At 40.1% G+C, this 60,948-nt stretch overlaps 3 protein-coding genes and 1 long non-coding RNA gene across 4 annotated transcripts in view; 1 reads left to right on the top strand and 3 right to left on the bottom strand.

Moving 5' to 3' along the window:
* The first annotated feature begins 1,487 nt into the window (after positions 1-1,487).
* slc6a17 (solute carrier family 6 member 17) lies at positions 1,488-29,071 on the top strand. The gene is made up of 12 exons (XM_077582105.1): positions 1,488-1,747; positions 9,882-10,303; positions 10,565-10,722; positions 13,647-13,773; positions 13,977-14,158; positions 17,268-17,378; positions 18,951-19,192; positions 19,327-19,519; positions 20,665-20,857; positions 20,933-21,092; positions 22,550-22,712; positions 22,855-29,071. Exons 2-12 carry the CDS (start codon positions 10,003-10,005, stop codon positions 23,215-23,217), a joined length of 2,193 nt encoding a protein of 730 aa, XP_077438231.1. The 5' UTR covers positions 1,488-1,747; positions 9,882-10,002; the 3' UTR covers positions 23,218-29,071.
* LOC144061556 (uncharacterized) lies at positions 20,242-21,842 on the bottom strand. The gene is made up of 2 exons (XR_013296205.1): positions 21,711-21,842; positions 20,242-21,085 (listed from the first exon to the last, which is right to left on the bottom strand). It is a non-coding gene; the product is annotated as an uncharacterized LOC144061556 (long non-coding RNA).
* A 12,641-nt stretch (positions 29,072-41,712) lies between the features above and the next one.
* kcnc4 (potassium voltage-gated channel, Shaw-related subfamily, member 4) lies at positions 41,713-56,354 on the bottom strand. Its single transcript, XM_077551882.1, has 4 exons — positions 55,344-56,354; positions 50,080-51,004; positions 48,063-48,239; positions 41,713-44,008 (listed from the first exon to the last, which is right to left on the bottom strand). Exons 1-4 carry the CDS (start codon positions 55,977-55,979, stop codon positions 43,935-43,937), a joined length of 1,812 nt encoding a protein of 603 aa, XP_077408008.1. The 5' UTR covers positions 55,980-56,354; the 3' UTR covers positions 41,713-43,934.
* Positions 56,355-60,254: 3,900 nt separating this feature from the next.
* mmp9 (matrix metallopeptidase 9) overlaps positions 60,255-60,948 on the bottom strand; it is a 7,884-nt gene continuing 7,190 nt past the window's right edge. Inside the window, exon 13 of the mRNA XM_077547477.1 lies at positions 60,255-60,842. Within this exon, the coding sequence (XP_077403603.1) occupies positions 60,733-60,842 (110 nt within the window). The 3' untranslated portion in view covers positions 60,255-60,732. The remainder of the gene's footprint in view (positions 60,843-60,948) is intronic.

Raw genomic sequence — 60,948 nt, 5'->3', positions numbered from 1 at the left:
GGCATGCGGCTGATTTTAGTGGTTGATTGCATCATCTGAAACAAGAAAAAAATAATAATCTGAAAATGACCTGGTACACTGACCCATTCACAGAAAAGAGGTATGAGTGTGAGAGAGAAGGGGGAATGAACAATAAGAAGCGTGCACACATACACATACAAAGGGCAAATAACCATCATATGATCTGTGGTTGCCATGGAAACTGATCCCAGCAGTCAGCCCTTGGAAAGTGAGTCACATGAGTGGATTGAAGGAGACAGGAAACACACTGCTCATACTTGTTGTAGGACGACGCAGTACGTTCACGTCGTGCGTGTGCGTGTGAAAGCAAATGTAACACAATGTCCTTGACATTTTCTTGATGGAATTTGAGCTTATGTCACTCTGAAAACCAGAAAAATAAATCAAGATGTAGTCATGTAAAAGGATGTCAAGTGTGACAAGCAGTAAATTTGCATCTTTAAATGCTCCAATTATGCCATTATGCAAATATTTGCACCTTCAGAGTTTCTACTACTGCAACAAGTTGTGTGATTGACCTCATTTCAGCCAGCATCAAAGTATTCATGTCTAATGTTTGCATTAAGCCAGACACATTAATAGAGTCTTTATTACAGTTAAGTCTTTTATCATTTTTAACTGCTTAATATTAGATTGTCCACGTTTACATGTAGAACAACTAATAATGTTAAAATGTCACATGAAATCGATATCAAAGATGAAATGTTGCCTATTTTAGTCCCCAGCTAAGGGGAGGAGTTTTCATTCTTTTGGTATTTTCATAGATACAATTTTGGGTGAAAAGTAGGGAACAGCTTGAACTTGTTGCAAATGCAGACCATGTAGACAAACTGACCATTCACACAGAGTCATCAGTCAACCCAGAAAACATGTTTTGAAAAAAATGCAAGGAAGCCAGAATGCCTGGTGAAAACCGTCACAGGCATTGGGAGAACACACAATTGAGAGCGTAGAATTGAATCCCCAGCCTCGGAATAATGAGGCGTATCTAAATGTTTTCTAACATTTTGAAACATATGAGCTCATCATCTATCTATCTATCTATCTATCTAAATATCTATCTATCTATCTATCTATCTATCTATCTATCTATCTATCTATCTATCTATCTATCTATCCATCCATCCATCCATCCATCCATCCATCCATCCATCTATCTATCTATCTATCCATCCATCCATCCATCTATCTATCTATCTATCTATCTATCTATCTATCTATCTATCTATCTATCTATCTATCTATCTATCTATCTATCTATCTATCTATCTATCCATCCATCCATCCATCCATCCATCCATCCATCTATCTATCTATCTATCTATCTATGGTGTTCATATTTACCTGCCACGTTTTTTTTTCTTTCTGTGTATTTGTTGTGCACTTCGCCTGCTGACGCGAGCACACTGGCGGATGAGTCAAACCTGCGTCACACATGGTCGTGACTTGCCATAGTAATGCCCCCCACCCCCTTCTTCTGGGTGCATCCTATCTGGGGGATTAGCGTTGCGCACCATCCCAAGCACGTGGAAAAGCAAAGAGCTCGGCAGCAGTCAGCGCGTCGCAGCTCCTCCTCTTCGATGTTCTTGTAGATGATCCACGCGCACTTTTCCAGTGTCGCGCGCCCACCCGTGAGCGTGGCCGGGATGCTGCACACGGACGCCGCCGCGCCTCACCCATGAAGAGCCTCCGCGTCGCTTCGTAACACCCCTAAAACCCGCCCGAGGTACGTGCGTCACCCTTACCTTCTATTTTATGCGCTTGTCGTCGTCGTCCCCATGCGCGTTCTTTTTTTTTCCCCTTCGCACCTGGCGCGGGTCTGGAACCGTAGTCTGGGATTGCTTCAATGTCGTCCCCTCGCTGGGGAAGATGGAGCAGGCACCTTTTGCACGCTTTGGTTACTCATACATCCATGTGACCTTGACACGATAGTAGAGGTCATAGACAGGAGATGGCCATGCGTGTACTTGTATGTTGAGGTTGTCTCTCGTTAGATGCTGCATTGTGTGTGTCTTTTTCCGTCCACTGTCACACATACAGTAGTACCTTGACTTAAGAGTTTAATTTATTCCGCTACCAAGCACATAACTCAATTAACTTGTATCAATCAATCAATCAACCAATCAAATCAATCAATTTCCCTCTTACAATAGATTTCATGAGTCCGCTCCAACTGCTTAAAACCACCAAAATAATTTTAATGTATCTTTATAATGTTGCATATATGAGTGGTTAGCCCATCTGTCTCACAGTTCTAAGGTTCTCAGTTCGAATCTTGGCTCTGACCTTTCCATCCGGAGTTTGTGGGCATGATTTTGACAAGTGCACATGCGCTCGGTGTAAAGCGAATGTACAGTATCTCAATTTTCATGCTGGGTAGAGTCAAGTCTGCCCTGTTTAGTACCATGTTATGCTTGTCTGAGCGAGACAAGAAGTAGGTGAGATTTTAGGCTCGGTAAAACCTGGTCTAACTAGTAGCGGAGGTGGTGCAACCCGATTTTGGTAGATTTGATTGAGGTGCAGGCAGACAGATTTGGCGCTCCACCAGATATGTATGGTGGATTTCATTCATCAATATGACAGCAGCGTGGACAGCGTGAGAAAAAGCAGAGGTGCATTAAGAATAATGATTTCAAAAGTAATCCAGCCCTTCCACCCCATAATGGCACTTGATGGAATATAAATTTGGGACATAAAGACAAAAGTACAGTTTCATTAAGCATTGTCAATTGGACAGTATTGTGGTAATACTGAATTAGAACTGTTATTAAAATGAGTGACAGATGTACAATGATGAATACTGAAAGTAAAACAATAGTAGTGGCAGTACAGAGATGTGAACAATTGGCAAAGTGTCACTAAGTTATCCATCCATCCATCCATCCATCCGCCCATCATCTACCGCTTATACGGGTTGCGGGGGCAGTGACATTAGCAAGGAACCCCAGACTTCCCTCTCCCCAGCCACTTCAACCAGCTCCTCTGACGGGATCCCAAGGAGTTCCCAGGCCAGCCGAGAGACATAGTCTCTGGAGCGTGTCCTAGGTCGTCCCCGGGGCCTCCCACTGGTGAGACATGTCCGGAACACCTCTACAGGGAGGCGTCCAGGAGGCATCCGAACCAGATACCCGAGCCACCTCAACTGGTTCCTCTCAACGCGGAGTAGCAGCAGCTCGACACTGAGTCCCTCCCGGACGACCGAGCTTCTCACCCTATCTCTAAGGGATAGCCCGGACACCCTGCGGAGGAAACTCATTTCGGCCGCTTGTTACCCGGATCTTGTTCTTTTGGTCACAACCCACAGCTCGTGACCATAGGTGAGGGTGGGAACGTAGATCGACCGGTAAATCGAGAGCTTTGTCTTTCGACTCAGCTCCTTCTTCACCACAACGGACCGATACAGAGTCTGCATCACTGCAGACGCTGCGCCGATCCGCCTGTCGATCTCCCGCTCTAAACTACCCTCACTCGTGAACAAGACTCCAAGATACTTGAACTCCTCTACTTCCCCAACCCGGGGAACTGTACATACTGAACATACTGTAAAATGGAGAGGACACTCCACCATTTTCGACTGAGTACCATGGTCTCGGATTTGGAGGTGTTGATTTTCATCCCAACCGCTTCACACTCGGCTGCGAACCGCTCCAGTGAGAGTTGAAGATCACAGCTTGAAGAAGCTAACATCACCACATCATCTGCAAAAAGCAGAGATGCAATGTTGAGGCTACCAAACCAACTCCTCGGCTGCGCCTAGAAATTCTGTCCATAAAAGTTATGAACAGAATCGGTGACAAAGGGCAAATTTGGCGCAGTCCAATCCTCACTGGTAATGAATTCGACTTACTGCCGGCAACGCGGACCAAACTCTGACATCGGTCGTACAGGGACTGAATAGCCCGTATCAGGGGGCTCGGTACCCCGTACTCCCGAAGCACCCCCCACAGGACTCCCCGAGGGACACGGTCAAATGCCTTCTCCAAGTCCACAAAGCACATGTGGACTGGTTGGGCGAACTCCCATGCACCCTCGAGGATCCTGCCGAGGGTTTTATAGCTGGTCCACTGTTCCACGGCCAGGTTGAAAACCACACTGCTCCTCCTGAATCCGAGATTTGACTTCCCGATGGACCCTCCTCTCGAGCACCCCTGAATAAACATTACCAGAGAGGCTGAGGTGTGTGATCCCTTTATAGTTGGAACGCACCCTCCGGTCCCCCTTCTTAAAAAGGGGCACCACCACCCCGGTCTGCCAATCCAGAGGCACTGTCCCCAATGTCACGCAATATTATAGAGGCATGTCAACCACGACAGCCTCACATCATCCAGAGCCTTTAGGAACTCCAGGTGGATCTCATCCACTGCGTAGCCTTGCTACCGAAGAGATTTCCAACCACCTCAGTAACTTTGACTCCAGAGATAGGGGAGCCCACCTCAGTGTCCCCAGACCCTGCTTCCTCAAAGGAAGACGTGTCGTTGGAATTGAGGAGGTCTTTGAAGTATTCTCCCCACCGATTCATGACGTGGAGGCGAGTCCGACTATATCTAGTCGGAACTTCTCGGCCTCGCACACCAGCTCAGGCTCCTTCCCTGCCAGAAAGGTGACATTCCATGTCCCCTGAGCTAACTTCAGTAGCCAGGGGTCGGACTGCAAAGGTCCCCGCCTTTGGCTGGCGCCCAGCTCACTGCGCACCTGACCCCTTTGGCCTCTCCCACAGGTGGTGAGCCCATGGGAAGGGGGACACACGTTGCCTTTTTGGGCTGTGCCCGGCCGGGCCCCATGGGTATAGGCCCGGCCACTAGACGCTCACCTTGGAGCCCTGCATCCAGGCCTGGCTTCAGAGGGGGGCCCTGGTGACCCGCGTTCGGGCAAGGTAAACTGCGATCCAAAATTGACGTTCATCATAGGGGTCTTTTTGAGCCATGCTTTGTCTGGTCCCTCACGTAGGACCTGTTTGCAGTGGGTGACCCTACCAGGGGCATGAAGCCCCAGACAACATAGCTCCTAGGTTCGTTGGGACACACAAACCCCTCCACAGCGATAAAGTGATGACTCACGGAGGGGACTATGACGTTAGTTAAATCTCTTGTCTGTTGATTGTACCACAGTACTGTTTACTGGCATTGTGACCAAATGTGGCCAATTCTGGAATTAGCAGATTTGGACAGCTACGAGAAAAAGAGGCATTCTGAGTGCTGGGCACTATTTCCTGGTCCGTTAAAGGGAAACTTGACTCATTGAGCCATTTTTAGCAGCAAAAAGTTATAAAAAAATATTTTTTCCAGAATGAATTTGGTAACTTCATTTTTTTTCATGTACAATTAATACCTGTGATGTGATGACATCACCTGTGCTGTGGAAGTAGGTAACGGCCAATCATGGCTCAGTTTGCTGACCAAAAACAGGTGAGCCATGATTGGTCATTACTTCCTTAGCACAGGTGAAGCCATCGGCAATTGGAAAAAGTGTTTTTTAAAGTTATTAATGGTACAAGAAAAATAATGAAGTTATCAAATTAATTCTGGACAAAATATTAACGTTTTTACTGCTGAAAATGGCTCAATGAGTCAAGTATCCCTTTAAATCGAGGTTATACTGTATATATCCTGACTTTGACAGACAACCAGTCCATTGTTTGCCACTTGCACTGACATTGACAGTTGACCGTTTTAAAGGAGACGTATTTTGTGAAAATGTATTTAAAATTGTTCCCGGCGCAGCTCTGCTTACCTACTGACTTTGACATGATACTGTTTCACACAAGTGTAGTTGATCTGTTGCTTGAAAATAGTTGACTTCTGCCTAAGCTAGCTGTCAAGTCATCTTGAGTAATTTACCACCCTGCTTTCTCCTGTAGAGCCTTGCCTACCTGTTGGACCTTTTCTAGAATCTAGGCTATCAGTCGGTGGCCAACACTAGCTACTTCTGCGCTAACATGGCACCTTAGAAGCAGCAGGGCGTTAGACCTCCAATAATACATGATTGGATGGCGTTGTAGTTATATTGTACTAAAAAATTTGACTGTAGGTGAGTTTGCAACTGGCGATTTGACTGCATTTTCTAAACCAGCAGAGCATCCCTTGATATGTGACCCAAGGGAATGTGTCACTTTCCCTTTGCTGGCCGCTTTGCTTGAGTGTCATCGCGGCAGGCAGCACAACAATCACCTCCGCCTCTGCCACAGAGCGTGCCCATCCCCCAGCCAGATTTGCAGCCATCCCCTCAAGTTGATGTCGTGTCTGTTTGCGATGGCGAGAGGAGAAACAGGCGACCAGGGAGGCTGCTTCTCCATTTTGAAAGATGCGCCATTGCCTAGCAACCAGACCAAAAGAAAGGCAAGCAGATATGGACCGTGAGAGAAACTGTGAACCTGTGCTGTGTTGCTTTTGGTTTGACTATGGAGGACACAGTTGCTATGCGCTTTTCATGTTACATGTTCATCTGCTGTTGAACATATGTTTTGACCATGTGACAGAAGTTGTAAGATGGTTTTTAATGATTGTCAAAGCCATCCTGTAGCACACCCTTGAAAACCTGAGGGTGTTTTTAAGATACAAAATAAACAATAAATAACTACACAACTGTTTTATGTCAATGTATCCCTAAAAATGTGACATCAATTAAAGATGAATATCACATGAGGCAAGTGTAATTAATGAACAAATCTCTCATCTCAATATCCAAGCTCCTCCCTCGCAACACAGATCCCGTTCAGTGTGCACGTCCATGTTGTGTGAAAAGGTCAGCATTGCCGCTTGGTGTCGTGTCTAAAGGGTTTTATCGCTGCTTAAGGAATGCCAAGTGCGTGATACCGGTGAGCCTCCCTGGGTGGGCTTCTATGCTCGGTTGGCAGCAGTATTAAAATGAGTCGCTGCGATTTCAAGTGGATGTATTATGCAAAAATTGACTTTCAATATTTATATACAAAATGTTGTGTGTCTGTCTACCTATCATGAGTTGAATTAAAAAAAACAGTCAGTCATTAGTCATATGACTTTTTTTTCTTTTTTTTTTTAATATATGTGTCTGTAAACGTGAGCCCTGCTGCTGAACTTCTGCCCCACTGTTACCAAAATGTGGGTCAGTCAGTATATAGTTAACACTCAGCCAATGACTTGGCAACTAGGCTGGAGGAAGTTCCAGAGTGAAATACCGGCTTTGGCTGAAGAGCCATCATGTTCAAGACAAACTAAGTAACGCTGCACTGAGAGCACCTATTAGCATTAGCTAACCAGTCAGGTTGCAAACACTAAATATTTTTAGAATCAATTATTCTACCCATAATCCCATTGAATTATCGGATAAAAATGCATTATTAAACAATAAAACGTGGGTGTGTGGTAGTGTGAAATGATCCCAAACTTTGGACATTATCTCTCTTTTATGTACTATTTCCTCCTGGCTTATTGTCATTGTGCTGACTTATTTTTTACAGTGCACTGCCTTACAAATTATGGTAGCTTTTGGCTAGCGCAATGCATGAGACCGATCCATCCCTAAAACAAGCTCATTTCACCTTTACAAAAAATATGCTGTATAAATTTGGGATATTTTAACCAAAGCTCACTAAAGACATATTATTCAGACACATAGAAACTCTTCAAAATGCTCTAACTTCTTTTCTTTCTTTTTTTTCCAAGCATGCCTTTGATTCATGTCCATCTTATTCATCAGCTTTGTCTTCTATGAAACTACTTTCGTTTGGAGCATTGCGCTTTGGCAGCCGTCTGTCTGTGATTACTCGTCCCCAATCAAGCTGCATTATGCATTGTGACTTGTGATGTTTATCTGAGCCTTTTGCACAGTAGTCTCATTGTCTCACAATGTTTTCATGTAATGTTTAAGCTGCACATTGATAGCAGTCATGTTGAGTGTTTCTGATGACTCAAACCCTTTCATGGCGACTTTTAGGTGGCAACAATGAGGAACCACTAGCTCAATAATGTTATTTTCTTTACCACTTCCGCGTCTTATCACTGGATGCCGTTTCAGCCAATATCAAAGGCTGTTTGTGTGCTTTTTGCTCTTCTTCTTCTTTTTTTAAATTTAATAAAAAATTTTTTTTTTACTTTGGCTTTCTGAGGCTTCTTGCAGCACTTTTTTTTCTTTCTAAATGGACAATGTCAGTAAGAAAAGAACAATATCCAGGAAGTTGGGAAGTAAAAAGGACTGTAATGATGTACAATTTTTTTTTTTGTCATGCTAGTTGGAGATGATGGCCAGTAGTAGGGTTACAAAATGTCAGCAATTTGTCTATTGAACATTGATGTTTGCTTATCACGTGAACAAAAAAAAAAAGTTTTAATTTTTGCTTGAATGTGATTTTTCCAAAAAATAAATTACCATAAATTTCCGGTTGATTCACACAAATTCAAATAATTCTCTTGCAAAGTTTCCAATGTGAGATATTTCCAAACACTGCTGTGTTAGCTGCAAATTGGCTAGCTTGTCACTTGTGAAAATATTGAATGTTTATGTGTGTATTAGGTTTATAACGTTCTGTTGCAGTGGGCTTGATGTGGCTCTCAGTCGGTAGGACTATGGAGCAGCTTTTTGTGAACAAAAGACTTTGGTTTGGATCGTCTGTGACTATTGTGGTTCATCCAAGCAGCACAAACACATTGACTGTTAGCCTCTCAAGTTAGCCACCAACTGGCTAACTGCAGTGTGATAATGTGATTGTTACTTTTTTACAAAAACATTAACGTGACAACAGTAGTTGTCTGGTTAATTTAATGTCATACTTGTGTGACCATGTGTCATTCACTGAGGTGTTAGGCTTCATTTTGGGGGATTATTACACACTAATTATGTGTTGTGCCATGACAGTGGGGTTTCACAAAATGGTGGTAGTGCTTGTGAAATTAGAGCAGACATAATAGCAACATGAATTATGTTGATAGGTGTTTGTTTCATTCAATGAGGTTGTCCTGTCCATTTTGGGGGCTTATTTAATGGCGGCGCTGAGTGTTTCAGACATGACGACCAGTCGACATGTGGAGAACTGAGCATAAATCTTTGCTTTTGTGTTTGTACGATTTGTTTTGGTTTTCATATTTGTTGGATGACTTTGTTTTGTACCGTGTGTGACTGCTGGGGTGCATTTTAGTTAGTTTGTGATGGGGAAAAAAGGAGAACTGAGTGAACAAGTAGAATGTTAGCTTCTTGCGCTAGCGTCCATATATCACTTGTGATGCAAAGGTAGAGCATTCAATTATTATGTTTAATGTTTTTTGTGATTTTAGTGGTTGATTTTATATTATGTTACACATATGTATTAGTTTACAAAGCAAAAACATTCCTAAATCCTCTTCAATTGTCCTTTAATTTTTTTTCAATTGTTTTTAATAGATTAATATATGACTGGTTGACTCCTGCTTATACTTGCTTGACTGTGCTATTAATAAAAACTTTAAAGTCCCAATTTTTGCAGGATTTTTATAGCAGCTCCTAGAGTTTGTTTTATTCCATCTTCAAATCGCAACAAAGTTTCCCCGGCTGGGTCGACACACAAATGAAATGCTGTCCCGCTGCTCATGATTATCACATGACACAACTTTGCAATACAAACCTCCAGTCAGGAGGGAATCGGCTGCTGTAATGAAGTGGATTAGTGAATTGCTTCACTGAGAGCTGCAATGGAACTACTGTTTTTGTTTTGCATGGCAGAAAACAACACTTTACATCCTATTAGAGGGAAAAAAGTATGTCAAAGTGACTCTTTTTTTTAATGCAAATGAAAAAAACATCACCAGTGAATTAAACCTCTCAACAATTTACAAACACCATGATTTTCTCTCATGATATAATATAAAATAATATTTTTTTGGTTATGTTTGGTTACCATTTTGTCTTTGCAGAAGCACAACTTCCTTCCACTGCCTCTGAATCTCCCAATCAAAAACTTCCCTGCCTCCTTCCCTCGCTTCACCCGCCTGCTCCCACCCTTCTTGGCTCGAGCTCCCACGCGTGTGCCCAGCCATGCCAAACAACACCCGAGTAACCCAGCTGGAGCACAGCAGTGAGCCGGTCACCGAGTCGGTGGCCGACCTGCTGTCTCTGGAACACCCCATGGACTACAAGAGCAGTCAGATGAGTATGGGACTCAGTCCGGGCTCCACCGCCCCAGTAAGAGCCCTTCTGCCCTCCCCGGACCCCGACGCTGAGGATGGGAGGCCGGCTTGGAACAATAAGATAGAGTACATCCTGGCACAGGTGGGCTTCTCGGTGGGCCTGGGGAACGTGTGGAGGTTTCCGTACCTGTGCCAAAAGAATGGTGGAGGTAGGTGAACCATTTGTATGGGGTTTTGGGGAATATTTTGTGGCCCATTTGGTCGACTTTTAAAACAAAATGTGCCCAATAATTTGTTCCAGAGTCTCGTGTCATCACTGCGTAAAAGCACACTCATTGCTAGAAAATTAACTCATTCACTGCCAGGCCAGTAAAAATGAATCTTTGACGTCTAGAGCCGTCTATGGCAGTGAATGTGTTAAACAGGGAATGAAAGTAAACCGCCCTACATTCTTCTTCGTTGCTTCGTAGGTGCCTACCTGGTGCCCTACTTCATCCTCCTCATCCTCATCGGCATCCCACTGTTCTTCCTGGAGCTGGCGGTGGGTCAGAGGATCCGACGTGGCAGTATTGGCGTGTGGAATTACGTGTACCCCCAGCTGGGAGGCATTGGGGTTTCTAGTCTGATGGTAACTATGACTTTCTTCATTTAACGGATAGTAGCGGCACAATTATTGCGTGTCAATACTCCCAAGTAATAATAATGCATCCGATTTATATAGTTATTTTCTAGACAATCAAAGACGCTTTACAATGGAATGGATACATTATTTGCGCACTCACACATCCACACTGTGGTGGCGGTAAGCTACTTAAGTAGCCACAGCTGCCCTAGGGCAGTGTGACGGAAGCCAGGCTGCCAGTGTGCGCCTACGGCCCCGCCGACCACCACCGAACATTCGCACCTTCCATACATGAGTAGCACTGGAGGCAATGTGTGGGAAGTGCCTTGCCCAAGGACACAACGACACATGACTTGGGGAACAGCCGACCTTCTGGTTACTGAACGACCTGTCACGGTGCGGAGTGGAGGACCCAAATGCAGGGAGGCATGTACTACTAAACACAATTTATTTAACAAAACCACTACCGGGGTACTGGGTGAACAAAACCAACAAAGATCTGAAATGACCAAAAATCAAAGTAACAACAAAACCAACCAGTGGTGACAGCGACAGTGATCCAACAAAGACTGAACAAAACCAGAGAACTAAATACAAGCCAACTGACGAGACAACGAGAGACACCTGGACAAGACACAAGTGGCTGGGGGAGATGATTGGATGACACAAGGGAACAGGATGACGAGTACAGGTGCAAATTGCCAATCATAACACGATCGTCTCTACACCCTGAGCCACGGCCTCCAATATTAAAGCAATTCGAAATAAAACACCCAGAAAATGTTATAGGCAACTAGACTTGGTTGAAGACATTTCACCTTTGATAGAAAAGGCTTCTTCAGTTCTATATCTTCGCTGTGGCGTATCCGAATTTATGTTTTTAGTGGGTGTAGGGCTAGTCTCAATACTGTAGATAGAAAACTTCTGCATACAAACCAATACCTGTTCTGGGATTATATGAGAAATGTTTCAAATCCAATATGGGTACAATTGCCTGGATGTAACTTTTTGTGGCTTATCATGACCTGGATGATGACTACACAGTCATGTTGTTGACCCTTTCACCATGATGTCAAACGTACTTCCGTGTGGCCAGACATGGCACTTTCTTGTGATGGTACCACGAGTGAACAAAATGTTATGTGTTAGCTGACCAAAACAGATTGACTGAGAAAAGAGGGTATCTCATGTTTTTAGTTATACTGGACGCTAGGATAATATGGCTGTAACGTGTTGTAAAATGTTGTAAACAAGTTTATATGCAATATTTTTACCTTGAACATCATGCAAATCAACTTGCAATTGTGATTGGTTATTTAAGATCCAAATCATGAACTAGAAGTTAACATCCAAATTATGCTTTTTATTGGTTTAGACATGAGAATATGTCATGTCCACTGCAACCATCTATAGGGGCTAAAATAATTGCTTGAATCATTTTTGGGGTAAAATAGTTGTTTTGCCTAAATCATCTCCTCATGATGCAAATGGTTACATTTTTTTTGTGTTTCCTGAAAAATCTGGGAAAAAAATTACTTAGGCGATTTCTTTAAGAAGGCATCATCGATATATAAATTGCCAGTTGGAAAGATGTGAAACATGAGGCACCGTAAATTCTTTGGAATGTCAGTTGTAAATTCCATTTCAGTAAGTTAATTCATAAAATTCAAAAATAGCTGTGAGTTTGAAGTCCCACATTGTGGAGTTTAATAAGGAAGGAAATAATTGGCCTCGTCTCATCGTTCATCATTTTGACTCCCTGCCGGGCTCACAGTTGGAGTTGGACAATCACGAGGATCTCGTGAATGCAGTCGGTTGCCTTGGTGAGAAATAAAAGTTGCAGCCTGCGGCATTAACACGTCCAGTAGCTTCCTTGCAGCTCCATTGTTCCCTTTGCTTCCTCTCTGCTATTAACAGATTTGTTTTAGACATGAAGTCATGCTTATCTCATTAGTCTGTTCAATTAGTCACCCAGCTAAGGTCATAAGATTGGTGCCCAAGAATAGTTCCTGGCAAAAAATATTTTCTTTTTCCCAATTGACATAAAAATGTTTCAACAAGCTATGACATCAGTCAATGGCCATTTAAATACCTTTGATTGGGGATTGTTTGGATGACTTACAGGAAGAAGAGTTTGTTATAGCTGTAGATGCCAGAAATAACATTTAGTCTCTCTCTCTCTCTCTCTCTCTCTCTCTGTCTCTCACCCTCTCACTCTCTCTCTCTGTCTCTCTCTTCCCCTCTCTCTCTCTCTCTCTCTCTGTCTCTCGCTCTGTCTTCCCCTCTCTCTCTCTCTCTCTCTCTCTTTCTCTCTCTCCCACCCCCCAAAAATTCACACTCATCAATTCAAAACCCAGTCACTCTCACCCAAAAAAATTATCACATGTATAAAGAAAATCTTGCTTTCAAAAATCTGTTCCACAAATAGTCCAAAAAAAAAAAAAGGCCTAACAGTAAAAATAGGGTTGCTTGTTTTCTGTGTATTTATTTTTTAACAGATTTTTTTCCCGGTCTTTACATGAGGCTTTTCAATTCACGTGGCAACTTTTTGTTGAGTTGTGCCCATTGCGACGACACTCCATCCATTTTGGCTATCAGAGAGGAAGGAGACAGAACTGACCGGGGTGGGGGCCGAGGGGGGCCTACGTGTGTCGTTGGGCAGCTATAAATAGCGCCTCACGCAGGACTGCTGAGAGCATAGAGCTCAATAATTCATTGGCACTCTGACTCTCACACTTTGACGTAGGCTCAGCATCTTCTGCCCCTGGAGATTTAATAGGACATGTCTGACGAAGCTAACTGAATAAAAACGCACACACCTTCCCACTCATATACATGCTGTAACACTTGCGCCTATTTATTTCTTCTTTCGTTTACTTTCATTTTGTACCTATGCTGTATGTACAACACTGCTGTTTCCTTCCTGGCAGGTTTGTGGCTTTGTGGGCCTTTACTACAATGTGATCATCGGATGGAGCATCTTCTACTTCTTCCAGTCCTTCCAGTTCCCGCTGCCGTGGGCAGAATGCCCGGTCAACATCAACGGAACCCAAGCCAGTAAGTGCACAAAAAAATGTTTCAGTTGTTTAAAAGCATGAATAGGCATTTACAAGGAATGCCAATTTATGCTGTGGAATACCAGACCCACCTCGCTAGCAGTTGTTCTCACAGCCGAAATGGCTCTTAAGGTTGCCGACCCGTGTCCGAGACACAGGTGCATATTGACACAACTCACAACCACGTTTGTTTGGTCGTTGCAGTCGTGGAGCCAGAATGCGAGAAGAGTTCGGCCACGACTTACTTTTGGTACCGTCAGACGCTCAACATCACCAGCAGCATTGATGACACGGGTGGTCTGAACTGGAAGATGACGCTCTCCCTGCTGGTGGCTTGGATTTTGGTGTGCTTGGCTGTCATTAAGGGCATCCAATCGTCTGGCAAGGTGTCATACTTCTCACTTTCTTCTGACTTTTGATTGGCTCATGTGGCACATATGACCCCCTCACCCCCCCAGCAAAAGAAAAAGAAAAGAAAAAAAGAGCAATGAAGTGCTTTAATGTGGACTCTTTCAATTTCACTTCAAGTAGGAGTATTTTTTTTTTACCTTTTACTTGTCATTTTAAAATTTTGATTAAGTGTGATGTTTTAGTTTTAGTGGAATGTCACTGACTCTTTTAATTTCAGTGAGGTTCTTTCCATTTCACAATTTTGGACAGGAATTATTTTTAATTACTATTGGATGAAGTAGTGTGTTTAGGTTGAGTATCTAAGTCAGATATCTTAGTCACATGCTCCGATCATGCTTTCCCATCATATTTTACTAAAAAAGCAACAACAACAAAAAAAAGCGTACTCTATCAATTATATTAAGCTTTCAACGTTTTACAATTTTACATAGGAATGAGCAAATGCAACGTGAATTGATCTTTTTATTCCCAAGCTTGAGCCAGCTCACTGGACTTAAAATAATTTTTGAAACTGATGATAGGATCTTGTCCTGAATGTTCTGAACTCCTGCTTCTGTTTCTTGGTATGTTTGGTTATTTTACGTGTGTGTTTGTATTTCTATTCAAGCAAAACGGAATGAAGCTAATGCAAATTGATGTCGCGGATGGAAAATGTGACTATGTGGTCATGTCGATCCAGGGAACGAATCATCCACCTCAGTCCAGCATCCAGAGAGCCCATTATAAATGTCATAAGCACACTTTAAATCCATAATCTAATGGAGGCAGGAGGCATGTTTGACTAATTTCTTCCAACCGTCAACCGACAACCGCACTTCCCGTATGACGAAGATGGGCAAACTTTTGCGCTTATGGGGCCGCATTTGATTTTGAAAACCAGTTGGGCCAGCTCATTTGGAAAGAAGATGAAAAAATAATGTTAAAATGTGCATGTAAATATTTGAAATAATTTTATTTTAATAATAACATAATAAATCATGCTAATTTTTAAGATGATTTATTCTGCATTTAAGAATACAGGATTGGCTAATTATTAAATGAAAATTGATTTTAATTTTAATCAAATAATTCTTCATGCTCAACTTTTATTTTATTATTTATATATAAAAAAAAGTAATTGGAAATTGTTTAATTATTTGTTTTGTGGTTATTATCACAACGTTTGCAATAGAGGACAATTTTAAAAATGAATTAGTTGCTCCCTCCACTTGTAAATGAAAAAAAAAATATCACTGAATTAAATGTTGACACAGTGTGTGTTAGAGTGACTTCTTTGTCACTCCAGTACAGACGGTATGTTTGATATAGTTCAATTGTATTTAACCTTTAAGTGCAATACATTTGCTTTTAAAGCTACTGAATGCAGAAAATTTTATTTTGAATTGAATTGAATCGCTACTGCCACCTGTATCCGGAAAATGAAACGGCACATGACGTCACATCCATAGACAAAGGTCGGGAAATTCCTACCCGAATCCAGTCTGAAAACTATTCGCCAGAGGTTTGCTGGAGTTCCCATTATGAACAGTTAAGTGTTAATTTACTAATTAAAAAATGTTTCCGCCATAAATGGTCAAATAAAAAAGCTAATGTAAAGATTTTGGGGGGCAAATTGTTACAAAGAGCAGCTTTAAACTAACGTCAGGAATTGTTAGTTTTCAAACATTTATTTAGATACAATTTCTATTTATCTTTGAAGTGCACTAGATTTTAAATGACTATTTAAGTGCACTAATAATAATAAATGCAGTTTTTATTTTTATTTTCATATAGCACAGTGTTAAAGTGGAAGTCAACCTTAAACATTTCTTGACAATAATATGTTACATGTGACCTCACTAGCCTAAACATGACATTCTGATTAATATTACATTTGTGGAATATGAGTTAGGAAGCAAAATCCATCCGTTTTTAATCACTAATCTGTATATATTACTGGATAGCCGATAGCCCATTCACTATATTTGAACAGGTATGTGCTGCTTCGAACACCCCCTCTTTCTTTTATCGCTCAGTTCCTTTGACCCAATATTAAATTTGGCAGAGGCATCTTTTGTTGAATTACAGGTATAATTCTTTAATATTTTTTTTCCTCCCGTAGACATCATTAAGCATATAATTTATGCATGTATTTAAGACAAGTTGTAAAATGTTTGAAGTCCTCTTGTTTATGTTTAACAAATTTAAAACATCATAAATCATGCTGTTTCTACTAAGCACTGTCTCAAATGTTCTCCATTCTCAATACTGTAAATGTATAGGATTGTATACCGAGAAACGTTTCTTGAGAGGAGCAATATGGCTACCTCGCGGCTTCAAAAGCCTTGGCCTATCGACTATCCAGTAAAACATACAGATCAATGTTTTTGATCTATCTTAGGGGGCGGCCATTTTTCCACTCGCTGTCGACTGACGATAACATTCAATGTTGCTCAGGGCTCAGGCAACGACCAATCACAGCCTACCTGTTTTCTGAAGCTGCGCTGTCATTGGTTGTGACCTAAGACCTGGGCAACATTGATGTCATCTTCAGTCAAGAGCAAGTGACAAAATGGCCGCCCCCTGAGATGGATAAAAACGGCTGGATTTTGCGGGTTAACTCATGTTCCACTAACGCAATATTAAACAGAATAACATATTTAGACTCGTGGAGCTGCATAGAAAATATTATTGTCCAAAAAGTTTTTGGGTATTGAAGTCCCCTTTTATGTTGTAACTGTATATAGTGTTACAGTGGCTTTCAATAACATTAAAAATGCTTTTTAGGAATAAAACTTCTGCTAAGTTTTTGATGAGCACTTTGGCTCTAATGTTTCTTAGTATTGTGCTACTTTGAGAGCCAGAGCACTTAAAGTCTAAATAAATGCAACAAATGAAAAAAGAAAAAAAGACAAAGAAAATTGCATGACTCTTAGTCTTGATAATGCAAATGTTCTTGGGCTGGATTTTACAAAGGAGTGGGCCTATAGTGTGCGTCATGCTTTCTCAACCCTGATTGATGAACATTCACTCAATGTGTGTGTGCGTGCGCTTGCGGGCCTTGTGCATCCATTGCATCCAATATGACCTCTGTGTCTCCTTCAGGTGATGTACTTCAGCTCTCTCTTCCCTTACTTGGTGCTCTTCTGCTTCCTGGTGAGAGGTTTGCTGCTGAGGGGCGCGGTGGACGGCATCGCACACATGTTCACGCCAAAGGTGAGGCGCCACCTGTAGGCCAGGAAAAGTGATGCCGTTGCGTCATAATACCGCGTCATATTTCTTGCCATGGTAAAATTGGCTTGTTTTAGGGACGGATTTGTGTCGTGCAGTGCACCGGCCTCCATTCGCACGTTGATGATTTAGCTGAAAATGATCACAAGATTACTAGCAGCTAATGCTGTAACACTATTAAGCTAACTATAATGTTTGCTCTAGCAAGTAGTAAGTTGTCATATAATGGATGGATAATGTTTGCTAATGCTTGAAGCTCTGTTTACCTTTTGGTTTTAACATGATGGCTTTGGACAGCGCAGCTGAAAGTGTCAGATAACTAAAGATTGATTTGGTTGTTTCATTTCCTACTTGATTGGAGGTGCAGGCACTCTACACACGTTTGTGTGCAACACATTGAAAAGTCAATTTTACGTAATATGTAATCAATAGGCAGCACGGCGTTCCAGTGTTTAGCGCTTCCTGCTTTGCATTTGCGTTCACATGGAAGTTTCCTTCCTCATGACGTTTATTAGACTGAGAGTGTAAATATGAGCGTGAATGATTGTTTGGCGACCAGCCTATTGTTTGTCCCTATGTGTACATTATTTTACCGGAAACTAGACCATTTAACGGTCAAAGTTTGAAGTGCTTACTGGTAATGTGCTCCTTTTTTGTTGTTGAGGGGACTTCTGCAGGGCACAATATGATTGGCTGCCCAGTTCATAATGAGAGGCCAGCAGCTTTTTCCCCACCTTCTAGCTTGATCAGACAGGGGAGGGGTGAACAGTTACGCACACAGGAGGGAGGGGGAAAGACAAGAGACGAGCCGTTTCTCAATGTCAAGAATGTGTATGTTCTTGTGAACTCCACAAGTGTAGTCTTCCTAAGAACGTATCTGAGAACGTATTTCCTAAGAACGCTAGCTTCTTTGTCATTGGGGCATACTTGTGAACTCCGCCCTGGCTCTGATACATTTACATAAAAAGAAAAAAAAAATATATATATATATATATTTTTTTTAAATGGAGTCCTCTCCTCTGCCATTTTAGTAAAATGCATCTTGGAAATACTTCAATACTTTACAAATCACCAACTGATGCATCCTTGGTTTAAGCTAGCAGAAAAGAACAACATCTGGGTAGTCAAAGCATTCTTGGTTTATGTATACTTTCAATTGAAACAGTACGAGATCACATCAACGTAAGAAGGGACAAGAAAGCAAAGTGAGAAACTCCAGAAGACTTACACAGATGCATTTCTACTCTGCCGATTAATGTGTTGTTTTGTCCTAAAAAAGAAAAACAATGTGCCATCGAGTACTAGTTAGGACAACATGAGTAGCCTTCAGGTCTGTTCTAAAACTAACTCACCAGTGATGGGACTTACTAAGAAGAATGAAAACAATGACATTTATTATTTATTTTAACTTAACATGGCTATCATAGAAAGTGGTTGGCTGGATGAATGTCCCCCTTCATGTCGCACTGCAACTTTGTAAGGGTTTCATATAATCTGAAGTGATGTGGAGGTCGAATGCTGTGAAACAATGTGACAAATATGGCGTGCGATCGTCAGCTGGAGAAGATGCTGGAGCCGCAGGTGTGGCGGGAGGCGGCCACGCAGGTGTTTTTCGCCCTGGGCCTCGGCTTCGGCGGCGTCATCGCCTTCTCCAGCTACAACAAGCGGGACAACAACTGCCACTTTGACGCCGCGCTGGTCTCCATCATCAACTTCATCACATCCATCCTGGCCACGCTTGTGGTGTTTGCCGTCCTGGGATTCAAGGCCAACATCATGAACGAGAAGTGTGTCGTGGAGTAAGTATGGCGGACCCCGTTTTGTTTAGTTTCACTTTCAACCTTTATTTTCACACTTATGCACAGGATATTCTTTATCAACTAGTCCATGTTTGGACACGGTTTTAAAACTCCTATCTCATAAAAATGTGCAGGAATGCGGAGAAGATCTTGGTGTTCCTCAACACCAGCGTGCTGAGCAAAGAGCTCATCCCTCCTCACATCAACTTCTCACACCTGACCACGCAAGACTACGCGGAAATGTATGGTGTCATTAAGACGGTCAAGGAGGACAACTTTGCCCAGCTGGGTCTCGATCCTTGTGTGCTGGAGGACGAACTCAACAAGGTGAGTGCTGCTTTCTTTGAAGGGGACAGTCATCCAACCATCCTTTAGAGCATTGGTCTGAAACCTGCGGCTCACCTGTGGCTCATTCTGGATCTCTTAAAAAAAAAATATATATATAGATATATATATATATTATATTATATATCTATATATTTTTTTTAATTTTATTTTATTTTAAAAAAATAATGTAATAATATATATATGAAACTTAAAAAAAATGCTTAAAAATGTCCAAAAAGTGAACACATAATGTCCAAAAAGGAAGAGGAAAAGCAGAAAATTATCATAAAATGTCCCCAAAATTGTAAAAAAAAATGTCAGAGAACTGAATAAAAAGGCAGAAAAGAAATTGATCGACTAAATTAAATTAATTTAATTCAATTAGAAATATTTAAATAAAAAATACCTTAAAATGTTTTTGGAATTGCCCCCCCACCCCCAAAAAAAAATTAATCAAAAAAATATATTTTTTTTAAAAGGCAGAAAAATGTCAAAAAAGTGTTCATAAAATGTCCAGAAACAAAAGAAGAAATCCCAAAAATTACCATAAAATGTACACAAACTGTCATAAAATTAATAGCACAAAAGGCGGGAAAAAAATTCAAAAAATTGTCGTAAAATGTCCAAAAAAGAAAAAGAAGACATGCAGAAAATTATCATGTCAACAAAATTGCCCCCAAAAAATGCCATAAATTTTACAGAAAGGGAGAAAAGTCTGTATGTAAAATTCCAAAAAAATTTATTAATCCAAAAATGAAAGACAAAAGGTAGAAGAAAATTAATTGGATGCTGTGTGTTTTTCTGTTATGGTGCAGCTCTAAGTAGCTCTTGCACCCTCAGTACATTAAACTAACACTAACAGAATTTCGTTCATCACAATGTTAAAATATTTTGCAGCTCCAGACAGATTTTGTGTTATTTATTTAGCCTAAAATGGCTCTTTTGACAGTAAGGGTTGCTGACCCGTGCATAAGAGCATTTTTCCTCATCTGGGTCACGGGTGTGCTGGAATCTATCTCAGTTGAACTACAACTAATTATACAGTATAATAATATAAAAAAAGTGATTTAGTCCTTGAACACAAATACGTAACAGTCTTAGAAGTTGACAACTTGATTGTCATCATCATCATCATCATCATGCAGGCCGTGCAGGGAACCGGTCTGGCCTTCATCGCCTTCACAGAAGCCATGACTCACTTCCCGGCGAGTCCCTTCTGGTCGGTCATGTTCTTCTTCATGCTCATTAATTTGGGCCTGGGAAGCATGATCGGGACCATGACGGGCATCACCACGCCCATCCTCGACGCCTTTAAGATACGCAAAGAGATCCTATGCGGTGAGCTTTTTCTTCTTATTTCCTTCAATGACTTGAAGTAGGTCAAAGTTCTGACGGCATGTTTGCGTCCCTCAGTGGTTTGCTGCATCATTGCCTTCCTGTTGGGTCTGCTGTTTGTGCAGCGCTCAGGGAATTACTTTGTCACCATGTTTGACGACTACTCTGCGGGTTTGCCGCTCACGGTGGTGGTGATCCTGGAGAACATCTCTGTGGCCTGGATATACGGAACTAAAAGGTGCCATTGAAATAACAGTCAACCAGTCTTGAATAAAATACTTGAAAAGCAATACCAAACATACAGAACAGAAAATGACTTTTGACAGATGTTTAAGTCACCTTGTTGAATATTACTTGAGTAAACATCTCAAAAGTATCTGACATTTGCTACACTTAGGTATCAATCGTAATTTTCCGATATTAAATGTACTTACATTTTTGAAGTAAAAGTATTTTTTTTAAATGCCGACCAAACGGAATGAAAATGCTTCAATGGGAATAAAAAGGCCAAATCCAAACATAATTTTATTGGGAATTTTATTCCTTTTGCCAATCCAAATAAACATTTTGTACTGCAAACAGTTGAATGAGACTAGCTCAGCTGTGTCCAGTCTGTGCATGCTTTGTCTTGATTTGTTTACATTTACACCACTAAAAATGGCAGTGTCCTACCAGAGCTTGTCTGCGATGGGATTTTTGAAATTACTCCTCGCTTTTAGCATTGACACATTTGTCAATCTATTTTTTTATACTTTTTTTTATTCATCCAATTCACATCATTCCAATTTCCATATTTTACAAAAATTCACACCAAGAATTCATGGTTTTCCGATCATTAAAAAAAAAGTCTAATCACCTAAAAAGTACCCATTCATTTCAGTTGGGGACCCAACTGATCTCAATACCACTTCTTCTTTTCCTGTCTTTCACGAGTGGACAGTCTGATTAAGCCAGGTGTGCCTGACCTCAGTAACCATGACGACAATAGCGAGTCACACCTGGATTAATCAGCTTGTCGAATCATGAAAGACAAGAAACAAAACAGTGGTGCTAAGTTCAGGAAGTAGTCGAGCTGTGCAAAGAGCCTATTTCGGCCATTACTTATTTGCCATTGGCACATTAAAAGTAACTGATATTTTCCATTTGAAATTCAAATCATTTTCACCTTATAAACAATTGTATACATGCCAAAATTTTGCACATGTTAACAATTCCCATTCTTTTTACCCATAAAATTGCTATCGGACATATTCTACATAATTCACTCCTCCCTCAACATTACTTGACTAGCCATCCTATTTATTATTCCCATTCACTAAATTAAAAGCCCAAATTCCCAAAATGTACATATTCACCTCCAGTTTTCACATATATTGACTGCTAAAACGATTTCAACTTCAACATATTCATCCTATTCCATATCAGTCAGTATCATTGCATGTTATTTAATCCACCAAATTGTTCCCCATGTCCCAATGTTTTGTATTCAGCCTTCACATGCAATTTCTCCAGTAATTGCAAATGTCCTGTTGCTTTAATACGTGTTTAAAAAAAAAAAAATCAAAACAACTGTGCTAAATAGATGAATGAACGCCATCTTGACGTTTACATTGATCTGCACGTCACGCCGCTTTCAAACATCTCTCCTGATTAATTTCTGTCTACAACTTTCCCATCTTCTGCTTCTCGTTGCAGGTTTATGCAGGACCTGGAGGACATGCTGGGCTTCCGGCCGTACTCCTTCTATTACTACATGTGGATGTATGTGTCGCCGGCTGTTCTGGTGCTGCTTATCGTGGCTACTGTCATCGAGATGGTCATCAGCCCGGCGGGCTACTATGCCTGGGTTGAGTCAGAGGTACGTATGTGCTTGAATTGGTACAAGAATAATGGCCGGGGCATCCATCCAACAGGAATTGTATATAAATCTAAATATATATGTGACTTCCTGTTTCTCCAGCTCACCACCTCATCTGTTTTTTTCCCGCCCGCCTGTTCAGGGCTCCGAGCGTTTCCACAGCTACCCTCCCTGGGCTTCAGCCATGGCCTACTCCCTCATCGTGGTGGCCATGTTGCCCTTGCCCGTGGTCTTTTTGGCCCGTCACTTCAACCTGCTGTCGGACGGTTCCAACAAGCTGTCGGTTTCCTACCGCAAAGGCATGATGAAGGACATGTCCAACCTGGAGGAGCAGGATGAGCAGCGCTTCATCCTTGGGAAGAATCCATGCCAGGCCCCCTCCCCCGCGCCCTCGCACCGGCCCTACCTGGGGCCTGGCGGCACGCAGGAGATGACCAACACCAACTACGGCACCAGCACCAAGACGGGCTACCAGAACATCGGCTCGCCCGAGTCTGAGCTATAATGCGCCGAGCTACTTAGAGGTTCGGTTTTGGTGTTTTCTTTTCATCCCTTCCAGTGTTCATTAGCTTTATGTTTTCAAAACAAATAAGAATTGAATGAAGGAACCCCATGACCCGAATGATCATAAAACTTTTAATCCACTTAGTTGGACTTGGCCAAAAATACAGCATTGGTAATTTGTTTCCTAAATTCGGTTGAATTAACCTGGGAGGAATTTGTCAAAGTACGAGCCTTGGAATTCGCTCAAAAAGGTTGCTTCAAAGCAAAATGGCCGCCTACCTGTTCAGTTCCGGGTATGGGTCATTCAGGCTTTATGCTGCGTCACCCAATTTTGTGTCCGTTGGTGAAACTGTTGTTGATTTTTTTTCCAGGTGAAGCTACTACTGAGTGACTTTTGGGGGATTGTGTGATCGCACACATTTGCAAATATTAATATTTCATTCGTTAGAAGAATAATTTCATATCAATATCAATACTGTATTGTGGTCCAAGAGGGTCAACAATAACGAGGAAAAGAGCACAATGTTAAGTCACAGTCGTTTACATTTACATTTGATCTTTTATGAAACACAGACTGGCCAATCACAGCATAGCACAGAACGGAGGTTCGACACTTGATCATTGAGAGACAGTTTACATTTTTTTCCAAGTTTTTGGACATATCTTAAGCTCTGCGTGCTAACATTTTACTCTCAACTCTACTCAATTTTCTAGACCCAATTTAAAAACAACCACAGCCTGAGGTACATAAATAAAAAAATGAGCATAAAACGTAAGTCATTTGAACACAACATAATTTGCAAACAGAAACCAATTTAAAAAAAGGAAAAGACACTAAAATAAGGGCTCAAGTCTCATGTTGTGTGAAATGCCAAGGAATAAAAACGGGTTTTACCAGCTCATTCTAGACCTTCCAGCACCAAGGAGTGTACGGAGTGTAAATAACCTAATCTTAAAATGGACTCTCGAGTGCACAGGCGGTCAAGGCAGGTAGGCCAGAATCTGAGTAATGTGCTCCGGGTTAAGAAGTGAGCGACAGAATTTTGAACCAACCGCAGGAGTAAGGCAGGACGAGAATCTGTCCCCAAAAAATGGAAGCGTAATTATAACAACAAAATGTGCTATTATTATGTTTACATTTGTCTGCTCTAAGATAGGCCACGTGTAATATATGTTAAATAATGCTATGCTATTGTTAACTTGTTGACCAAAGTGTTATGTTACACTACAAATGTGCTCGATTATTTTCCTGCAACATTTTTTCAATTCATAAAAATAATACCAGTACATTTTGACACTCTCGCTTATCGTCCAAAATATTAGTAACAGCACAACAAACCGACCAAACAAATGACGGACAGGAACGCTAACACAAATATTTGTATATAAGCCGTTCAAAATTCAATTTTCCATATTTCCCCTTGAAAACAGTCACACTTTTCTTTTATGACACCATACAGTCGATAAGGCTTTTATTTATTTATTTTTTATGAAAGGTGAGGGCTTGTGTTTAAATGGCTCAATGAGGGAATTAAAAGTGTGACTTTTGTCTTTTGTGTGAGAAAAGCCCCGGTGAACCCTCGCCATGTAAAAATAGAAAAATAGAGCCGTGTTGCCCCGGGCGCCGCTTTGGCAACGCACCTTAGATACCGTGAACATCACAAGTGTGTTGTCGCCTGCACACCTCTTTGCTCAGCAGTACATGAGACACTTTACTCTTTGGTCGTAGCATTCAGCATTACCGACTCCTTCAATAGTAAGAATGATAATAATAATAATAATAATAATAATGAATCTGTTTACAGAAAGTTTCACAGTTCTGTCCAGGACCTTGCTAGGCACCTCGTACAGGACTTCATTGGAGTTGTCTAGACCAGACGTAAACAGGGAATGGTTTCGGGTCTCGGCGTGTAACGCGCGCGGAATGATCGGCCATGGATAGCGCAGCGGGGCGGCAAAAGAACGGGAGAGCAACAAAAGGATTGGCAGTCCACGGATTCACTTTATTAAGCTGAAAGAAAAACAATGGGCTCGGCGCCACCACGCGTTACAATGACCGTAGCTTTGACGGAATCAAAAGAAAACATTCACCACCCTAAAATAGAAGTGCTACACGTGCACACAAAAAAATAAAGAAGCGCCACTGTGGCGCGGTGCCACACTGCAGATTGTTACAGGCGGCAGATTCAGTGAAATAACGTATGGAGACCGGTAGATTTATTTTTTTATGAAGCTGGAAGAAGGCTGGCAAGGTGATGGATTTGATGTGGAATTTGGAACATGTCGTGGATTACAATGCTCACAAAAGGTTTGGGATATTTGTCTTTCGGTTTTGTTTTTTAGCTTTTTACAGGTAAACTTAATTTTACCTTCCCAGAACTTTTGAATGTACAAAACCAACAATACACACAATTTGACAAAATTATTATTATTATTATTAATGTACTTTTCCCGCCCTCCCCCCCATACATTTATAAGGATGTCCGCTTCTATGCCCTTCTGTGACTCTTCCAGTCTTTCACATCTGTTGTGAATTTTGCCAGTCATCTCTCAGAAGTTGTGCTAAAGGTACGGAACGATTGGAGAGTTGCATGTGCATCCAAAAGTTGATCTGTAAAATTTTTAGTATAGTGGGTCAGTAGGTCAATCCTTAAATTTGATTTAAAAACTGAATAACTCGGAAGTTTTTGGGAGTAGTGTACAATACTTTGGACATGGATGCATGGTCTGCTTGTTACAATACAGAGTTGTAACCACTAGATGTCTCTGCTGGCCAGCAAAGCAGCCTTCCGGTTGTGGCCCCTCCCGAATTGCAAAGAGTGATCGGGTTCCTGGTTTTGCCTTATGCTCGCTCCTTTTTGATGAGGATCATGACGATATACTTCAGTTTTTCGTCTACGTCTCCAATTCATGTTTGTCAAATTTTAAGGTCTTCTTTTTTTGCTCATGGATCTCTGTTTGCCCTTTTAAGAGACACCTGTTACATAATGTGTTTCTGTTTTGTTCAACTTAAATGTCAAATAATGATAATATAGTTACTTGTGATAATTGCTACCTTGCACAATATAAATGAAAGTTGCAGTAATGCTGCACTGTACATTAAAGTAGTGGCACAACAAGCATAGGAGACATAGTATGTATAATATTTTTACAATTTAAAAGCCTTCTCTTGCGTCTTAACTGTCAAGTCTATGACACGTTTTTGTTAAACACCCCAATGATCAACAATTATTGCACACTCCTACTTTTTTTGCCTTGCTGAAATTAGCCTGTTTTGAGAGGGTGGCCCTGTGTCATGCAAATGAGACACTGCTCACACCTGGAGCTAGCGCATTACAACTCGAAGCTTTTTGTCCTCAAACTGCTCAGCGTCTGTTGCTATAAATGCTTTATTTGTATTTTCACTAGTAGAGGCAGCACTTCATTACCAAGCCCCAACATCGACAACATTACAGACAAGCCTTTGAGTATTTGACTATTAAAATTGAACACATTTAGCTAATCTTAATATGTGCTAACACTGCAGTTCTGATTATTATCTGGCCATCATAGACCATCTGTGTAGTGTCTGTCGCTTTAAAATTTCAGGTTTTGGCCTAGTCAAGTACCCCGAACATTAAAATAAAGTAGTGTGGTTGGCCAAAGTGTTCCTTAAAAAATAAACAAGCAGAGGTTTTATTCCCCATTTTTTTCTCAAGGTTATTGTAAGTCACTTTAAAAATATGCACAGTTCATTAATACTATACTTACAGTAAATATTAGAAAAAAATTGTTTACAATTAAATTGTATTGCACATAAAAATTAAATCATATCTAATTTTCAAAATTAAAAAGTTTATACAGATTCAATGCAAATGCATTAGACTTAAAATAAAGAATAACTGCTGCACTTAGGCGATGGTTTTACAAACTAGAGAGGTACCAACCTTTGAGAATGATCGCTATAAGTAAAAGTTGAACATGATGTCGAGATGCTCGAGAACAAGCACATTTGAGTAAAGCACATTTGTGGAAGCACAAAGCAGCAGCTGCATCGAGCTACCGAGCGATGAGCTCCAGCAGCCGGTGAGCTAAAAATATGACCGACCAAACGGCCGACCAGCCAGTCAGATTGAATTAGGTAAAGATACATATAGATCACGTCAGCTGTTCGTCTTGGCCCGAAGAACAAGACTGAAAGCACACTGGCAGCACTAAAATGCTATAATTGGTTAGCTCGGCACAATGATCTGAGCATTTGTTCTTTCCTTTTTAATTGGTGTTGGAAAAAAAACCTGAAAATTAAAACGTAGATGTTTTATGGCTCAGATAAAAAAATAAGACAGATTGAATTTGATTTGAATATTAAATTGGCCGGATCCATCACCGAAATGTTTTTAATTTTTTGCAAAATGAAATGATCAGACACTTTCATTTTCTGACTTTTGATTGCCAATTTAAAAAGGAAAAAAAATGCTAAACAGATACTCAATATATATCCACTTATATACTTTTATCCACCAAATTTGAGTATTTTACCACTATTCTTTTTCCACTTGTGGCACATTATATTCAGGAAAAGGCAAAAGTGTCAACCATTGATTGTTTGAATATAGACCTGTCTTAATACTTGTGTCCATACTTATGAGTACAGTTCTAACTCCAGGGTCTGTTCGTCTTTGTCTTCGTGTTTGTGATAAATTTGCATTGCGGTTTGAGCCATAGCTTCAATTGAGCTTTCGCTAAGCCACACCGTCGAAAAACAGAGTGAACTGAAAGTCCGACACTTACTGATGGCACTCGTTAGAATTTGATGACATGTCTCAGCATGATACAGTATATTTTTTTCAAAATGTAAGACAGGTTTTGGATAAAGTGGACATTGCCTTTTGAATCTCTCTAAAATCAAAAAGCACACCCTTTTTCTGCTCCAAAGAGCACAACGTACTTGTTGTAAAATAAACTATGCTATCTGTCAGCCTTTTAACCAACATGCTAACGCTAGGCAGCTAATATGAGGCCCCACTGTTGCTAGCTGTGCCGCTAAGCTACCGAAGCTAGCTATGGGATCATTGTTGCTTACTGGACAACAATTAGTCATTCCAGTGAACCCTTTTACCATTCACATTCACCTATTGACCTCTACACATATTTCTGTGTTCTTTCTGGAATGCCGCCAAAAAGCCCTGCTCCTTCCGCGGCCTCATGCTAGCGGAGGAGTAGCTAACAATGTCCACCGGCTGTCCGCGAACAGCAACGTGATGCAAGATTTAAGTAGAGATCCTAAAAGATCATAAAATGGCGAGTTGGAAAGTAGTAATTGGTAGTTTTACTGTTTGTGAAACAGCAACAAAGTGTCATGGAATTGTTTTCACTATTCGTAGCAGGATTCGAACGGGGCTTCTCTGTGCTTGTGGTGCGGGTCTTAGCAAAAGCGAAAATGAATCGACTGGACAGTCGAGTTTTGATGTGAGCAAAGCATAGTTCTTCTACTTATTGTATTTAAGCTGTAAATCTCGATGTACATTCCGACCAACGCGTATCAGTGTATACTTGAGCTGTAAATAATAATTGTATATTTTCAACTATTTTTTGATGTACAGTAGTTTATTCACTGTCGCTTTGCTGCCTGTCCGAATGTGTGTGCGTGCGTGTGCGCGTTCAGTATGGTGTGTCAAATTTGTGTAGATTTTTGTGCTGTTGAAGTGTAGTGTGTTCACGGGATGTACACTCGTGGTGTGTAAGCGATCAACGTGTTTGGGTTTCACACTGGCAACAATAAGGCTATCAGTGAGGTAGATGTTCTCTCTTTTTTTCGGGGGCAAACTGTACAACCGAAGATGAAAAATAAAATGATCGCTTTGATTAAAAAGTTATTGTTGTGGTCTCTCTTTTTGTTCAAGTTTCAGGACAGTCTTTAGGAATGTGACCATGTTATGAGTGAGGTTTACTTTACAAGCTTTCTATTTTATGACTGATTTATTTATTTTGGGGCATTTTCAATTGATTTAATAATGTGTTTGTTTCATTATTTTTTATAGCTTTTTTATTATTATTCAGGATTAATTTCATACTTCAATGATTTTTTTTTATTATGTTGTAATTTTTTTAATTTAAGTTAAACATATTTTTTTCTGAAATTATGGATTTATTTCATGATTTTTAAAATGTAATGTTATGTCAACTTGTATTAATTAAATTTTTTTATTATTATTTTTGCACTTCACTAACTTTGTTTGTATATAATTTCAAACAAAACCCAATTCAATTTTCACTATGCTGTATGTACAAATAATTTGTCTTTGGTCCTAAAAACGTTTATGGAAATGAAACAGTTGAGATTTCTGCTCCAGAAATTATATTTTACATTTTAGTGTGCATTTTATAACAAATAAGTAAAAGAATGAAAAATCCGAACAGCAAGTGTCCCTGCTGGTCCACCATTATTACAGAGCACAAAAGTATTCATGCTCAGGTCACCATGGCAACAGCAGTGATGTCATTCTCTCCATACTACATGCCAGTATGCCATCAAAAATGATGATGAAATTGTTAGTTTAAGGTTAAATGTTACATATTGCTTTGGCCATCTTTTTTTTATTTTATTTTTTTAACAAACATTACATACAGGCTGAATGAGGTGGCATTTTAGTAAAAGGCAACGGAACCTGGATCCCACTAGGCCTTTGTCCAAAATTAGATACCGATTTGGCTCACAGGCAACCATTTATCAACTCACAAATGAAGTCAAAACTGTGACACTCCCATTGTCAGCTACATGTTTCATTTACATGGACCTACGTGAGTCATATTAAAGCCGCGTATGGCATAACACACTCGTGTAGTCAAAGCAATTGCTTGCAAGGCTGTGTGCCATAACAATCACATGTTTGTGTTGTTAATAATTGCTTGTAAATATATGTGTGCATCAAACAAGCAATCAAATGCTCGTGTAATTAGATCAATTCCACCCAAAGCTGTGTACCACAACAGTTACATGCTCTTATAGTCAAAACAATCATACGCTTGTGTAATCAAAACAGTGACTAAGGTGTGTGTGCATAACAATCACACAATCTTGTAGTCAAAACAGTCTCTCACAAAGTCATATGTGCATAACAATCGCACACACTTGCTTAGTCAAAGTTTTCTGTCAAAGCTGGAAGTGCCATAACAATCATACTCTTGTTTTTGTAACCTTCCTCAAGGTTGGAACATCTTCAATATCAAAAATTGCAACTTCCCGGTTGGTCATCTTATGGCCTTATGGAGTCTACCATCTGTTAGTTACTAAATGCTATAATTTCTCCTGTGCTGTCGATTTCTCAGCGACAGCAATAATGTACCTAGGTCAATTTGACCCGAGGTCTGTCTAGTAATCCAAAAGTGTCTGAAACCCTGGAGCAGCCCCACAAAAAACATTGTCTATATATGATTAATTCAATATACAATTTCCAAGCATGTTGAGTCTACTTATTACGCCAGACAGAAGAGGTTTCATACGACAAATTGATTTTTTTTTAATGGGCCAATTTGACCTGCAGCATAACAAAAGGATTAAAAGCAATAATCAATTTATTATGGCCTGTTGACAGCTGGGATATGGGCAAGGGTGTGTGTTTACACAAGGTCAGCGCTCACAACACTGAACCTAACCTTGTCTCATTATCAGGTACACGCCTTTTGCAATCTCCCTTCTGCTGAGCAGTGGATTGAATCTTATGTTCCATTCCTCTAAGCTGTCCTCAAATCAATAACATGTCCAATTGGATGACATGCAACTGAGAGCTCTGGGTAGTGCTTGCAAAGGTTAGTTAGGGTTGCTATTCAAAATGGACACATTTCATGAACACATGTTAATGGTAATAAAGAGGATTTTCTTTTTCCTCTGCTCTGCGTTTAAGGTAGTCCCGGTTCCCATAACCAACAAGATTGAATGGAAATCCCACCTGCACAATCTTGTATTTTTCAAAATATATTTTAAATTTTAAATTTTAAATTTTAAATTTTAAATTTTAAATTTTAAATTTTAAATTTTAAATTTTAAATTTTAAATTTTTAAATTTTTAATTTTTAATTTTTAATTTTAAATTTTAAATTTTAAATTTTAAATTTTAAATTTTAAATTTTAAATTTTAAATTTTAAATTTTTAATTTTTAATTTTTAATTTTTAATTTTTAATTTTATTTTTTTTATTTTATCCAATATTTTATTCAAGAGCCAGCTTCCCAATTTTGCCAAAACGCAGCCAATTGATTCAGGAAAATACATTTTTCTCGCGTCCAGTATGATTTTCCTGGCAGCGGCGGCGCGGGGGCAGAGAGACATCAGTCGTATTCTCACGCGGCTCTCTCTCAGCTGTCGTCAGCCTTCGCAGATGGTCCTGCGACCAGACAGACAGCCAGTCATTATTATTCGTGACAAATCATCAGTGTGGGAAATAATTTCTGTTTGATATCAACATCTTTAGATAATGTAAGATAACATGATACTGTAATGCGAGTTTTAACAGTGTAAGGTAATGCAACTGAGCATGACATTAACTTTTACTGACCCCACAGGGGGAATTGATCTTACTGCAAAAGATAAATTAGAACAATAAATATATATTAAAAAAAATCAATACAGGTAATAACAGTAATGCAATAAAATAGATACAACACATAGCACAGCACAGTGGCAAACAGGCTTAAGTACATTGGAATGTATTTGAACACAATAAAAGTGTGATTGGATACAATATGAAGCACAAGGTGAAATCAAGTTGGTTAGGGCTGGATTTGGGGCTAAGGTTTCAAAGTAGGGCTTCAAACTAGGGTTGGGGTTCCAAATTTGTGTTTTGAAGCAGGTTTAGTGTTTCAAGTAGATGGCATGTGTTGTTGGGGAAAGCTGTGGGAAGACCCTCAGTCGGCACGATGACAGTATAAAACGCTGTCTTCTTTTGTTCAATTGTTGAGACGACACAAAGTGGAAAAAAAAAACGATTTCAAATGTTTGAAGCCACGCCCACGCATCTCATCCTCCAAAATGATGTCACACAAATTCCCAGAGAGACACGCGGCTTAAGTCACTTCAAACCGTCACAAACTCTCACTACCCCAACCCTCTTGAGAGCAGCACTCCCCCCTTGTAACATGATCTTGTCGCATCGATCTCACTCATCAGGCTTGTCGTGACCTGGAAATAGAATGCTGTTATCATTCACATTTCCTTTCCTTGAGAAGCCTCTGGAGGAACGATTTCACAAACTTTGTGTTGTGGCGCATTACTGTGCCATGAGAGATCATCATTTGTCTCCAATTTGACTTAATTGGTCTGAAAGTTGTCACTGTTACTATTTACTATCTAATGCTCATCTAATCTATGCCAGTGACCGATAGTGACAGGCAAACGATTAAATGCTCTTCTACTGGATGTCAGAAGTTTGCACTGACATTGACTGGCCAGCAGTCTGTTGTTTGTCTAGTTTGTAAATATACGGTACCCTTAAGCAGGGTTGGGAGGGTTACTTTTAAATTTTTTAAAAGTTACCTGCTAAAAAATGTAGTTAATAACGTAATCCAAGTACCATAATATTAAAGTAATGTAACTGATTAGTTTTGGATTACTCCAATATTGAGTATGCTCATGAAGACAATATAAAAATAAATATCACCACAATATATATTCTATACAATGTTCCCCTGCTATTTGCGGGTGATAGGGACCCGGGCAGCCTACAAATAGCAAAAATCCTTGTGTAATTAATAAGCATGTAGGCTATTGATTGATTGATTGATTGATTGATTGATTGAAGGCCATATGCTGTTTTCGAACTGTCACTGAAAGCAACCACACCTCACAGTTTGATAGCTAGATAGCTAGATAGTGTTGGAATGACACTCTTTGTCTTCCGCGTGTTCGTTGTTGTTCGGGTTGAGAGAATGTTGATTTTCTGAATACAGACTGGATATCGGTGAACAGGTCCTTCAAAGGATTTCTTTTACATAATATTCTGGATACAGCAAGTTTACAGACAAATGGCTGCAGTTCCTCTCCGCTCGTGTGTCCTTTTCAGCGGACTCATATCATTCTTATACTATCTTGAAAAAGTATTACAACGCCTCCTTTTCCCCCCCACTTTCGCTCAGAGTAAGTTCCAGTGAATACCGGTCGCCATTTCCTCCTCCCGTCCGTGAAGCTTTTTCAAACTGCCCGCGTGTGGAGGACACGACTAGTCAGTTCGTTCGTTCCCACCTCCCCGACATGTAGCAACGGTCCCACTGGCGCGGGCGTGCACGCGCTCTTTCTCGGTCTGTCCTTCTGTCTCTCTTTCTCTCTCTCTCTCTCTCTCTCTCTCTCTTTCACACTCTCTCTCATCGTAGAAATTGTAATCCCTCGAAGTAATCCATTTTTAATAAATGTACATGTAATCTGATTACATGTTTTTTCTTGTAACTGTAATGGGATACAGTTAAAAAATTGTGTAATCTGATTACGTAACGGTGGTATTCCATTACTCCCCAAGCCTGCCCTTAAGACTTTTGTGTTGTTACAACGGAACCGCCTTTCAGAACCTCATCCGATTCAAAAATGCAGGCTGACCGACATCACTGTTCTGATTGGCCGACAGACGTAGGCATTTCTTAGAAACTCCAATGCACACGCCCATTTCTTTTAAAAGTCAGTGAGACAGGCAGAGACAACTGTCGTCTTCGCCAAGTCCTAAAAATACAGTCCATATAATTTTCTAACAATACTTAACCATTTTTACAATTTCCAATGTACTAATGGTAATGGATGAAATAATGAAACTTGGGGTAAAAATGTTCACATTCACTTGAATGAGAGGTCTCCAGCCGCAGCCCAGACCACCAGGGTTTTGGACTCGGAGAGTAATGACCATGAGCCATTGACTTGCTGAGGCAGCCAAATGAATGAGACTGAGCTCATTCAGAATTAACGAGCGTTGCCGCTCGCAAAATCGGCTTCACACTATTTCATCTATGGTACATATAAAATGTGTTGTAAAACACAATATTTTTGTTGTCCAAACATAACTGTAATATCGTATTGCACTGTATTATTTATGTCAAACCGCCTTTGAAGTTATACGAAAGGTGCAAGGATGGGATCACAGTGCTTAGTGGATTGCGCTGCGTTTAGGAGGCCATGTTAAATATTTAACAAGAGCGTGGTCTTGATAGAGCGGCTGAAAATAGGACAGTACATCATTCCTTGATGAACAGCGTTGGCTTGGCGCCTGACTGATTTCCCACCCACCTGTGGTAAAATGTGGCTTGGATGGCAATGGGTGAACGGGTTTGGGGGGCGGGGGTCTCATTAATGATGCATTAGCAGTTTAATGGCTCCAAAGATGATTGCACCCATGGAACTAAGGTAGTGTAATGACAGCGCCAGAGCAAGAAGCAGTCATGTAGTCTTTCGAATTGTATATATATAAATATAATACATTTCTCTTTTTTTTTTTTTTTTTTAATAAATAATATTTGCTTGTCAGTAAAAAATATGGCTGCACAATTTGTGTACTGTTAGATGATGATATAATTTGTCATCATTTGCGTGTTCCAAAAATTGGAGATGAGACTTCTTTGTGACAAAAGCTCCTTCGAAGGATGATTTATTACAGAGATCCCCGGTCACCATCTTGAATATCACGTAAAGAGTGTGTCAATCCAAGAGTGCGCGCCCTCTTTTGCGGAATACAGCTTTTAAAGAATCCAAATCAGTAAGAGAACACCTATTCTCCTCCCATCATGAATAAGTAAAACAGATTGGTTCTCACACAATATGTTACATAATATTATTTTCGTACACAGTCCGCAGCTGTGTTCATCTTTTTAGACAAAATATACTCTCAGGGTACTTTTCGTACTTTTTTCCCAAAACAATATCTCACAAACAAATTGAACTGGATTTAGAGTGGCCATGAGTGATGGTGCTCTCAGGGTATGTGTGTAGCAAAATCTGTTCTCACGAAGAGAATGTGTGTGCAAAACACTGAGAAGGAATTTTAGACCAAACAATGTACCAGCTTAGGTTAAGGTCAAATTATACTGAGTTCAACACTATTTCACCTACTTTACACATCTATCAAACATTTCAACATGGTTAATATATGAAATAAAGAATTAAAAATGTTAATAATGTCTAACAGTACCTAAAGGTTACAACACTGTGACATATACTAGCATTAAGCTAGCTGCCAATTAGACGCTTGTTGTGAAGTGAGTTGAGTTTGAATTCACTGTCAACATACAGCACTCATGCCACTCTATTTGGTTTTGTAGCTACAGAAGCATGAGTTACGATACCCATTACCTAACTGTCACTCTTCATTCTGATGGACTGTGCAAGAGTTACGGTGAAGAGATGGTCCAGTTTTTCGCGTTTTGTGCAGATCAAGAGGTGTTCCTGACAGAAGCCAAATGGGGGTGATTAATATTCATGAGCTGTTATATTATCCATTTTTAATTGATTCCTTTCAACGTGTCAGGAAGTGAGCGTCCAAATGGACTATTTCAGGGACTTCAGAGGCAGAGGGAAATGTACATGCTAATGGTCGGTTTATTTGCTGGCTGACTCTCTCTCTCTCTCTCTCTCTCTCTCTCTCTCTTAAAACAGAAGGCCACCTCGGCGCTCGCTAATAAGACTTCGCGAAACGGCAGCCAAGTCCTCAGCAGAGGCTTTCAGGTCAAGTCAAGACAAGGCTCACTTGAAAGCTTTGGCAACTTTCCACGTTAGTTGTAGGGGTTGCACAACTTGACATTTTTTCCCATTGTGAAATGGAACATAAACGTAATTATTGTTAAATGACAGTGTTAGCATTTAGCATAGCCACGTGTAGGGATGGTTTAGCTTGTTGATCTGTCTCCACTTTCGAAGAGTTTGCTTGATGCGTGTACGCCTGCGAGCACACGTTTTGCTGCCTTCATCATACTCAGCGTGGCTTTTTCCCCCGCTTTGGTCGATATTCTCCCAGGCTATAGGAGGCAGTAAAGAGCGCCTACGGCATATGAACAACACTTCACCCCTTTAGAAGTAGAATACAATTTTATGTATTTCCAATAAACTAATGACTTCAGCAGTTTGGGATGAATGGTCTACATACATTTAACCAAATAAATAAAAACAAAGTGTTTTATGATAGCGTTTGCTCGTTTGCTATGTTTTTTCACACGGACCGTCCGTGTATCCCCGGCAACCGCCCTGCTCCGAACCCGCTTGCAGCTCCAACGGAGGTCGGTGGGAGTGGGGAAAAAGGCGGCCGCCTGACGGGATCCAGACCTTCCTGGTGCTTAATTATGCACGACCCATCATCCCGACTCCGAGCCGGGAACAGAAGGACCTATTCGTGCTTGCTGCAGCGAATTCCTAACCTTGCTCTCGCAAGATGTATTCCCGCAGTATTTGTGAGTTCACAAACTCCCGAGAATCCATCTTGTACCGCTCCCATTGATTTCCACCAATACGAACCACTGGTGGTTCGGACCAACCACACCCAGCGACATTGTATTTGAGGGCGGGATATGCAGCTGTGACAAAAACAAGAAGCGCCGAAGCCATGGGAGGAAACAAACCAAACATGGCGACACCGGTGGGCAAATGCGTGGACTCTGCAATTAATTCTCTTCCCACTGAATTAGTCTCTTGTATCCGCATATCAACATTGCAAAACCGACAACATTAGCTCAAAGCCATGATATCAGCTAGTCAGTCACAACAGTCGCATGTCGGTGACCACATTTTCATCCTTTGCCGTGATTGGTTGATACAATTGTTAGGTAGACGTGCACACGATTCTGCTTCGTCCAATCAGCTCGAAGTGTTGTACAGCATGCCCCGCCTTTTCCCGAGTAAATCAAGCAGAGCAGTCCCAGACAGACTGATATTGTGGAGAAATCTGACTATTGCCCCCCTTCCACTGGTAGCCCGCTCTCAAGGGGCGCGGTGTCGGCAAAGGAGCTGCTGTAACACGTTGTTTGCAGATATATATATATATATATATATTTTTTTAATACTTGCAATTGATTAATATTTGTTTTGTGAATTATTACTTTTGGTTTTGTATTTTAGTTTACATGCTGAGGTGTTTTGTGTACTGCGCATGTTATGGGCTGAAAAGAGAGAGAGGTGTAATCGAGCGAGCCTCGTTCGAGAGAGAGAGTAAAAATAAAGAGAGACGTGCTAGAATCCTGTCCTGCCGTGTTTGGTTTATTTAGCAGGGAAGACGCCGAAAACATCATAAACGTATACTCTTTGTAGCCCACCTTTTACCCAGCCTCCCGGAGACAACAACAACATCTTAGGGTTACACTGCTCTGATGAACAGCTAAATTGGGATACAACTACTGATGCCTTGAGTTACACCAAAAATATCGTAACTTGTATCTCTAAATCAGGATTTGAATCAACCTTCCTCAAGTTAGATCTCAAACTCAGCAAGGTAGATGAATCTTACAAGCCAAGCCAGTAGGCTATCTGCCTATCATGTAAATATTATAGTTACATGTTTTGTTGTGCATTTATAAGGCAGGGAAGCTCTTTGAGCACGCAACTCTGGCTAGTAGTTGTTAGAAGTCTAAATTCCGATTTTTAATTGAACACATCATCACAGTGCGAAAGAGTCTTTTACTTTTACCACACTGTTAAAAAAAAAAACGTGTTTGTTCAATGATAGAAGCAATAATATTCAGTCGGTGTTAGTTACTTTTCTTACTTACTTCTAAAATATACATGTTAATTGCTGCATCTTTGTTTTTTATTTTAATGTGTGTGTGTGTGTATATTTAATTTATATATATATATATATATATATATAAAATTAGTCCCCGTTCCCCAACAGTTTCAAAATCCCATCTGCGCCACTGATAATGTTTGATAACTTGTAGAAGCATAATTACAGCAAACATTTATCTATTCATGTGTCAACTGCATTCTATTCAAAGTGCTTCTTTCATTTTAGATCTAGCTTTTTCCACTTGTACCATTACAAATGTGCTTTTGGAAAACATTTAAGCGCGTCAGGCAAAATTCCACATCCCATAATCCAGATGTGCATACTTTCCAAATGATTCCAGAATGAAGACCTTGTCATCTCTTCTCCTTTTGTCTGATAAAACACAAATAGATAGATAGATAGATGGATAGATAAATAAAAACAACATTAGGATAGTGCTAAATACCGATGCTAAATAAATCCATCATAGAATAAGCACCCCCCCCCCCCCCACACACACACACACACACAAAGAGAGTGGCGTCCATTAGCCCTCCACAGAGCATATGATGCTTTTGTGGTGAGGGTGGTGATGGTGGGGGCTCCCTTCAGGTTAAATGTCCAGTGAGGAATAATTCTTTTGCTCTAACAGATCGTTACATCTCCATTACCGCTCCCAGAGCCCCATTGATTTCTTTTCTTTTTTGATTTTGGCAGCAGTTGTTATTAGCTATGGTAAGTGGGCTTTTGAAGTCATGGTGAAGTACTCTGGCAGGATGTTTGCAGCCTGTTGTAAACTATGTTGATGTTCCGTGGCCAGCTGGTATTAAACAAGTGTTTGATTACAGATTAAAGTGGAGCAGTATTTTGTTGGTGGGGAAGTTATCCCTAACTTGCACCTTCAATAAACCACAAGCTGCTTGAAAGAATGTGACGGAAGCTGGACATGAAGTCATTCCTCTAGTTGCTCTTAGAAATAATGTGTAAAGCTCATTTTTGATTGGCATTGGCAAATAGGCATGAATATAAAAACATATTTAATGTTATTAATATTGACATCAATTGGCAACAAGTAGCCTTCTTTGTCTATACAGATCCTTACATTTATTTTTTAAGTTAATTTATTTCCATAATTCTACTCAGAAAGTCAAACTTTCGTAGATTAAAAAAATTCAGAGCCCACAATTTAAGTGATTTCAAGTATTCATTTGTTTATTTTTACATGATTTGGGCTTCCAGCTTATAAAACTCACAAAAAATATATATTTATGCCCTGCTACTGACTGGCAACCCTTTGTGAGGGGCGCCTGCACCACTGTGAGAGTGATCACAGCCAATTCCAATCATGGACAATCAAATCGCTTCCATTTACATGACATGGCAGAGCGCAGACAACTGTTTTTTTGACATCTTTTGAGATCTGCACTCTGAAGTGGGTACTGGGAGAATGAGCCTCTCCCTCACCCTGATTGTTTTTTAGCCTGATTGGCGACCAGTGTTTTGTTTGTCTATGTGTGTCCTGAGATTGACTGGCAACCTTTCCATTGTTTTTCATTTGTGACATAACAATGAATTGTTTGTCCATATTTGCCATTTTCATGCTTTCAAATGGACAGATGGATGTTATTATCACGGCCCGAGAACGGTTACTTTAAACAGCTGAATAATCCATAAAAGCTTAAAAAAACAACAACGACAAAATTCCACAAGAAATCAACACACTCCTTTTTTCACATGCGGCGTCACACCGACAGAGTGAACGGCGCCGCGGCTCGGGCTAAGCCCCTCACCATGGAAACTGTGTTCCCTATCGTCATGACAACCGTCAAAAGGGAAGAAGAGCACAAAGCCGTGAAAAGAGGGGAAAACAATAAAAGAGCGTAATCAAGGTTGACAGTTCTCTTCCTCTCACGTTCCTCCTCCTCTTCCTCCTCGTCTTCCTGAGCTCATCTGATTTTAAGAATCAGCTCAGTCAAAAGGATGCAAAAACTCCCAGATACCTCTGGGAGAAGCTGCTTTCTATTCTCATTACAGATATATTATCCTCATCACGCTATGTATTTCATTCAAGTAATGAAGTTACGACGGGCCAATCACAGAACTGCACCAGACAGCGGTGTACGATAACGTTGAGTAGATATAGTTTTACTTCTTTTCTTTTTTTTTTTTACTTTACAAAAGACCAAAATGAACACGTGCAAAGTGCTGGATAAAGCTATGTGGTCAGACGTATAATGAGTTAAAGTTCTTAATCTATCATAGATGGATAAATGAATGGATGGATGAGATAATGGATGAGTGTGTGGATGGATGATGGATGATATGAATGGGTGGATGGATGGATGGTTGGCTGAGATAATGGCTGTCTGGATGGAGGGATGAGATCATGGCTGGATGTGTGGATAACTGGTAGGCTGGATGGATGGAATAATGGCGAGATGGATGATAACGGGTAGATGAGATAATGGATGAATGGATGGATGATTGCTTGATGGATGGATAGATGAATGGATGAGATAATGGCTGGATGGATGATGATGAGTGGATAAGATAATGGCCGGATAGATGGACGAATGGATGGATGATTGCTTGATGGATGAATGAGATTAGGGTTACACACTGTCGATGGATGGATGGATGAGATAATCTTTAGATAAATGGCTACATGAATGGATGATGACTAGCTGGATGGAGGCTAGATAGATGGGGGATGGATAGATGGCTAAAGAGGTGGAAGGATGGATGGGTGGAAGGATAGATGCGGGATGGATAGAGAGATGGATGGATGGATGATAGATAGAGTTGGAAAGATAAAGTTAGATAGATAGATAGATAGATAGATAGATAGATAGATAGATAGATAGATAGATAGATAGATAGATAGATAGATAGATAGATAGATAGATAGATAGATAGATAGATAGATAGATAGATAGATAGATAGATTTTCTGGCTTAAGCAATGATCAATTCAACTTTTTAGAAGTAAATAAAAAAAAATTGGTAACTCTGTGCATGCAACACGTTAACGCGATCTCAGCTTCTTTTCAAAACTCGTTAAGCAGCACAACACAAAAAAGCCACACTCACCCCCTGTGCTCGGCTAACGGCGTATGTCATTCGTCTCCATTGTCTTCATTGTATTCTATTGTACTGAAGTGTGTGTACGCAGACACACACACACTTGCATTAATTATACCGTCGCATGTCGGAAAGAAAACGGATTAGCCGTCCTTTAATTTCATTTCATGACATTATTAAATGAATTGAGAGGAAACAAATTTATTGCTGCTTTGTGGATTCAGGTTTGAAATAAGACCAAGATGTTTCCGTGTGTGTGTGTGTGTTATAAGTAATTAGCGTTGCCTTCCATTTCAAATCTCCATGGCGATGTTCCACACCTTCACTGCACAATTGTATTGTGATTTTATCATTTTCCAAATACAGTGGTGCCTTGAGATAAGACTGCTTTGATTGAATATTTTTTCCAGATCTGAGCTGTCATCTGGATTGTTTGTTTTGTTTTGAGATACAAGCAAAAATTTGAACTAAGAGTGCAGTGTAGATGGCGGCAGCAAACTTCACAATATCCGGCCACCGTCAATTCACATTGGTTTCCTTGCAGTGGAAGGACAAAACCAGTTGGTGGCGGTAATGCGCCATTAAGCCGGTTTACCAACCACCAAAAAAAAAAGAGGACAATACATTAATGTACAGTTTTTTTGTGCTCATGTTTTCCTCGTTTGCAGGTTAAATGGCAAATATGTTATTACTGTGAGTTTTTATACAGCACAACACAATTAAGTGTGAAATGTTTTAACGTACTGCATGTGTAGCTGGTGAAAAACAACAACATGCATTTAATTCCATGTGTGGAAAGAAAACATTATTTTTTTATTCTTAAATGCGACACTGCGCTTAAAGGGGAGTCTATTTAATTCATATCTGCGTAGAGACACAAGACTACATTATACGCACTCATGTACGCACACGCGGCATACAACAATTGATGTGCTTCTTTGTCATTATCAAAATAATACATTCTTCATTCATGGTACATACATGTGACATATATATACAGTACATCAGTTAGAAAAACAAAAAAGATAAACAATAGAGGACTGTGCTACATACTGTACAAACAGTACAACTGTGCTTATGATAAACAATGTCTACACATGGATCTGAATGAACTCGTAATAAACATAAGGCCACTATGGTCGACTGTGAGGAGGACTATTGTATACAATGTGTAATGCAATTGCCAACAACAGCTGGATTGGACACAGCAAGTCCCAATCCCGTTACGTTAAGCACATAGTCCAGCTGCATTACTTGACATGAGGCCTCAATGGGCCGAGCGCACGAATGGACGCAAGGGCTGGATTCACACCAAACTGCTTTTATACATATTTTCTTATTTCTTATATATTTAATGTACAGTACATAGAGTTTGAATGTAGCATGTTTAGTGTAAATCATGTAATGGATATAAAAAGTCTACACACCCCAGTAAAATGATGTTTAAAAATAAGTGACAGCACACCCTTGTACAACAGTAAATGTGTTCAGAATTAATGAATCACCTTCAGTGGGAGTCAGCACACACCTGCCACCATTTAAAGTGCCTGTGACTAAGCCCAAATACAATTCAGATGTTCTAGTAGGCTTTTCCTGATTTTTTTTTGCCTCTTATCAGTAGCCTGAAGCTTTTTAAAAACTCCGTTGGCTATTTTGAACTGTTTACAATTCCTTCCACGTTGACTAATGCCCTATTTCCAGCGGAAGAAAAACAGCCCCAAGCACAAGCAAGCTTCACTGTAAGTATGGTGCTTTTGAGGTGACGAGCAGGGTTGTGTTTGCACCAAACGTACCTTTTGGAATTATGAGAAGTTTAACCTTGGTTTCAGTTGACGGTGTTTGGTAGGTTCAGTTAAAAAAAAACAATCATTGAATTGTAGCGGTTATAGATCACATTATTGGTGGAAAAATAGTTAGAGATGATTTACCTTGGCCTCATTTTTTTATTATCACAAAATCCTGGCATTTGAACAGGGGTGTGTAGACTTTTTACACCCACTGTACCTATTGCAGACCATATTTAATTGTCTGTGCTTTTGCTATAGTTAAGATTTACAGTGGGTGTATTTTAATGTGTCTAATTGTATGATCCAAACTGAAGATGCCTTATTCTGATCTGAAGGTCTCAATTTTTTTCCCTCTTTTTTTTGCTGCCATGACCCATATCGCAGTGGTGCCACTTGAACTTGAAGCATGCAGTGTGAATCCAGCCTTGGGGCTTTCTACTGTGTGAGTGCACATTTGGTCCTGACTCAACCAGCATTACAGCAAATGTTACAAGCAGACAATATTGCACCATATTAATTATTTTCTTGAGTCAAATCAAAGTGTAGAAAGGGGATGACTTTACAAAAGCTGCGTTGTGTGCGATGAAGAATTCACTAAATCTAACCTTAAACCCTTAAAATAAAACAATGATTTTTCATCTAAACCTAGTTCACAGTTACCGTCACGCTGTACAAAATGCCCACTGGCTAATCACAACACAGCACTGAGCAGCGGCACTACGTTGAGTTCAGGACAGTATTGCATTTGATTTATTGTTTATAATTTGTGTTGTTGGAGTTGGAGTCATAGCTAAAGGCCAATTCCTTACTTAAATCCAAATGGGGAAAATAGCTGCATAGATAAAAAGAAAAAAAAGAAAAAAAGACTGTAAAGCAGAGGTAGGCAAACAAAAAGGTATGTAGTAGGCATGTAATATTAAATGCAAATGTTGCTACATTACTAAAATAATGACCAGCTCATTTATCACTAGATCATGCAATACATACTTTAAAACATGTGCTATTTACATGGTAAAAGATGCCGTTCATTCGCCTTAGTATATAGCTATGTATGAAGGGGAACAAAAACCTGAAGAACTGATTCTCAAATCCTTCAGGAAAGGGGAAAAAAAGTCGAGTTCATGCTTTTTATCCTCCCCTTATCTCAGACAATCAGCATCCGGTGCGTGAAGTGACATTTGGCTTAGTGTAGTTTGCAGGGGCTGACATCTTGTCTTTACAAGTCTCTGTTGGGACACACAAAGACAATCTTTGAGCAACAAAACTCACAAATGCTAGGCAATTATAGCCATATAGCAACATCAAGAAATACACCTGCTAATGTAGATTGAAAAGGATTTTAGATAATACAGTATTTCAAACAAAATTGGATGTAATGCTTGTGCTATGCTAACATATCACAAGATATGACAACATACAGTGCCACGAGCCCACGACAGTATGATTTGACGTTGTCAGGCTCTATCTTAAAAAGGTGCTTGATGAAATGCTAACAAATGGTAGGCTATGCTAGGTTCCGAAAAAATCAATGGTCTAGGACATTTTCTTTAACGGTAGTAAATCAAATGCTAACATGCTAACAAATGGTACACAAACACGTAGGCTATGAATGGTGGCAACATGAAGACACACAAACAAAAAGTTCGGTGGTCGGCTACTTGGGAAAATGCTATCCTGCTACCAAATGATATGCTAACATAATAGTAAGATGGCAGCCTGAGGATATGGTGTCAGCGATTGAGTATTTTTGTATTTGGATATCCTACTGAAAATTCTATCAACTAATTGAGTATTCATATGATTTATTTATTTATTTCAAACTTTTTTTGGCCTTGCTAGAGAACAATTCTGAATACTGTACACACACACACAAAAAACGCATTTCACAGAGTAATGAACAAACCGTTGGATTTCATTTTAGATCTTTTCTCCCCACATATATTTAAACTGTGCATAACGGCAAACGGTATTTTCTTCTTACATACATTAGTATGTGAGATTTGGGACTGTGAAACAAAATGATGTCAGAATCACAGTAACAATTTTGCCAAGATTTAGTCGCCTAAAGCAGCTGTGTGGCTAGCTGCTAGCAACTAATTGCTAATGCAGGCAACAGGCACAACATTCTATCAGCATAATTAATTACAGGTTTTTTATTTTATTTTATTTTTTAGCATCCTTAATTGGTGATTGAACATAATTTTAGCATGATGTGTTGATGTTGGTGAAAACAGTTTATGATAGCAATATACAGTAGAGCTCCAACTTCAAGTAGGGTAGGTGTAAGACAACACAAGTCAGCCGCCACGTTGCCATATGAACAACTTCAAAATAAAAGTGTACCAAGCCACTGATGTCCTACTGTAGTGGGAAGATTTTATTTTGAAGGAGGTCTCACCACATTGGCGGCATGTTACGTCATGCATTTCTACAGCTGGCTTGACTGTCTTCCTGACCATGCACACCAAATAGCCTTTTTTTTTTTAAATACACAATGGTAATTGATAAAATGCTAAACTGCTAACAAATGGTATGCTAACATATGTCATAGCAGTGCAAAAAAGTGCCTCAACAGATGTCCTATTTTAAATGGTAAGTCAACATGCATGCTAAGAAATCTTAAGCTAACATGTGGCAAGATAGCAACATGAAGACAAAAATTTATGGTTAATGGTACTTGATAAAATGCTGACAAATAGTATTTTAATTTTAATACATAGCAAGATAGGGCCTACTACCAACACATGGACAAAGACATGGTTAATACTAAGCTGCCGTAAGGATAACATGCTAACAAATGTATGCTAATGTACAGCAAGATAAACAAAAAGGCAAGTTGAGTGTAAAAATGACTAACAGTGTAAAAATGATTAAATGAATGTAAAAGGGGGTACTTCTGTTCCGCTTCCATTTCCAGCAAGAGGACGCATCCACTCTGTCCGTCCGTTCTGTTAATGGAGACCTTTTAGTTGCAATCATGCGAGCGCAGTCGCTTGAGGATATGGAAAGTCGTTGACGTTCATGCGGCTCTTAGCAACACTCGAGAGCTCCGCCAGCCATGATGTAGTTTGTTAGGAAATAAGATGGCCGGTTGTCCCTTCACACAATAAGACAGCGACCGGTTTCTGTGTGTACGCCTTTACACAAGCAGGAATGGTTTAAAGCAGGGGTGGGCATGGTTTGCAACTTCGTAGTACGATAATAATAAAACATGAATAAAATAGACAATCTAGATATCAAGTCCACATGTTTTTTATTTTATTAAATAGTTAGTGAATTAGTCATTCTAATTCAATTGAGCCAAGAAATATTTTAGTATTTCGTTTTTACATTTGGTATTTTATTGACATCATTATTTGTCAAAAAAGGTTGGATGGATGGTTAGCACAGTCATGCCGTAGATTGTGTTATTTTTGTTGCCGTAGATTGTGTTATTTTTGTTGCGCGTTACTCTCAACACTGACTATAATGGGGCTCATGGACAGGGTGCACATGGCTCCGAATTGAATTACCCCCTCCTCCCTCTCTCTAAGATTGAGTTTTGAGATGTTGTGATTTTCCTCTGCTTTCTATGGCTTTTGCTTGTGAGCCTATTATTTAACAAATACGTCCGACATGTCCACAAAGAGGACATTTTTCATTTCTGCAACGAGCGTGGAACCTACGTGGCATTCAACACATCTTGGGGCTTTTAGGAAGCATTTGCTTGTAATAGGTGCTATACGGGTTGAAAAACAAACAAAACATTTTGAAGTAGTCTCACCGGAGGCAAACTACAGTAAGTGGCCCATTTGTGTGTTGTTGTTCTTCCTTGACGTTCTAATGAGCTTCCCGAGGAAAATTATCTGGACAAAGTGCCGTTTTGCAGACTTGGCGGATGTCGAGTGGTCCGACTGGCTGGGAAAGTCTGGATTGGTTACCAAATGTAGAGCTTCTCCACATAAGGGGGGGAGTGTGGAACACATTATACAGTAGTGACATTTTATTGGCTTGTCAACACAATATCTAATGGTCTGTGCACCTCCAACGTACAAGATTTATGCATCATCTCATTCACTGCTATAGACGTCAAAAATTCATTTGAACTATTTCTATTAGTTTAACATTTTTTTCCACTTTTGTTAACAAGAGTATGAAAACCTAGAAAAAAATTATTGTACATTTAGAACAGATATAAAATTTGTGTTTAATCGTGAGTTAACTATTGAAGTCATGCAATTAATTATAATAAAAAAATGTAATCGGCTGACACGATTTAAAAAGAAAAGATTATTAAAAATTAGGGTCGTCAAGGGATTACATTTTTTAATCGTAATTAATCGCATGACTTCACTAGTTAACTCACGATTAATCACAAATTTGATCTCTCTTCTAAATGTACAATAAAACTATTCTAGGTTTTCATACTCTTGTTAACAAAAGGGGGAAAAAAAAGTTAAACTAATAGAAATAGTTCAAATGAATGAACGTCAATGGCCGTGAATGTAATGACCTGTGCACCTCTAGTGTAAAATAATTTCACCATAATATGTAATGCACCTCCACTGTAACATTTTAGACTGCGGACATTATTTTCATACACAGTGCATCTGTGTTGTGGCGCCAATGCTGGTGGATCCTGATTTTCATATCAGCGTAACAGTAAGCAGGAGACGTTGCAGTTGGAGATGCATCTGGTTGAGTGACAATTTAATGGCCGAAAGCTGATCCAAACCTTCTGCCCGTTCGGACCAAATCTAACACCGGCGCAGGGTAGAGAGCCGGTTCAATGCAACATATTTAATTCATAATTATGTAAACAGCGGGCATCAAACACTCTGGACCATTGTATGATATTTTTTAAACCAATTCATTGGGCAGCACAGCTATGGTGAGAGCACACGAACAATCAGGGTAGGCGTAAGTAACCACTTAAGTAACCACTTGACAGCGCAGATGTGCTTTTGCTCTGGCAAGACTGTAGTGTGCGACTAGCACAACGCATTCAAAGGGAATGAAAGGAGCCACTTTGATTGGCCATGACTGAAGTCGGCTGTCACCGCTCCCACAGCGACGTCCTCTCTTGCAGTTCTGTTGCCATGCGAAATTACCAACATCGGGTCTAACCTGCCTCCACGGAAATATACCGTGAAGGATTTACGCGGGTCATTAAAATCTGAACGTTATATGTAATGATCGTTTCGCTTCAAGTGTGCCATACTGATGACCATTTGATGTGAAATAGGAAGGTGATTCTTGTATCGTCTCCCAGGCTTCATGCTGTGTGGTGCAGTAAGTTACCATAGTGGACGCTGGGCTCTCCGGGGGTGAGCAGGAAGCAGGTGGCTTCTTTCTTGGTGCGATCTCTCCCCCGGGGGCAGCGCAGGGACCATTTTTCACTGGGGGACAGCGGCTGGGTCAGGCTGCAGCCTTCCTCCTCGGAAAGGGCCACGTTTGCGTCGCCGTTCTGTTTGGAATCTGACAGCACCACAAAAAAAAAAAAACGTCAGATAAATGCCAACGCTTTTAGCCACTGCCCCCGCAGGGCCTGACAACAAGTGATTACTGCATGAGACCTGCATGTGAGCAAAGCTTATTTCTCTTCTCTTCTTGTAATGTAACATATTGGTGTCATTTAATAACGATAACAGATTTAGGTTACTGCTCATTTACATTTTCTGTGAACCTACCTATCAATTCAAATCAACATTGCGAGGGAACTGTGTAATAAACCTGACAGTTGCAATACAGATTAATTTGTTGTTTGTGTTTGTTAGACAATACATGAGAAGAAGACTTTGGAAAATGTATCACATTAAAAAAAATCTTAAACCTTACTACCTGTATACTGCAACATACCATTCTGTATTTACTTTAAATGATCTGTGCACCTCAAATGCAAAAATGAAAATGAAGTAACATAACATATTGACATCCTGTTTAATGGTTGGTGCGCCTCTTGTGTAGCATATATTTACATTGCATGATATGGTCTCTACACCTTCCCTGTTGCATATTGCCTCAAATGTCACAATTTGGAAAATGTCATGTTTTTTCAAAAATCTATACTACTGGTCACTCCACATGTGTGGGTGTTATTTTACAAATTATTGACAAATCTAAAAATGCCCAAATTATTTTCAATACGGGTAGTCCTCAATTTACGAACACAAGGTTGTTTGTAAGTCGAATGACATTAAATTTTGTTTAAAAATAAAATGTTAAGTAATTTTTTTTAAGTAAAATAATACAAATATGTAAAATATTTTTGAAAATGAAACAAATTAAATTAGATACAGTATATAGTTTATGTACTTTACAAAAATTTGGCACTGTTTGGCTCGAACATTCTTAGGAAAATGTGTTTTCCGACTGTCCGTGAAGTGCACATGAATGTGATTGGCGCGTATGTCAAGTCAAGATGGCGACCGCCGAGTCAGATTCAAGTGATTTCGAAGCTGAAGATATATTGTATGTTTTGCTACTACACCGATAAAGGAGACGACTGAGGGCTGCTTCTCATGAATATCCTCCAGGAGAGCCTGTGAAATGTACTCACAGTGTGGTGCCAATATTGGGTGCATGAAGAGTGCGTACAACGTGGCCACTGGCTCCAGTACCGTGCATCGCCGGACAGAGAGGTAGTTGAAATAGGCAAATATCGCGGTGTTGCTCAGCGGGGTTGTGGCAGAGAGGGGCACTACAGTACAATACTGTACCGTAATGCATGATGTGGTGCGCACTTGAAAATATTAACTTGCGCACGATATATGGCATTTATGGACGCCAGTCAGCCCTTGTTCGTGTCTGCGAATGTTCGTAAGTCGGATGTTTGTATCTAGAGGACTACCTGTAATATGTTGCCCCACTAGTCTAACTACAGTATTCAGATTAATAGCGCATTTGTGGAATATTAGTTAAGCAGCAAAACCCACCCATTTTTATCCATCTCAGGGGGCAGCCATTTTGCCATTTGCTGACTGAAAATGACTTGCTCAGGGCTCACTTAACGACCAATCATGGCTCGGCTTGCGACCGTCACATGACCACACCCAAAAAAACAGGTAAGCCGTGATTGGTTGTTACCTGAGCGCGAGGCACTGTGATGTCATTTACAGCAAGTGGCAAAATGGCCGCCTCCTGAGATGGATACATTCTAAATGGATAAATACTTGACTTTTTGGGGATCTCCTGAAAAGTTGTTATTTTGGAGGTACGAAGATTCTTCAGATGGCAGCAATATACGGCATATAATGTCCATGTATGGCTAACATAACATACTGACATTACACCTCGTGATGGAGAATGGCGGTCTGACCTGCTCGGCTGTCGTCGGCCGCCAGCGGACACGTGTCACTCTGCGTGCTTTCCCTGCACGAGTTGCTGTCGGACTTCCCAAAGGACGCCGTGTCGGTCTGAGCCTCGGGATTGGGGTTATGCTTGTTCTTCTTCTTGGGCAGCTTCTGCTTGGCCATGGCCAGCGAGTAGTACATCCCAAAGTTGTTGACGATGACTGGCACGGGCATGGCGATGGTCAGCACCCCGGCCAGGGCGCACAAGGCCCCCACCATCATGCCCAGCCACGTCTGTGGGTACATGTCTCCGTAGCCTAGCGTGGTCATGGTGACCACGGCCCACCAGAAGCTGATGGGGATGTTCTTGAAGTGCGTGTGGTGGGCGCCCGTGGGGTCGTGCGGGCTGGCTCCGATCCGCTCGGCGTAGTAAATCATGGTGGCGAAGATAAGAACTCCCAAAGCCAAGAAGATGATGAGCAGCAGGAACTCATTGATGCTTGCCCTTAGCGTGTGCCCGAGCACGCGCAGACCAACAAAGTGTCGGGTCAGCTTGAAGATCCGAAGGATCCGCACGAAGCGGACCACCCGTAGGAAACCCAGGACGTCGTTGGCCGCCTTGGACGACAGGCCGCTCAGACCCATCTCCAAGTAGAAAGGAAGGATGGCCACGAAGTCGATGATGTTCAGTGAGTTCTTGACGAAGAGCAGCTTGTCCGGGCAGCACGCGATCCGCACCAGGAACTCAAAAGTGAACCACAGCACGCATACGCCCTCCACCAAGGTGAGGACGGGCTTGGTCACCATCTCCAAGCGCTCCTCGGTTTGCGTCACGTTGCCCACCAGCACTAGCTCCGTACGGTTCTGGAGCTCATTAAAGGCCTCGTGGGTCTCCAGGCAGAAGGTGGTGATGGACACCAGGATGAAGAAGAGGGACGCCAGCGCCACTCCCTGGTGACAAAACATCGGATAAGAGTTCATCAGCGTTGGCTCATAGACCTTGTCAGATGGTTTGGAAACAATAATGCTCCAGAACAGGGTTGTAATTAGTTTTGGATTTTTCATGATAGTTAGTTTTGATTGTTGCTTAAATTCAGTTAGTTCTGATGATTTTTATTTTACTTTATTTATTTATTTATTTTTAGATTTAGTATTAGTTTTAGTTTTTTAAAATGGAGTTTTTTGTCAAGCGCAAGATAAATAAAAAAGTAGCTAAATATTGTGTAATAAAACAAACTACAAAACATTTTAATTGTTTTACCGTTCTCTTGATGTACGAACATGCAGAAATACCAAAAATAAGTACTGCACATGTAAAATAAACTCTGAAAGCTCTTGTATGATATTACTGACAAAGATGAAAATGAAGGACATTTTTTTGCTATAATTACAGCTGCTTTTATATTTTAAAAAAAATGTAGTTTCAGTTAGTTTACATTTTTAAAAGCAATTTCTTTTTTTATTTCGTTAACAAAAATTTATTTTCAGTCTTAGTTTTAGTTAGCTTGATAGGTAAATATAATTAACCCTTACAGGCAATGATTCTCGAAGTCTAGCACTACTAAAATAGTGGCTCCCTCTAGTGGTATGCCAAAGAATCGCTAAATTAAAGATTTAAACTGCAGAATATAACAGTGGCTCTAACTTTAAAAAATAAAATTTAATCGTTAAAACTATATTGTAGAGTTGAGTTATATTTAACATTTAATAGAATAAATTTGCATTTTATCTTTTAGAACAAGAAACATTTATTGAGGGCTGATTTTTATGTGCAATATATTTTAATTGAATCATTATTTAAGAACATCCCAGATGTGCCATTACATATAAACTAAATATGTTAGATTTCAGGTGCACATTTGATCAACACTGTAATTCTCAGGTCCCACTATATTAGTTAGCGGTCAAACAGCGATATACTGAACAATGATCATTTGTGTATAACATCATGCAAACACTGAGAAACAAAGAGTTTGTCATAGCGTCCCTTTTTCAATGAACAATATGGCAGGCAGTCAGAAGTTTGAATGGACCCGTCCGCCTTGACATCATAAGCAGCCTGTGTCTCGATTGTTTACTAAAAGCCTGAACAAATTGTATCGCCCTCGCTAAATAAATAATCCCGCAGCTGGATAAATAAGACTGCTGTGTGTGTGTATGTGCGTGTGTATTCCATGAATGTGTTTAGACGTTGTGTAGCAACTCATCTCCCTTTTAGGATGAAACTCTACCACCGCTTTCGAGTCAAGTTAGGTTGTGTGTGTGTGGTGTGTGTTTGTGTGTATGCATATGCAAGCAAGGACCAGTAAAGATATGTATTAAAAAAAAAAGTTAAACAATTGTTTACCATCAAATATTTGGCCATAAAGAACGATATTCCCAGTGGTTTATACACTCTAAAAACAGTTGGGTCATAAGTAACCCAATTATGGATTAAAAATAAACCGATCTACTTTCTGTTTTTTTGTTTTTTATACAAAATGACCCAATGTTTTGACCCAAATAAAGGATCTGACCAATATTTATGAGTTGTTTGACACTAAAAGACCCATTTCTTGACTCAAAGTTGGGTCAAATCAACCCAAGTAGAGGATCGGTCCATTTTTGACCCATAATTGGGTTATTTTTGACCCAACTGTTCAGAGTGTATGATTACCATTGCTTTAAAAAATATATATATTATTGCCAAAAATTATTTTTAATTTAGGCCTATACAGATATACTATGTTCATATTTGAAACAATTTTTTTTGTAATGCTACAATATTTTAAATTCACACCATTCATCAAAACAATTCGTTAAAAGTCTACTTTCTGCGCCCACTTTAGGTCAACCAAATGTGTTTTATTGTCTTACATTTATGTTTGTTATTTTCCTGTAAAAGTCCTCATTTTATTCTTCGAACTTCAAAATTTTGCAGTTGAGTGGAGTTTCCTTCATTTTGCTATTTTGCTAGACTAGCACAGATAGAAGAGGGCACTTGCACTATATGTGCAGGAATGCAGCCGACTCCTGGCCAATTGAAGCGGCTGCCCTCATGAACCCATTTACATTTAGTGCAGAGAGAGTCTACATGGTGGAAAGACTTGCTTGAGTCCATGCCGGACAAAGTACATTTACAGTAAAAGGAACTACAAGAAGCTCTCCGCTTGCGATGTAAAGACCAATTTCCACCCCCAATCGTGCGGCAAGGCCTGCCTCTCCTGACCACACGTCTGGTGTGTGTGCATGTGTGAGAGAAACAGAGCGCCAACACACTTCACCGGTGGAAACTTTAAACATGTTGAAGAGATTTATTAGAATGACCACGTGTTGCCACCACACACACAAAAACACGCAAGCACACACACGCGCACAGGAAGAGCTCTTTCCATTTGTCCGCTGGGCTCGTGGATCCAATGCAGACGTGCTTCATCATACACTTGCTGTGTTCCAATGACAGATAAAGGGCAAATGTGTGGCCACCAACAAGAATTGTTTTCATATTTAGTGGTCTGTGTACTCTCCAAAATAACATGTTTATATTATATTTAATGGTCCATCACCGCTAACACACCGTATACACAACACTGCAACTACTGAGCGTAAGTGACAAATATTTGGCAGCTAGCCCGGAAAGCTAATGTAGATGTGCTCCTTTTATCAAAAGTACACTACACCAGTCAGTCACAACATGATGTTACGTACATATTTATATGTTACATATGAGGTGCACAAGCAACTAAAGAAGATGTAAATATAATACACAATAGGTGCACGGACTACTGATTGAACATGCAGATTGCTAAATTAGCTTCTTGCTAGCTGACATACAGTTTTTTTGTCACTTGTGTTTGAGGTGGAATGTTATTTTTTTTTCTTTTTCAAACATGTAATTTTTTTGTGTAATGTAATCCAACATTTTTATTTCTGTATCATTGGGCTAGAAGGCGACGCGGCGTCTGAAATGTGATCAAGTATGAGGTTGCTGACAAGGAAGAAGTCCGCTAAAAGCTCGCTATTAGCTCTTCTGCCATTAGCGTGTACATTAAATGCTTACACATGAATGTATCCACCATAAAAAGTGCTACACAAACTCGAGCCTTTTCTCTGCACACTAAAAACACTGTTTCTTTTTTTGCTGATTCTGCTACTAAAAATGATGACAGCTTAAACTCCGCTCAAGCGAGCTGTAAAGGTGACATGTGCATTGTTTTTCACAATTTAAAAAAGTTCCATGTGCTTGTGACATACTTTTTTGTCAATACCTCAATGATAAGGAATGGAAGTAGTTTTCTTTTTTTCTATAGCACTTATATCCAAATTGGTCATGGTTGAGCCGGAGACTATTTCTGCAGGTTTTGGCTGAAAGGTGAGGTACACCCTGGACTAATCAACAGTCAATGTCAGAACACAACACACAAACCCAAACAACAGGCTGGTCACCGGTCAATGTCAGGGTACTTAAGTGGACATATAGACAATCACCCACATGCATGCACAGTGACTACAGGAAACAAACTTGTACCAAAATAAAAAAGTGAAGCTAAAGCAAAAAAAACTAAACAAAAATCCCTTAAAAACAGTTTTCCGGCAGTAAGCGGCTCATAATTGGGTTAATAATGAGATCAATGTTAGTTGGGATAATTACTTCCAATATTGTTTGAGACTTTTGGATTTTGCACATACCTCGGGTCAAATTAACCATGAGACATTATTGCTGTTCCTGTGAAACAAAAGCTGCCTGTTGCACCTGTTGATTAAGCCTTGATTAAGGAAAAGATAACTACAATTATGCTTATGGAGGGGATGGGCAAATAAAATACACATATCAGGTATTGGTCTTATTTCAAGGTATCGGACCTTGTGATGGAAGCTGATAGCAGTTGTTTTATGAACAGAATCTAGAAATGAGAAAAATAGAAAACTGCCATTGATTTCATGCAGTTCTAAGGAAAAATGCTACTGCATAGTTCTTTTAAAATGATCTGTTATTGCTTTTTTGGGGGAATTGTTATTCATCAAAAGTACTTGTGTTATCGGTACTTGGTATCGGTATCAGTGAATACTCAAGAATTGAGTACTCCTGTTGGTATGGGTCTAAAAAAAGAAAGTGGTGTGAGCATCCCTACTTATAGAGATAATGCCTGAAGTTAAATCAACCCCTTTAAAATTGAGGGGGGGGGGGGGGGGGGGGCAATTAAAAAAAAAAACTATTCGACCTTGGGATTGCTGATCCCTGAGAAACAATAGCTACCTGTTGTTATTCAGCAACATGTGCCAATGCCCCCCCCCCCCCCCCCAAACTCACCCTGGCCGCTTTGGACGAGTAGGGGTCGTCAAAGAGAGCCCAGATCTTGGGCTGCCAAACTTCGCAGCATCCCCTGGACCTGCCCGGGCACTCCTCGATGCCGAAGCGTCGCGGTGCGTCGCCCTCATCATCGGCGTTGTCGTCCGGCTCGGGTGGCTCGAAAGTCTCCAGGGCCTCCTCGGCGTCACGGTGCTGCCGGTAAGTCATCCAGCAGCACGGCTCCACGTCCGTCTCGTCGATGCCCCAGAAGGCCAGCTCCTCCTCGAAGAGCGGCCCGCACACGTCGGCCGGGCAGTGCAGCTTGCCCGTGCGGTAGTAGTTGAGCACGTAGGCGAAGATGCCCGGGTGGCGGTCAAAGAACAACTCCCCGCCGGCGCTGCTGCTCGGCGGCGGCGGCGAGTTGCACGACTCCTCCGAGCCCACCTGCGGCTCCGGGTGGGCCAGCCACGCCAGGCGGGTGCCCGGCAAGGTGCGCAGGGTGCTCTTGTAGGTCTCGTGCCGGGTGCCGCCCACGTTGATGATGATCTTATCCGAGTCTTCGCCTCTGGACATGTCCTCCTTCAGACATGATTTGGACGGAGGCTTGTTGCCGGACTTGCGTCCTCGGTAAGACGAAACGCACACGGAGCTGAGCATCGTCAGATCGGCGCGCTGGGTGATGACTGGCTGCTCCTTGTGTCAAAATATCAAGTGCGCCCTCATCGCAGCTCCGGAGCTCAGCGAAACCACTTGTTTGCCAAACAAGCGTGATTAAGATCACTTTATAGGCCTTCTAGTCCTGCGCACCGATCACACCTGGAGCTTGGTCGGTGCTCCTTGCGAGCCCTCGGATCTCGTGCCTTTTTTCTCCGTTCCAAACCTGCGGATTGTGCAACTTTTCTGGAAGCCGACCGCCCACGGGAGACATTCAACAGTTGGAGCAGATGTGCGCCAGTTTTCCAGCGAGGACTCGCTGTTGTTGCGATGCGCCTCTTTCTCCCCCAGCGACGCGACTCGGTACGCTGCTCGACAACAGGCTCCCTTTAACCCTTTGACTGCTGTTGGCTCGTCACGCAACCACTCCCTCGCGCAATGTAACATGTCATGTGATTCTACCTTTATTTTTTATCGTGTCAGTTTCTTAAGCACAAGGTAACTCAAAAGTAAATGATCAAAAGTGAAATTATGCAAATAAATACAATTAAACCAAATTAAATGGAAATATTTTGGTAAAAAGAGTTAACTAAGACCTGTATTAAAAAAAGTACTTTATTTAATGAAAACTTTTTTTTTTTAAACACTTTAACATTATGCACAGTTTAAACATAACATTTTGAACAGTGCACATTAGGACTATATACTGTATGTAAAAGTTCAATTACAAATGTTCAAAAACGACCAAATGCAAACATATTTTATGTAAAAGTTAAATACAACCTAACTATATTTTAACAATGTACTGTACTTAAAGTAAAAAAAAAAAGAAAAAATAGGATACTGCACATGAAAAACTAAATGTAACTTTTTAAGTGCAGTAGGCTATTTTTTTTCTTTCTTGTTGACAGGGAACATTGCTTTTAAAAAATATATATAAAAAAATAATTGCACAAAGGTAAAAAGTTTTGCCTAATAGTTAAAAAAAACATGCTAATGTAATTTAAAGATGAACACAACAAATGTTTTTGGGCAGAAAAAAATGTCAAACAATAAAACATTTTAATCAGATTAATCACTTCTTATAAATTTGATTAATCACGATTAATTGCTTGATTAAAAAGGTTTTTGTTTCAACATTTTTTACCCGCCAAATTTTAAAGAGCGCTTGTCATGATCATTTTTTCCTCATTTAAAGTTATGAAGACTTCTTCAAAATTGATCATCCACTGCACACGCTCATCCTCTTTTTTTAATCAGTTAATTACTTACATAATTTAAAATGGAAAAAAAATGACCCACAATAGTTTGACATGAACAAATATTCTGAATGTCAAACGCAAGAATTTATTAAATGCTTTACTTTAATGCATGTAGTTATGTTTATTGCTCAAACACAACCTGTGTTACTTTTAATGTAACCATACGCTGTCAAGCGAAAGGATGAATAATTAATAGTGCGATTAATCTGCATTAATACATGATTAATGCAAGATTTTTTATGATTAATTTATTAGTTAACTCTTTAACAGCGGTGATTAAAAAAATAATCTAATTAATTACAGTTTTTTAATATAATTAATATAATTAATCGATTTTAATCTCAGATCTGCTAAAAGTCTACAAATAAAGCATTTGAATTCTAGGACATTACAAAATTGTAGTGCATGACTAATCAATTGAATACACCAAGAAGAGAACATTTAAAATCCGCTTTTTTATTCTTGAAGTGTGGTTTATAGATGAATTTCAAAAGAAAAAGTTCAAGCACATCCACAAACCAAGCAGGCCAGGCATTATTCAAAAAGATAATCTAAACTTCAATTTTGTTCAATTTATTGATTTATTTATTTTTAACAACATTGAATCTAAACTTCCACAAGATGAGGTTCGGTGTATGGATGTCATGAGATGAACTGATAATAGGCTAGCTTTTGTGTTTTTTGAGTTAAACTAACAAACAGGTAATCAGGAAAAATTAGAGATTAAAAGGAGAGGAAAACAAAGATCAAAAGCTACAATATCTGAGTCATAACAACTCAAACCCAAAAGAGGAACTGGGGCTACAGTATCAACTCTAATCAAAAACCCACCCCAAACTAAGATTACAGAATCTGACAACAGACAACTCCTTGAGCCAGTTGCTCAAACAAGCTTTACATTATCTGGTGTACGCCAAGTTTGACTGCGTAACGGATGCCGCAAGGAGAAAAAAAAAGCATTTGAGTCTGCGTGTCACTTCCCACCTGCTGCGGTGCGTGCGTATGCGGTGCGTATGCGGATCAGCGGAAGGTTTCTGCAAGGCTTCTAATATTTCCGGATTTTCCTGAAGCTGAAGAAATGACAGGAGCCGGATAGGAAGTCAGGCGTCGGCATCACGGTAGATGTGATTTCAAAATAAAAACGATTGCACACTCGTTTTTTTGGAAGCAAGCTAACTAGATAGCTTATATATATATGTTCTATCATATCTCAACATACATTTTTTTATATGTAGGTCTAGTAATGGAGTAATTGGTAATTATATTACATAGGTCATCCCTCACCTTTACAGAAGGCTGACATGTTTGGCCGCCATCTTTCTCCTATGGCTAATGGCCTGTCACGTGACCAAAGACGCGTGAGCTCCAATGTCACATGATCAAAACTTCCAGAAACACTTGTGAGATCACATCACAACAGGGGTCACGAATCTTTTTGAAACCGAGAGCTACTGTATTTCAGATCAATGGAGAAGCCATCAATCAGCATTTTTGCTGAAATGACCTTAAGGGCAATTAAACACAAACGCATTTGTTGGAAGAAAATGCTGTATGTCCGCACACAAGTCCAAACATCGTATTCTGATTAATATTGCATTTATGGAATAAGAATTAAACAGATGAACTCATCCATACCAGGGGGTTGCCATTTTGGCCGACACTCCACCATGACCGTCGGCGAAGACCAAGTGCCCCCGGGCTCGCGTTGCTAACGTCAAGTGACCAAACCCAGAAAGCAGGTGAGCCATGACGTTCGCAATGCAAGCCTGAGGGCACTTTGACGTCAGTTCCTGTCGAGAGCAGAGTCACCCCTAAAACGGCAGCAGACCGAGACGGATAAAATGGATGGATAATTCTGATTGATTCTTATTCAATGAACGCAATATGAATCAGAATACCAAGTTTAGACTCGTGGGGCACATAAACTATATTATGGCAATTTGAAAACAATTGTTGTTGCATTTAGTTCCTTTTAAATTATGTTAATATTAATGATGTTCATTCGATTCATCAAAAAATCTACAATGATTTAATAATTTGGGAAGTATATCAATAAGCAACACTTTATTCTCATGAGTCTTTACAAACGTTCACCACTTAACAATACTCAGAGGAGCTCACAATGTCCCATTACGTGTTGTTTTTAGAACAGGCCGGGTGCCAATTGGTGACTCCTGCGTCCCTGCGTCAAAACCTCCCTCCCATACACTTAAGTACATTTTATTTACATAGCACTTTTCACAGAGCGACTCATTAAGTGCTTCACATGGTTAAAATAAAGTCATACATTCATAAAATACAGAGCCAATTAGTGAATAATTAATTAATGAATTGATTATCATATAAAACTTAACAATTAGGCCACTATCTTCTATTTTCTTCTAATAGGCTACAGTTTCATGCTCTGCGTGTTCTGCTTTGGTGGCGTTGAATTTGAAGCAACTTAAAAATGCAATGCCGCCACCAAGTGGACATATTATATAAAGGGTTGTGTAAATTGTTGTAAAGAGACGCTTTAATACTTTGCTTCTATTAAAGTTCATTATATGAATAAATGGATGAATGAATGAAGAATGAATGAGGTTATTGAATTCTTTTTTGGACAAATTCAGACAAAGAGAGATTAAAATCAGTCTCAAAGTAGCTCAAGACAGGTTTAAAAGTAGATTGAAACTACTAGTTGGAAAGCACGTTTCCAAATAGTTTGAAAGTATTTCAAGAACATTGTATGTGTGTCATCGAGTTGACGTGAATTTTGTTAAGCACATCAACTTTTGCATCACAAATGTTTTAAATCATATTGACAATGTTACGTGTTACTAATAAAATTGGGGGGGGGGAGAAAGTTGTTGAAAGTTTCATTTAAAAAAAAAAATGCATTCTGGACTTTTTGATTCATTAATTGAGGTTTTTATTTTGAAAATACAGTACAACAAATACCAAAGAAATGAAAAATCTACAATAGAAATATCTACTACTGAAACCGTTTAGAAAGAAATGATGAGTAACATCACAATTCGGGCTGAATTTTTATTGCATTGAAAAGTTAAGAAAATACATAAATAATTTAAAGTGAAAGAGCCATGCATTGTAATTCAGTGCAAGTACTGGCTTTAAAGCCATAAAAACAGAAAGACAGCTCTTAAAAACACAAAATATGATAATACTACAGATGGCAAAACAATAAAATACTGTTAAAAGTCTGCACCAGTCAGACACTTGCTGTATAAATAATTCAAACAACCTGGAATTGGACCCATATAAGATCTTGAATGATTAGCCTCCAATGTTGGCCATTATTATGCTATAATTTCACATATGATCATTGATCACATCAAGGGCTGTACTGTTAACATGTGTTTAAGGGCCAATGCAAATAAATGTGTCACACCAGCCTACGAATAACCCAGGAAGTCATCAACCACTGCACGTAAACACTGATGTTCACTCTCCCTGATTCCAAGCGCATTCCGATTCCGTCGCAAGCGAGCGCTTCAAGAATCCGTGCATGACAGCAGGTCGTACTTGACGTAGCCCACGCGGTCCACCTGCTTGCTCGCCGTCATGCGCCAGTAGAAGCTCTCCCAGTAGAAGTAGGTGTGACCTAAAGCAGACACGTTTCAATTTGATCAATAAAATGCAAATTGGAATTCTTCAATCAGTTGCATAGTGTTGGCAAATGTACAGTCAAAAATCTTAATGTTTTAATG

Source organism: Vanacampus margaritifer, chromosome 1, assembly GCF_051991255.1.
Source record: "Vanacampus margaritifer isolate UIUO_Vmar chromosome 1, RoL_Vmar_1.0, whole genome shotgun sequence".
Taxonomy (NCBI): Eukaryota; Metazoa; Chordata; class Actinopteri; order Syngnathiformes; family Syngnathidae; genus Vanacampus; species Vanacampus margaritifer.
This window is presented reverse-complemented; position numbering and strand designations above follow the sequence as displayed.

Coding starts and splice junctions, on each gene's coding strand:
- slc6a17 (XM_077582105.1), top strand. CDS start 10,003: ATGCCAAACAACACCCGAGTAACCCAGCTGGAGCACAGCAGTGAGCCG. Junction 10,723..13,646: donor TTGGGGTTTCTAGTCTGATG/GTAACTATGACT, acceptor CCTTCCTGGCAG/GTTTGTGGCTTTGTGGGCCT. Junction 17,379..18,950: donor CACACATGTTCACGCCAAAG/GTGAGGCGCCAC, acceptor TGCGATCGTCAG/CTGGAGAAGATGCTGGAGCC.
- kcnc4 (XM_077551882.1), bottom strand. CDS start 55,979: ATGCTCAGCTCCGTGTGCGTTTCGTCTTACCGAGGACGCAAGTCCGGC. Junction 51,005..55,343: donor ACTCGTCCAAAGCGGCCAGG/GTGAGTTTGGGG, acceptor TTTTGTCACCAG/GGAGTGGCGCTGGCGTCCCT. Junction 44,009..48,062: donor AGAGCCCAGCGTCCACTATG/GTAACTTACTGC, acceptor GTGTCCCAACAG/AGACTTGTAAAGACAAGATG.